Here is a 71075-nt window from a genome sequence, read left to right on the forward strand (position 1 = left end):
TCAATCAAAAACATGAAAAACTGATTTGATCAAAGGTTTGTTCATAAAGCAATCTCACAATACAAGAGGTGAGAATAATTAATTTATTCTACTATTCCTTTTAATATTAAATGTTAATAATAATACAAAGAATAATAATAATACATATAGCCTAATAATTATAATAATTAATGTTATTATAATTTTTTAATTTCTTTTTATTAGGGGTTTGACTATTCCTGTTATTATCAAACTTATTATTATTCTAATTGTTATTATTGATATAATGGTTGCTACAATATTTAAAGAGGACAGCGTTGGAAAGCTTCAGCATGTCTATAATGTTGTAGCCTAAATCTGACCGAAATAAAGAATTATTAGCCAACCGCTAAATAGATGGATCTATTCCTATTTATTCCGTTCCTAAACATTCCTAGGTGTTGACTGCTCATCCTCTCGTCTTAACAAAAATTACGCACTGAAATGGCCTGAAATCCTTGTTTTGTTTAATACTTTTATTGATTATAAAATATGATCGTATCGTTTTGTTTTTTTTTTACAAAATAAACAACACAACGCACACACACACACACACACACACACACACACACACACACACACACACACACACACACACACACACACACACACACACACACACACACACACACACACACACACACACACACATAGGCCTGCACACACCTCGTCCGATGTCGCTGCCAAATAAGTCACAGCCGAGACAACTTTAGGTCTAGGGCGAAAGAAACTTATTCTAATTGTGATGAAGAAATCAAATTTCATGATTTAACGTCCCAGTGCGTCTGTTGGACCAGATGTTGTCTCCGGTGAATATCGACTCTCCCGTTCAAACCATAGAAACAATTCAATCATATTTCATATGAAGTCAATGCGGAACACGGGCCATGCGAGATACATTCCCACCGAGCCAGGGGGCTTCAGCAGGCCTTGGTTTATATTTTATTTTTCAGGCCAATTGTGGAGCAACTCATTATTTAGAGTATGTTTCTCTGAATAAAAGAAGCAAGGAAAGTCTTCAGCTCGGTCCTGAGAGAGTAATCCTGTCCGCCCGCTCTCAGCGGGGAGGGTTTGACTGGAAGTGATCCTCTTCGTGGTCTTCAATGTCCAGCTCCAGATCGGTCTCGTGGGAAATGTCTGAGTCCGAGTCTCGGTGTGACAGCGGCGAGGCGGCCGAGCGGGGCCCGCGGCCCTGGGGGCTCCCCGGGACCGCCCCGCAAACACTCGAGGCAACGGTTGCATCAGGGCCTTTAGGTCTCCCGGGACCCTCGTCTTCCGCGTCCCTCTTAGCCGCCAGCGGGTTCTCCTGTTGGACCAAAGTAGATAGAATTACTGAGTGTAATGGCCATGTAGTGATGGTACTTTTTTGGTATTCTCTGGGGTATATTTTTCTTACACATATTTATTTTTGTTTTATCTTAGGTACAAACAATTCCATTCGGGATTAGCGGGCCGATCATAAATGCCGTTGATGTGTGATACTTGATGATAAATACACAGGCCTAGCATGTGAATGAACCGTGTTTAAATGACCTGTTTTTCGTTTACCTGCTTGAGTCTCCGCCACTTCGCTCTTCGGTTTTGGAACCACGTTTTAACCTGATACACATACCACATATTAGAAATAATTAAATAATTAAATAACAATGGATGATATTATTACTTCTGGTGAGCACAGTTCAACATACATTGTGTAACAAATGTCCTCTCTGAATTATTAAAGACACCACTAATGTGTGGTTACCTGTCTCTCGCTGAGCTGCAGCATCTTGGCCAGCCGCTTCCTCTCCGGGGGTGACAGGTACTTCTGGGTCTCGAACTTCTTCTCCAGCTCGATGGTCTGGTCGTTGGAGAAGCGGACCTGGCCGCCTTTCCTCTTGTGCAGGGGCCGCTGGATGAACGGGGGCCAGAGCAGTGGCTTCCCTGTGGAGGGACCACACATACGATTTAAACTATAAAACTATACCATACGATAATTAAATAATAAAATAAATTATAAAAATGAATAAACATGACTCAATGCTAGAGGCCGAGGTTGCATGCGCGCTTTTAGGGAAGAAGGTCGTGACAGAGAAACTATGGCCAAATATCCGCTCATGTGCTTCCTGCTGTGCGGTGAGATTACACCGCTGGCCTTGGTCTAAACACACAGAGCAGTAGGCCTAGCCTATAGGAACACTGTGATCAGGACATGCGTTATTATTAATAAGGTTCGTTTGTCCCATTACATCAGCTGCACAACTGTCACATCAGTCTCCATACGACTTTAAACACTAAGATAAGACTTTAAACACTGAGCCTATTCATGGAGATTCATGAAGAGCAAAACCACGAGATGCATGATCCACCAAACAAGGCGCCTGCCTTTAAAGCCCAATAACTCTGGAATTAAATATCTCTCCCATATTAATTACTAATAAACCATCATCAACCATGTCAACACGAACCCCCCGGAATGCTGAGCTCTGCTTTATTCCAACGGTCCTCTTCGGGGGGGGGGGGGGGGGGGGGGGGGGGGGGGGGGGGGGGGGGGGGGGGGGCGGGCGGGGGTAGAGGAAGTGCAGCAGTATGTGTGTGAGCGGAGCGGCTATCAGAGGCCGAGTGTTTCCTGAATAAGGCAGTATTGAGGATGTCGATAAAACAATCAGCGGCGTGCAGCGGCCTCCACCAGGAAACGTCTGGCCCGGGGGGAGAGGGGGAGGCCGGGGGAGACAGGAACCCACTCAACAGCTCCTGGAAGCAGATTTACCCTGCTATCGAGCCCCTCACTGCTTCCGGTATGAACGGAACGGACTTGGCTTGTGCAGAGAGAGAGAGAGAGAGAGAGAGAGAGAGAGAGAGAGAGAGAGAGAGAGAGAGAGAGAGAGAGAGAGAGAGAGAGAGAGAGAGAGAGAGAGAGAGAGAGAGAGAGAGAGAGAGAGAGAGAGAGAGAGAGAGAGAGAGAGAGAGAGAGAGAGAGAGAGAGAGAGAGAGAGAGAGAGAGAGAGAGAGAGAGAGAGAGAGAGAGAGAGAGAGAGAGAGAGAGAGAGAGAGAGAGAGAGAGAGAGAGAGAGAGAGAGAGAGAGAGAGGTGGGGGAGGGAGAGAAAGAGGGATAGAGAGAGAGGGAGAGAGAGAGAGAGAGAGAGAGAGAGAGAGAGAGAGAGAGAGAGAGAGAGAGAGAGAGAGAGCGAGAGAGAGAGAGAGAGAGAGAGAAAGAGAGAGAGAGAGAGAGAGAGAGAGAGAGAGAGAGAGAGAGAGAGAGAGAGAGAGAGAGAGAGAGAGAGAGACGGTTCGGTAGGCACACGTGCACACCAACTGCCGCGCGTCCCCTGACGGGCCCTACTGAGGAACCCTGATAGAGACAATACAGCGGTGGAATAACAAGTGATTGAGTGTGTTTTAGTTTCTACTCTGCGAGAGGACTTGCTCCTCAGATGTTTCTGAACAATGGACAGGAAAGAGTCGGGCAGCTGGATGGAGGCTGCGTTATCCTGTCCAGTATAGCATTCAAACTTTGTAGAGCAGCCTTGTTTTTGGTTTACTTACTCACTCAATAAACCACCCTACGCGCAAACACACACACACACACACACACACACACACACACACACACACACACACACACACACACACACACACACACACACACACACACACACACACACACACACACACACACACACACACACACACACGTACACAAACAAGTTAGATGCTGTAGGTTGTAATTTAGATCACATTCTAATGTTCTGCTGGTCTAAGTTCAGGTCTTCACCGAACCAAAAAAAATAACGTTTATCAGTGAACAGGAGAAGTCAAGGGTTGGTTTGACCTCAGACCACAGCTCCACAGGTCACACAATACTACCAGTGAACACACTATGTTGGTTTACTTGGCTGTCAAAGCCCAGAAGTTCCCAAAGTGTGCTCCGGTGCTAATGATGTCTAGAGTGTTGGTTCATATAGAAAATACAAGAAGATGTGAACGCATAATAAAACATAAACACTGTCAAAGGACCCCTCGCTGTTCCCGGCTCCCCTGAACGCTTCCCCTCCACTCACCCATGGGGTCGTGCCGGAACAGCGCGTGGGCATAGTCCCCCATGGAGCGGCTGTGCGGGTGCGCGTGGAACGGGTAGATGGAGGCGTAAGACGCGTTGAGCGCCGCCGCAGTGTGGTGCTGGAAGGCATGGTGGTGGAGAGGGGTCGGCTCGTAGATCGGCGTGCGGTAGGCCGTGATCAAACTGGTGAAGGACGAGTTGGGGGACGGGAGGGTCGGCGTGGGCACGAGGAGCGGGGCCGTGGAGGAAGAGCCCGGCGCCGACGCGGAATGAGAGGCGGCGGGCGGCGCGCCGCTCCGGCCAAGGATGTCCTCGATGTAGAAAGGCGTCGGCGGCGTCAGGTGGACAGGTGTCGGCGCGTAAAGAGGCGCGCTCATGGTGGTGGACGTTGAATGATGGAACTGCATGAGGAGAGCCGTCAACCTCCGCTGTCATGAACCGCGAATCCTCCGCCGCCCGACAGCGCTCCAGCAAGTACCGAGGAGCGCCTGGACTAAAACTCTGGTGGTCCTACTGCGTCCCACAACGGGCTAGTGGCCTGCACTCGGACATCTGGGACCTTCTCCTCCTTCGAGTTCCCAATGCGCGTGGATTCCCCTCAGGTGTCCCGGTCGGTCTGTCCCCAGTTTGGTCGGTCGGTTCCCTGTGTTGTCGGTCTGTCCCCAGTGTGGTCGATCTGTCCCCGGAGCTGTCGGTCTGTTCCCGGTGCCTCCAGGTCGCGCTAGTTTCCAGACTTTGAAGTTATGTGTCAGAAGCCAACTGTTGCGCTTGCTGCTTCTCCTCCTTTCTTTACGCGCAGGGACTGCAGCTTCCTGCAGGGGGCCAGTGGCCGCCTGTGATTGGCTCGTCGCAGTTCGACAGGGGGACAGATTGTCGCGAGGGAAGAACCTAAACATATTCATTTGATAGTGTTAACTGAAACCACCGACGCTCGTTCGTCGCGTTATTAAAACTAATAATGACGACGCGGTGGAGGGAGGGGGGCGGAGGGATGACGTCACCGATGAGATCCACCTCACGGGGATTGATTTGTCCATAGGGGGTCGAGGAGGGTGATTATCAATTTAACCAAACATAACTTAAATCACGGTTCTTAAATAGCCATTGCCTTTTGTCTCGTATTCATTCGATGTATAACCTCGCACTTTCATCTCATCTCGGGGTGATCAGGAGATAGTCTTTTATTAAGAAAGCATTAAATAATCTGACATGACTTTCTCTATCGAATCCACACCAGAAAAACAAATGGATCATAATAAACAATACTACTAATTTCCTGTTTTTAGGCAAAAAGCAAACATGTTTATTAACCATGTGTGGATCAAAAGCCTTAATGTTATATCCAGATATCAGCTTTAGTATAGGCCTAAGTCATTATCTGGGCTCATACGGTAGCCGGCCGGGGTGATTAACTCATCATTTGAATGTTTGATGTTTGCTGGGGGGTGGATACCCTCGCTATCTGCCCGGTTATCAGACAGCCGATGAACGTGAGTCACTTTAATAGCTCACCTAATAGATCTGTATTCCCTGCGGAGCGTTTCCCCAAACCGGTTAAACAGTAACTCAACTTCTCTCTCTCTAAAGTCGTCCAGCGTGGGTCACTGCCCGCTCCTATTTCATCAGACCCTGATAGGCCCATGGCAGACCCTTGATAGGGGACCCATACATCCATCCCATTCAATGCCACATTTCGATCTGCAGCGCGTCTTGGAGAACTTTCTAACGGCTATAGTTCAGATAAATGGAGCGCAGAGTCAACAGGGCAGGAGCCGCCTGGCGACACATCCCCACACATGAAAGAGAAGCTTCACAGCTAATATTTAGACTGGGGCAATCATTGCAGGCCATTGATCGGCCAGCAGCAACCCCGTCCAGAGCTGGTGATAACTGGGCAGAGGACCGCTTATCAACTCTCTTTGTTCAGACATCTTCCTCCTTTACCTGGCGCCGACAATATCTCACATGTCCTCATCAATTCACAACAATGTAAAATCAGGTAGAGTGGCAATATTTGTCCAAATATATTGATGCCATTTATTTTCATATGTATATATATATATATATATATATATATATATATAGGTGCTATTTGCTTTCATATATATATTTGTATAAATTCAAAAGCAATAGGTTGGTAAGCCCAGTCCTAGTTCTAATAACTTTAGCCATCATATCACAGCCCATGGTAATGCTCCTATAGGCCTAGTTGTAGGTTTCAAACAAAGGTTTCAAACATAATAACATGTAATAATGCAATAAGAACATACACGCAATAATAATATAATTACAAATCTTCTGATTGCTTTGAAACAAAAGCAAAGCAAAGGTGGATATGAGTGAAAAACACAGCACACCTTACACCATTTTCTAGAAAGTCGTTGCTATATGGCTGTAGCAATAGAACATTTTTGAAGAACAGATTATCTTTAAGATGCTAATTTGCCACTAATTAAATTGAGTGTAAATGCAACAATAAGCGGCTGATTAGCGCCCCCTATTGGATCGATTGCAGGGCAGTATCTTAATTATGATCTGGACCCCTGGTGCTTCATCCTCATGGAGAGACAATACTGCCGCCACATAATATCTGCTCACCGTTTGACAGTTGGCAAAGCACCAACTTTTTGATATTCATCCATATGTCCCAAATTAATGAAATATATTTTACATTTGTATGCATAATTATAAATAATCGTTGTCTTTGTGAATAAAACGTCTATATCTGAATTAGAACAGTCTATAGGCGACACACTTTTTTCTTGCATGTAGGCCTATTTTAAAAGTACAATATGTAACCAAAGTATTGTACTATTTGTGAAGATTGGTATTCAGAATAGGGAAACATGCTAAATACTTTAATCTCCGACAACATGACACAGCCAGTATGGTCACTATAATCATCTGCTCCGACCTGTGTGTTCTGATTCACTTACCCCGGGTGGCCAGATATTAAACATATTGGCACACATACAGACTACAGCAAGCTAAATGGATAAACTGAGATTAAGCCGGATTCAACCTGCCCTAAATAGCCTTATCATATTTCTAAGAAGCTCCATGAGCAGAGCCGGCCTAAACAGTACTGGTACATCGTGGAGCTGCATTAGAAAGATAGAGACAGCTTTGAGCCAGGTAGGATTTCAAGACAGATGCAACTTGAGCTGGTTTATAATTTGTAGACAATAAATACATATAAAACCTATACATTGGCTTATCGTAAGTGTATTGCTCGTCGTCCCTTTTCATTGTCAAAATAGAAAAATTGCACTTGTTTCAAAACATGATGTTGAGCTAGGCTCGTCTTGCGCTCGTTTTCGTCAAGGGCCCTCAACCTGGCAACCCACATGAGCTCAGACCCCAGTAACCATTTTAAAACGCTTGTCCTCATGTTATACTGCTCCTTTAATTACTCTTTTTCTTTCACTCATGTTGTCTCTATGCATGCATATATATAGAATTTCCTCAAAAGCCTATTTTTCTAAGAGACTTATGGACCACCTTTCTAATTCAATGGCCCTGAAACCAGTCCTATTAGTCAAGATAAACCAGTAGACATGTGGTCAGAGACCGGCCAAAGGGGGCGCTACAGTCGCTGATTGAACACCACCACGGTAATATGAATATATGAACCACAGTTTGACTTATTGTCATGACGTTGGTGTCAGATGACGCAGCTTTTTGTGGCATATCTACAAATATGCAGTAAGACACAAGTGCTTTCATCAATCACACCTTTTCAACTTTTTCCTAAAGCGAGTCTTCAAATTCCATCAAACTTGCTCTTAAGACTCTTTGGACTGCTATTAGTCTCAATAAATTTCAAATAAAGAATTCCAAATGCCACAGCTTGAAACACATTGGCCACGCCCACTGCATGCAAACAAGCAGGCCAATGTACATGTCACCTACATTTTTGGAATCAGCATGAAATATTATGTTATAAACTTCTTTGGTCAGAAGAAGGATACATCTTATGACTACCAAAGGCCAATGAGTGCACCACAGGACAGGCAAAAGACAGGACATTGGAAGGATCAACATGTCATTAATTGGGAAAAGAGGGAGGGGCAGAGAAACGTTGGACCGCCCCATGGTATCAATTATCCACCATTCGCATCCCATTTCTCTGGTGACACAAAAAGCACCAACACAACACTTTCAAGCGTTCACTGCTATAATGACAATTTTATAATGTCTAAATGTATTCAGTCCCGTTGCTTGGAGAGAATTCTTCCTTCTTGTATCTCAGCTGCATCTCTCCGTTTGTATATTGATGGTTCTCTTAAGCCAGTTACTCTGATGGGCAGTTGGGCTCTGCTGGGTGATTCCCTGTGGACCCCAGCCGGCACAGGTTGGGCTTCCTCTGCTAACACTTCTTGGGATTCAGGGCCTTGGGCCTCTAATAATAGTCAGATCTCCTAACCATTATGCCTGCTTTACTTAACCTTTGGTGAAAACGTCACCGCGTCAAGGAGAGATGAAAACGTGCTTCCTTTGAATAGGAAAAGACAGCACTGTTTTCTTTTGTTGTAGTCCCATGTACCCCGGAAGTAGGCTTGCCGCCTACTTCCGGGGCATGGAGCCTCGCATGGTTCCAAAACATCCATTTACGGCAGGGGTTCTCAAAGTTTTGACAGCTGAGGGCCAATTTAGGAACCCAAAATTTGACTGAGCGGCTGCCAAAGGAAAAAAAAATTGGCGGGAAACGCCGTCAGCATCCCAGTGGTGAAAAAGAACATTGCACCGTGGACCTCTGGGAGTGGGGTTAAGTGAGGTCTAAATCACAAAACCGAGGTTCATCCTTTCAAAGTAATGTACAGTTGGATTAAAAATAGCAAATGTAACAGGATTTAATTGAAAGCTAGAGAGAGTCGACTTTTCTCTTGATATTTATTTATTTTTGTTTAAATTAATATTGATATAATAATAATAATTCAAAAGAAATTACATCTGTATGTCATTGCGGGCCCCCAGGAATGTTTCTGCGGGCCGCACTTTGAGAACCAATGATTTACTGCGTAGGAGATCATTCATTTCCATTGCTGGCCGTTGAGTAATTTCTGACGTAAGTGCATTAAATAGCTACCTCTTTTGAATTGTCAACTGTCTATATTTTATCAGAGGCCCTTTATGATGCATATACTGATATTTATTTGTAAATGCACAGCGTAATTATGTATATTTTTTTCTTTGTAGAAGACAGATTGCCTGCTAGTTTGTTAGCTCGACTTCGCCATCTGTGAAGGTATCAATCAATTTACCGGGGGTAAATTGATTAAATTGCTACCTCTTTTGAATTGTCAACTCTCTATATTATATCAGAGGGCCTTTATGATGCATATACTGATCTTTATTTGAATGTGCACAGTGTAATTACATATATTTTTTATCTTGGTAGACGACCGATTTTCAGTCATTGCCTGCTCGATTTCACCAGCTGTGAAGGTATCACTGCACCAGAAGTTAAGTAGTGAATCTCTGACAACTTTTATTTAGTTAGTAATTGATGTAGGATTACTAGGATCAATAAGGTTGATTAACGACGGGTTTAATCTGCTGAACCTGACGGTGTGAGCTACGGTGTTAGAGTAGCCTACTAGGCGGCTAGGCCTATATCATTTGTAGGGGGGTTTACAGCATCGAGGGTGTCGACAGTGCCATCTGTTGGTGTCTACTGGGGAACTGGCATCACAGGCGGTGGTGAATGGATTATAAAAACATGGAAATCCTTTTTTGTCTCGCAATATTTGAACAGCATTTGTTCAGATTGAACCCTCCCTCCAGGTGGACAATAACCTTTCACACACGTATTGTTCTCGGTGGGTGCTATGCAGATCGACCGGTTCAACCACCAGAGCCTATAAATGAAGCGCTGCGCCCTCTGAGGTAGGAGAAGAGATCCATCGGCCGTCATGTCCGTCAGTAACATTTCTATTCATTTCGCAATCGGGCTCATACTACCATCTATCCCTGAACCACATCATCTATTCCTCTGTTATGTGTTTAATGGGTTGCGTTTGCAGGAGGAAGAGTTCCAGAGAGCCGTGGAGGAGTCGAAGGTCCTGAAGGTGAGGCCGAGCACCGAGGACCTGGGGGTCCTGTACGGGCTCTACAAGCAGACCACCGAGGGGGATGTAATCACAGGTGAGAGACCCCCCATATACTGATTATCTGGTGTTTAAAGTTAGGCCTTGAGATCGTTTCCTTGCCTCCAATATCACATGAGAAAGACAATTGTGATCATAATTTCTGGGCACTTTGGGTAAAGCGAGATCGGTTTATACCCAGTTGTGTCCGTTTCTTTAAATGAATAAAAGTGAATGAAACCCTAAGCATACATCATGTTATAACTCTGTTCTGTACTGAATGTGTGCGTGGGTTCTTCTTTTGATGTAAAGTCGAACAAAGGTTTCATCCAATAACCAGTTAGGGAGGTTGATGACGTGTGTTTGTGGGCGTGGCTTGAACACGTTGGTTAACATGTACCCCAGTACTTACATATATAGTTTTATATATCGTTTTATATTTATAGTTTTATAGATATATAATTGTATATCTATTTCTATCTATCTATCTATCTATCTATCTATCTATCTATCTATCTATCTATCTATCTATCTATCTATCTATCTGTCTGTCTGTCTGTCTGTCTGTCTGTCTGTCTGTCTGTCTGTCTGTCTGTCTGTCTGTCTGTCTGTCTGTCTGTCTGTCTGTCTGTCTGTCTGTCTGTCTGTCTGTCTGTCTGTCTGTCTGTCTGTCTGTCTGTCTGTCTGTCTGTCTGTCTGTCTGTCTGTCTGTCTGTCTGTCTGACCGACCGACCGACCGTGGCACTGGATTTCCAGTGCCACGGTCGGTCGGTCGGTCGGTCGGTCGGTCGGTCGGTTTTTTTGTTGTTTGACTTGGACTATTCTTAACGAATCCGAATAGAACTGGTCGATTGCATTAGGCACGATCGATGATGAATATTTAAAATAGCTGATGAATATTTATAATTTATACAAACTGTTTAATATTACAAACTGTACATTTTGTGACATCTGGGGTTGCTTGCAGAGCGACCTGGGATGCTAGACTTTGTTGGGAAGAAGAAATGGGACGCGTGGAAATCCAGAAAAGGTCATTACTTTAACAAATACAACTTTCCAACTCCAGAGTGTATTCGCATATATTTTTCCCTCATGGTATTCTTATTTTATCCCAAATCCTGTGCTTGTGAGAGTAGAATAGATTAACGCTCTATTTAAATAAATTTGGTTCGACTTTTGAATATTAAAGGCACAAAATTGAAAGCTTAATTAATGGGAATTTTCTCTCCCAACTGACTGAATTCACTGTGTCTAACCAACAGGTCTTTCCAAAGAAGAAGCAATGAAAGGCTATATTAAGGCTGTTGAAGATTTTAAAGTCAAGTACGGCATCTAGGTGCTGTTCCTTACTAATCTTTACACTACATGTAATGTGATGTCTTAACCCATCCATATGTAATTTATTTTAATTATTTTGTTGGTTGTAAAAAAAAAATACACTTCAAGCATTTGTACTACCTCTGCAGATGGGTTTCTAAAAAGCACAAGGTTTTCATATAAAAAACATGTATTTTAGGCTACATCTTTCTGATTTGGAGAGTAGACCTTTTTGGCACAATAACAAACAGTTAGCTCTATTTCATCTGCACCAATTTAAATGCTTTCCATCACACCAGCATGTATTGAGATATCAGATGAAGAAGGACAGATGATTGTAGTAGAGCATTATCAGTGGACCCACTGGAGCTAGTTAACAGACTTTATACTGGAATAGATCGATACATAGAGATAAATGCTTTTGGGAAGACTTCAGCTGAAAGATGTGGTTAAGGGTGGTTGAGTATAGGCCTTCTCACTGAATTATAAGGTAAGGTTTTATTGTATCAAGGTACTGAACAAGGGAAAGCAATGCATCATTGGTTAAACTCCCAGAAATAGTCATGATCCAGTTCCTTAAATTGGCACTATGTGACTTGTAATGTAACTGTTGCAGCTATTTACTCCATTAAATCATATCGGAACTGTAAAGTTTCTCAATAATAAATCGTGCCCATCTACAAGTCAGATTTCTTTTCTACAAATCTTTTTATTCTGGACTTCTTTGAATTTCCCCCCCTTCCCTCCCATTGGCATAGGGCAGGAAGGTCTAAATAGGTCAATTGTAGTGTTTCATGGAAAAAATCAGATTATAATCAAACTGATCTGTATAAACAACCCAGTCGCCAAGAAAAAACGTTGACGGTGTACGTTTCCATGAACACTGGATACGTAGCATTTCAACGTAAAATAGCGTGTTATACCTACAGTATCCACGCGTGCCGCTTTGGAGGCGGGTTTCGGGGTTTGGGTTTCACGGGTTTCACGGCAAATTGTGAACACGATTGTTGAGGGGGGGGGGAGGTAGACTGTTGTTGACCGGGGAGGGGGGGGGGGGTCTCGTTTTGGGTACCGCAACGGAGGAGTCCCGAGAATGGGGCCGGAACGGGTACGGCAAATTCCGGGTCACGCCCACTTTTGGCGGTGGAAACGCGACCCGACCCGCACCTTTGCGATCCGATCCGTTCCACACCCTGCAGTGGAAACGCGCCATTATACGATAGACGGAGCATCGAATGCTACCGCCTACTGGCGCTGACGAGACGCGGGCCGCCATCTTGGAGTGGTCATCCGCTCCACTCAGTGTAATCCGTTTGGCTGGAGCAATGAACTGTCATCGCATTTAATTAATCATACCTCACTGAATACCACAGATTTTCATGCGGTTTTTTGTCATACGTGTAGCTCTGATAAAGGCCACATGGTTTGGCATGTTTTATTATTCAATACCAATTATACCAATAGTACGGTAATGTTAAATCTTACTTGTGAAAAGTAATCCCCCGATTCCTATTGTGGATGGTCCGCCGATTTGAGCAGGAATACGCTGAACAACAGCCCGGCATCCTGTTTCTGCTGCTGTTGCTGCTCCCGGTTGACCACTCCAAGATGGCGGCCTTATTTCTCGCGTCCCAGCAGCCAATGCTCCGTCTATGCTATAAGATGTCTATGGTTGAAACATGCGAGCGAGTCGATAAAATCTTCCTAATAACTATAAAACTAAAGATCAGACACAATCACTGTCTGAAGATTATGCAAGTAAAAAGTATACTTCTCGCTAGAAATGTTATTAGAAACACGTTTAAGGGTGAATCAGTCCTAAAATATTGCATTTCCCCTTCAGATAATAAAGATTAATAAAGATCATACACATTCACTGGCTGAAGATTATGTAAGGAAAATTTACATTTCTCGCTAGAAATGTCATTAGAAACGCGATTAATGGTAGCCTGGTTCTACCAGACTCTCGTACTTCACTTCATTTCATTTCATTTGTACAGAGAGTCTGGACCTAATCAATTGACAAACGTTAACTCACTTGAAGGCGGGTGTCTGTTGAAGTTTAAAATGATTGGATCTGCCCAGTGCCACTCTGGATCTGCCATAACCAATCGCTAACGTTTGGTTGTGACGTATGTCATGCGCCGGGAATCACGCGCAGGTTGTACACAAACCAAACACCTTGCGCGTCTGCACGAAAATGTCCGTCAACGACAGCTGCAGGTTTTGTTCGTTGAATTTAATTTATCAGGGAAAAATTGCACATTGTAAATCAACTACCGACCTACAACAACAACTTAAACTGGCGTACGACTTTATCGTCATTGTTCTCAGACACGCCCTCTGTTCGCTGATTGGGGGCCGCTGTGGCGGTGTCATGCCAAATTTGTACCGGCTGCCAAATTTGTACCGGGCGCGTCATCCATACGTAATCCACTCCAAATCTGCCTGGCAACAGATGATCGCTCGCGTCGAATGACGTGAACATTCGCGAACCTTCTATCTAGCGATCCGTTATCTGTATTGTGCTATTTCGTCCTTGACCTGCTTTAAACACTCAGTTTACTTGCTAAATTTGATTAAACAATTAAATACAATACAAATATAAAGTAAAAACAAGTGTTATCTGTTATGATATCAACATCAGTTATTAGACCGTCACACGGAGCATGCGCAGTTGGATTGGCGCGCTGCATGTTGATGTCTGTTCCAAGATACATCGTGTGTTTATTAAGGAACCCAACAAAACATTACATTATCTAGCGATCCGTTAACTGTATTATGTTATTTAGTCTTTGGCAACATGAGCGCGAATGTTTTTTGAAACCTGCCCGGCAACGGACGACGCGATCATCTGCTGCCATGCAGGTTTGGAATGGATTACGTATGGATGACGCGCCCGGTACAAATTTGGCAGCCGGTACAAATTTGGCATGACAGCTGTCATGAAAACCAGAAAACCAAATTACATACAGCAGGTCCAGACCTAGTACTGAAGGGAAATTCAAATTGAGGGGAAGTACTTAGGCGGGCGGAGCCAGGCTAGTTTAATGGTGTATCTGTCCTAAAATATTGCATTTCCCATTCAGATAATAAAGATTAATATAGGCTACGTAACAATTTCAGCAAATGCTAGGAGAACGTATGGCCCCCTGTTGGTGCTATTCCCCCATTCATTTCGAATGGAGAAGAAAACATTTTCGGGGTCAGGCTTTGCTCCAAGGCAGAGGGGAATGTAAAATGAAAAAATATATATATTGTGGCGACCACGGCTGTGGACGCCGTGTTCCGGAGCCGCGGGGGATTCTGGGAATTGGGGTTGTCAGTTGACAAAAGGGGCTTTTGTTAACTTGTTTTGTTGTTAGGATTAAGTGGGTTTAATGGGTTCGGGATGTTATGTGGTTGTGTGTTGTGTTACGTATTTTAAGAATCTAAGCTTCCCTCACTTGTCCACTAGGAAGTAGGACCAAACATATAAGCTGTGTTACCCTCACATAGCCACAAGGGGAGCATGACGTTATTGAAGGCTGCTCCCTCTTCACCTTTAATTAAGTGAAGAAGCCGAAGCCATAACGTCACCCCGGCCACGCCCACTAGGCCACGCCCACTGCATAGGCCACACCCACTTGACGTCCTGTACGGAGGACATCGAGTGAACGCCCGAGAGATTTTCAGCGACGTCCCGTAGTAGCCAGAGTTATTATCTCTCACTCGTTTTAGATACAATTCCCTCCGTATAGCTTCAGTTACCATACCGAAACATGCCGACGACTTTATAATAAATGAAGTGAGTTAAAGCAACCCGGGATTGGACAACTTTCTTCGAGAATATGCAATAGATGGTGACCACCGACGTTTGGAAGAAAGTCCCTAGATTCCCGGCGGGCGCGACGCTAAAACAACTTCAACAGGCCACACACGTCTGAGGTAAGTATAAATCATTGTTTTAAAGATTAAATCTGAAATAGGATTGGTTATAAGCAGGGTGCGATTTGTGAAAAAAACAGAGGGGGGGATAATTTTGAGAGACATTTTATTCAGGAAAAATAACCACACAACTGTGTGAAAACTTATGAAAACAGTTGATCTTGTGACCTTGTGTATCTAAACCTTACACTTAGGCTCCATAACGTAGGCGGTAGGCCTATTTTGAACGTGAACTTAACCACTGCATTTGCAGAAATATTTTCTCATAGCTAATATTGTTTTTAAATGTGCCAAATATATATATTTTTTTTTTTCCGATATCAGTTCAACAGAAAATATGAAATACCACAATGTGCTATCAAGACGTTTTTTTTTATTTTTATGGGTTAATCGGGTAGACTATAGGTCAGACTACGAAAACAGTCCGCTCTGATGACGCACTTCAGCCTCTTTTTTTTGCTTTCCTGTTGGCGGATCGATAGCAGCGTGGTGACCCTGCTTCAACCACATCTCTGCAAATCTGCGGGCCGGGAAGGAGGCAACATCTGGTGCATTTACAGAGATGAAAAGCAGATTGTGCAGTGTGGACACATTCATTCTGTTTCTGCCATCTGTAAGAATGCGGTTCATGGCGCTGAAAACTCTTTCACACTCGGCTGTGGACACTAGGAGCATGGAGACAGCGGTGAGAACTTTGCGCATGCTCTCTCCTGTGACACCGTGACATTTAAACTCATGGAACTCCTTCAGGAGTATGGGACTGGTTGCGGCCTCTACAGCAAGAGTTTTGTGTATGGCGAGAAGTTTTTCATCGCCGTAGAGGATGCGCTCGTCTTCATCAGATGGCCAGTTTGATGGATTTAGAGCGGCGGCGGCAGAGATTATCCCGTTGTCATCCAGCCTGCGCTCACGCGCGACGCCTCTGACTCGCTCCCGGTAGATCAAAATCACAGCACAATCAAAATGAAGACGGACCCTGTGTATTTTGGTTGTTAATTATTACGATGTAATGGTGAAAATACTTTGGGTGGGGGGGATAATTTTTATCCCCACCGAGGATAAAAATAATTCAGCAGAGGGTAGGACGTGTAAACCAGAGGGGGGGGATAATCCCCACCATCCCCACCGGCAAATCGCACCCTGGTTATAAGAACACTTAGGTGTAAGTTTGTTTTAGCCACCAAAGATGCTGCTTGCTGCTGCAGAGGCCTAGCATAACAACACGTGTAGATCAACGGTTGCAAGGAACTCTGAAAACCCAACCTCCCCCCTTCATAACACTTGAATTGTTTTGAGTACTCGTCGTTAACGATCATTCTTGGTAGGCTACTGGTTGAGAGGTGAAGCCCTCCACTATCGGTCTCTGTATAGACCGGGCCAAAATAGTATATTAACAAGAGTTATCTTTAACTTCTCCGCTGAGGCCGGCACGGTCTGCGTCCACCATAGCGGACGTTCGGAGTGTATACTATCTTATCTGCCGATCCGCTAAATGCCACCCAAGACTGCATGCTTCATTTTACATTCAAGTCTATTGGTATTTTGTTATTAACGATGAATTATTAAGGTAAAAGACCTCCTGACCCCCTAGACACGTGAAGTCCCAACACCCCCCCCCCCCACCCTCTCTCTCTCTCTCCCTCTTCTACCCCCCCCTCTCCCCATCCCTTTGTTTACCTGGGCACTCCTGGCTGTTTGATAAGGCAATGGTAGCCTGCACAAAGGGACCCCCGGTGTGTTACGTCTGTCTGTCTCTGTCTGTCTCTGTGTCTGTCTGTACCTCAGGTAATACGTGGGAGAAGTATTACCTGTGTTTTTTGTGTTATATGATGAATGTCTCGAAGTTAGGCCGAGACCATCATAAGGTAAATAGTGAAAGCGCCGAAGTTAAGGCGGGCCACTATAAGGTTTATTTATTACCGGCCACAAACTTCCAAACTCTTTACGGTGGGGGGAGGAAAGGTCAGGTATTTAACGTTAATCTAGCATATTCATGTTTGATGTGGTATGCAGAAAGTGGCGCAATAGGATATTGTGCAGAGAATAAGGCGTATTCACGTTTGATGTGGTATGCGATGTACATAGGAGTGAATCAAAGTGTGGACAACATCAAATGCGAGCAATAGGTAGAATAAATGAAGATTAGGTCATCCAATATACATAGTTAGTGTAGGACAATCAGGTAGTATTATGAAGGTAACTGTTATTATGAGATACGGTTAACACAGAAGTGATATTGAACATGCAAATTTTAACATTGTTATTTCCCTTTTACATCTTTTTGGTTATAGCAACTTGGTTGCACTACGGTGTGGTTAGCTTTGGTTGTCATTCAATGCGCATGGCTGAAGCAATGCGCAAGGAGGGATGTAGTGTGAAATTAAATCAAAGTAGATACTGTAAAACAATTAAAATTAGAATTAATGGAAATATGTTTTTGAACAACTAACTGCTGTACATGAGTTTGTACTTCTGCAATAGAAACAAAAGTTCCAGAACCAGATGCAGACACACCCGGAGCCTACAAACTACCACCGCCGAGCAAGGACTAACAGTCACATAGATCACACAGATCAAATAACAGCAGGATTTGAATCGGTTCTGTTTTGGTTGTCCACCATTAGAAACAAATTTTAAAGCAACCATATCAGACTATGTTTGTTCTGAATCGCTGCATACAGTTGATCTTTGAGACGGTTGTTTTACAGGCCACCTGTTACTGACATGACGACGACGGAGAACCTGTTTGGAGGCTCCCATGATGTAGGAGTAACCTCTCTGAGTTGAGCCCTTGACAAGGAGGGACGAGTCTTGGGTTCATGAATTACAGGCCCGACGGCGACAGAAGAAACAATGGCTACGATAATAACAACGCCCAAAACCACCCACATGCAACAGCGAACCAATGCACGAAGATCACCTGAACCACCCGAATCCATGCTAGGCTATCAATAATCTTGAATTTTTTAAAATTGTATTATGACTACCAATTTTTACTTTACTTTTGCACATGATGAAAATTGTATGACCTTGTAGCACATGACCAAAACTATTAGCTCAGGATTTCTATTGATAGTTTTGTTTGTGTGCTGTTTGGCCATGTGATTGTATGATAACAAGATTCATGTTCATTGTTGTATTGTTAAATAATGACCTGTATTTCTAATGAGACCCACAATGTGAATACCGTTTCAGTGTTATGGGGACGCGTAGTGGTTTTTCTCTCTTCAAGAGTTGTTTCCACTCCGGTTGATGGTGTTGATGATTGATCCTAATTTGACTATGTTTTCGGTGTGGTAAATGGTGTTTATGGTTTAAAATATTATTGTATGGTCATCTAAGATGACCAAGGAGGGATTATTACGTATTTTAAGAATCTAAGCTTCCCTCACTTGTCCACTAGGAAGTAGGACCAAACATATAAGCTGCGTTACCCTCACATAGCCACAAGGGGAGCATGACGTTATTGAAGGCTGCTCCCCCTTCACCTTTAATTAAGTGAAGAAGCCGAAGCCATAACGTCACCCCGGCCACGCCCACTAGGCCACGCCCACTGCATAGGCCACACCCACTTGACGTCCTGTACGGAGGACGTCGAGTGAACGCCCGAGAGATTTTCAGCGACACCCGCGAGGGGACATGGGCCTTTGCCCATGTCCCGTAGTAGCCAGAGTTATTATCTCTCACTCGTGTTAGATACAATTCCCTCCGTATAGCTTCAGTTACCATACCGAAACATGCCGACAACTTTATAATAAATGAAGTGAGTTAAAGCAACCCGGGATTGGACAACTTTCTTCGAGAATATGCAATAGTTGTTCTATTAACATGTTCATTGTTCGTGTGTTCATTGTTGTCGACACCGTCACCGAGATTGACGTGACAATCGTTTCGTGCAGGTGTTCCGTGTTGAAGTATCGTTCAATAAAAACCAACTCTCGTTGTCGAGCGTGTCCCCCCCTCAACAAACGTGCCCCCCCCCCCCCTCGACAAACGTGTCCCCCCCCCCCTGCAAATGTGTGTGTCCCCCCCCCCCCTCAACTAACGTGTCCCCGTCCCCCCGTCCCGTCCCCCCTCAACAAACTTTGTTCTTGTTTTACAAGTTAGATATACACACACACACACACACACCTGTTTACACATTTGTTGTTCTTGTTCCACACATTACTAACATTGTTTATCAAATTGCCTAGTAACGGGGACGCTGGCGAGTCTAACGCCGCTCTGTATGGCTTGTTTTTATTCAGTATTTCCAATATTTCTCACGATTGCATTGAACATTTTGTCGTTTTTTTTTGGTCTTTAGTAGTTTAGCTAAGTTTACTAGTTATATATAGTCACTTTTCGCTATTGTTAGTGCGCCAGTTTTCTTTATTTTTACGTGTTTTATACGTGAGGTCGTAAAGTTGGTGGGCGCTGTTGCCTTTTGAACGCTGTTGCTGCTGCTGCTCACCGGAACGTCATTCTGAACATTATTTTTTCGCGATTTTCTTTTTCTTTCTAGTCTTTTAACTTTTTATCAGTTTTCTTTTGCTTACTTTCAACACCTTCTGTCTGAAACCCTTCTGGACCTCGGGTCGGACTACAAAGTTAAGTTAAGTAACTGCGTCAGTTTTCTTGATTTATTCATTTATTTCTGAACGTTAAACGTCTGCGTGTTTTGTTTTGTGTTTTGTGCGTGGAGTCGTGCAGCTATTGGTGGATGACACCTGCTGGCCGGCTAGACTGCTGTTAACCCCCGGCGCCGTCCAACTGGCTTCCCCGTCTCCAGCGTAGCTATAACCGGCTTGCTCCACTCCTCTGCCTCCGCTGTGCTGGCTCTGTGGCTTCACCATAATCGCCTGGATCTACCGCTGGCTTCTTCCGACTTCACAACCTGTGGATTTTAACCTGTTCCTCTGGATTGCGCTATGTTTGACTCTCACGTAACGAGTGCATCTCTGCCGCTCCGTTACTCGGTAACGGAGATGTTACGTCTACGGATCTTCTCAAGGACCCAACCACCTCAGCTTGCATCCCACCAGGACATTCTCAAACGACCAAAATACATCCACCGAGGCTCTGGACGGAATTTTCAGTACACTCACACCAGCAACAAAAACATCCGCTCCTTCTGGTCCACTGGGCCCCGCCCCCCTCCTCGCACAGCCCGTACGGTCAGTCCCGTCAATCACAGTGTACTGTCCCCTCTGCTCAAAGCAACCTGCTACACTCCACTCACCTGTCTGAAACTCTGTCTGCTGAACACCAGATCCCTCAGTAATAAGGCCCTTTTGATAAATGACTTTATTGTTGACCAGAGCCTAGATATTCTCTGCCTCACTGAGACCTGGCAACAACCAAATGACTTCTCCCATCTAAATGAAGCTGTCCCACCAGGTTTTTCGTTTATTAGTAAACCCCGGGTTAATGGGAGGGGGGGTGGCCTTGCTCTCCTCCATCGTGATAACATCAAAGTCACCACTGTCACAGTCCCCCTTCATTCCTCCTTTGAATGTCTAGCTGTAAAACTCTCAGGCCCCAAACCCACTATCATTGTCACCATTTACAGACCACCAAAACCCTCCGCCGTTTTCCTCAATGAATTCTCATCACTACTTACATCTGTATGTGCAATGTCCCCCACTGTTATCCTCCTTGGTGATTTCAACATCCACATTGACAACCCATCCTGTACTTTTGCTAATGACTTCACATCACTTCTGGACTGTCTTGGCATCACACAACATGTCAACCTCCCAACCCATAACAAAGGTCACATTCTGGATTTAATCTGCTGCACTGACATCACTCCCACTAACCTTGATGTCATTGATTTCCCCATCTCCGACCACAAAGCTGTACTTTTTGACATTCATACCCAACTACACAAAACCAAGGAACAACGGACCATCTCCTTCAGAAACATCAAACTTATCAACACCACAGACCTCTCCACCCTGATCAGCTCCTACCCCAACCCTCCCCCAGCTTCCTCCCTGACTGACCTGGTGACTCACTACAATAACTGCCTCTCCTCCTCCCTCACCACCCTGGCCCCCCTGAAAACCCGCTCAGTCTCATTCACCCACACTGCTCCCTGGTTCACTCCTCATCTGCGCCAGCTCAAAGCCACTGGTCGTCGACTGGAGCGACTCTACAGTAAGACTCAACTCACTGTACACCGCCAAATGTATTCGGACCACCTCCATGACTACAAGAATGCCCTCACCACTGCCAAAACCTCATACTACTCCAACCTCATCAACACTGGTACAGGCAACAGCAGAGTCCTCTTCTCAACAGTCAGCCACTTACTTCAGCCTCCTAAATCTCTCCCTCCAGACATTTCCACCACCCAATGCACTGCGTTCCTTGACTTCTTCAGCTCTAAAATCAACACCATTCACCAACAACTGGCCTCATCTCGCACCCCCTCTGATGACCCACCCTGGATGATCACCTCTGGCCAACCTCTCATCAGCTCCCTCTCTGACTTCACCCTAGTAACAGAACAGACCGTTTCAGAACTCATCCGCAAAGCCAAAACCACCACCTGTCAGCTCGATCCTCTTCCCACTTCCCTTGTCAAAGCATGTCTTCCGTCCATCTCCCCCATGATCACCAACATAATTAACTCCTCCCTCACTACTGGTACTGTACCCCCCACTCTCAAGCTGGCTGCCATCACTCCCATCCTAAAAAAACCTGGTGCTGACCCAACTGACCTTAACCATTACCGGCCCATCTCCAATCTCCCTTTCATCTCCAAAACACTTGAAAGGGTGGTTGCCGCACAACTACAGTCCCACCTCGACACTAACAATCTCCACGAACCGTTCCAATCTGGCTTCCGTCCAAAACACAGCACTGAAACAGCCCTAGTCAAAATCACCAACGACCTCCTCCTTGCAGCCGACTCTGGATTACTCACCATTCTCATCCTCCTCGATCTCAGCGCAGCATTCGACACCATCTCCCACCCTCTGCTCCTGGACCGCCTAGCTGGTATTGGGATCACTGGTGCTGCACTCTCCTGGTTTACATCCTACCTCACCGGCCGTCAACAATTTGTTCAACTAAGCAACCACAAGTCTGGGTGTTCAGGTGTCTCACTGGGCGTCCCCCAGGGGTCAGTCTTGGGTCCACTCCTCTTCACCACTTACCTCCTCCCGCTGGGCACACTCCTCCGTCACCATGGGGTCCATTTTCATTGCTATGCTGACGACACACAGGTCTACATCTCCACCAAACCCACCGCTGCCATCCCCCCCACCTCCCTCATCACGTGCCTGGAAGAGATCCGGAGCTGGTTGAGCAGGAACTTCCTGAAACTCAATGGAAACAAGACCGAGGCCCTGCTCATCGGATCCAAATCCACCCTCACTAAATCACAACACACCCCAGCTCCACTCATAATTATCGATGGATTCCCAGTACCCTTCTCCTCCAAAGTCAAGAGCCTCGGCGTCATCCTGGACAACACCCTCTCATTCGCACCCCATATTCACAACATCACCCGGACTGCATTCTTCCACCTCCGCAACATCGCCAGACTCCGCCCATCACTGACCCAATCCAGCGCTGAAATCCTAGTTCACTCATTTGTCACATCACGCATAGACTACTGCAACGCCCTCCTCACCGGACTCCCCACCAAACTTATCAACAGACTGCAGATCATTCAGAACTCAGCCGCCCGGATCATCACCCGCACCAAATCATCTGACCACATTACCCCTGTCCTCATTCAACTTCACTGGCTCCCAGTACACTACCGCATCCAATACAAAACCCTACTCCTCACCTACAAAGCTCTCCACAACCTAGCCCCCAGTTATCTCTGCGACCTCCTCCAAGAATACACTCCCTCCCGCTCCCTCCGCTCAACCTCTGCTGGACTACTATGTATCCCCACATCACGACTCACTTCAATGGGTGCCCGGTCATTCAGCTGTTCAGCACCCAGGCTCTGGAACTCCCTCCCCCCACACATAAAACAGTCAGACACCATTTCAACCTTCAAGTCACAACTCAAAACTCACTTGTTCAAACTCGCACACAACGTCTAACTGATCACTGTTTTGATTGTTTTTTTTTTTTATTTATTTCTTATTGCTTATGTTTATTTATTTATTTATTTATTTATTTTTTCCACAATGTCTTGCTTTTTAAAAAATGTATGATGACTATATGCTCTGTAAGGTGACCTTGGGTGTCTTGAAAGGCGCCTCTAAATTAAATGTATTATTATTATTATTATTATTGATACCTCCCGGCTCTACTTTGCTGTTCTTGGTCAGTCTTACTGTATGTTTGCTTCGGTGTTCTTAGTCCTTGTTCCCAGTTGTTTTTAGTTCCACAAACCTCAGCCGGATATATGTGGAGAGGATTTTTTTCTAAACAATCAGCATCTCAAACACTCGGTCCAGCTTTACATGGTGCATCCTCCTTTGCAGCGAACAGATGTTAGGCAGAGGGTTTTATTACCAGTGGTCCATTTTACTTTTGTTGCTTTTTTAATTTTCTCCTTTCCTCACCGTATTCCTCTCTTGTTAACACACTTATATATACAATAATCATCCCTGTTCCTTCACTTTATTCTTGTTTTTCAAGTTGGATACACACACACACACACACACACACACACACACACACACACACACACACACACACACACACACACACACACACACACACACACACACACACACACACACTATTGTTGTCTAACCCATTGTTTAATAAAAAAAATACTATACATCCAACATTGAGTTGTTATACTTTATTATACCACGGTCTGCGGGAATACTCGATTCTGATTGGATGCAGGGTGTGCAATAACTCCTGATATACGGACACCTGGACAAATAGTTCTGTCAAATTGTCTGTTTACCGTTCTCAATTAATGCGCTAGCTGGCGTATCGTCTCTAAAATAGTAGCAACCATAGCAACGGGAAACAAAACAAAGCTCAGCGGACTATAATACCTCCCGCTACCTCCCATTCTAAAGTCGTAGCTATGGTCCGTCCTAATTACTGGAGGAGTGAACAACGTTTCCGTTGCATGAGAACCCAACGGGCGTGTAATTGTGGTTCCGGGTATTAGTCGGACCCTCAGGCGTAACCAGGGAAACAAATGTATGTTTTGTGGAAAACTTTATATTCAGATTGTAAAACGCATGACAATATAAATGAATGGTCTTAATTTGGTCACCAATGGTAAGTGACCGTGGTATAAGCGGGATAATGCCCTTCGAGGTGTCCATTATCAGGAATTAATGGACCCTGATAATGGACACCTCTTCGGGCATTATCCCTTACATATATGTGATACTTTTAATGTCTTAGTCTAAAAAGTATCATTGTTGTGTGGTCAGCTCCTGCCTCATCAGAAGAAGTTGCCTGGAAACTAAATTCTAAATGGACTGTTCTCTGCTTTCTCAATCGCTCTCTGACCACGGGTAAGTGAATCGGAATTACAAGCAAAATCAAGAAATTCCAATACTCCAGTTGCGCAAAAATTAACATCTTGAATCTTCTTTGATCTCAGAACAGATGTAGTAAGGTTAAGCCACTAAAGTCAGTAGCCTAGTGCTACACATGCTTACAGGAACGTGAAGCTTTCCCTCAAACTTAAAAACGTATCCAAGTAGCTTGCAGCTGTCGCCCTACCACTCCAAATGTAAAACTGACATTTACAAATATGCAACAATAGTCAGAAAAGTATTTTTTTTTTATTTATATTTACCATTCAACATTGCAATCGCTGCTGTCTGTCCCATTGAAGAACACGGCAGCGCGGCGTGTTTTGGAACTATACCGGCTTACCTGAACCACGTGACCACCCTGCCGGTTGGTCTACTTTTGGAGGACGTTACTTCAGGCGTTGACGCCAGATTGGGCGTTTTTTCCCGCTCTATTGGGCCTCTTTTAAACACCAGCTCGCTCTTCTCTTAAAGACACACACACGCACGCAAGCACACACACACGCACACGCACGCACGCACACACGCACACACACACACACACACACATACACACACACACACACACACACACACACACACACACACACACACACACACACACACACACACACACACACACACACACACACACACACACACACTCACACTCACACGTACCAGCGGTGCAGGGCAATTCATTTGATCTTTCTGATTCTTCAGTTCAATTAATTTTACATTTCTGCATTTTTAGCAAAGTTTATGCGCTTTTCATTCAGCTGTCACTTTATTTATTTCCAATCATTTAAATTTTCTTAAATGGTGTGCATGTTTACATTGTTTACTCCATTTAGACTTTTGAACTTTTGTTCAAATCCCTTCACTTGATATAAGAGGTTGAAATATTTTCAACCTCACTTTGTACATTTTCTCCAGGAAATGCATTTTCTAGTTTATTATTATTGCATATTTCTGTGATATTATTTTTATTTCAACCAACGCCCTATTATCGATGATGTGGTAAATGGGAATCTTTCAAATACATAGTAATGTAATTTAACCAAAAACGAGTACGACGGATAAATAAACACATCTATAGTTGGAGGAACATTATTATACATATTAATGTCTTGCGTGACTTTTATTATTGCTTTGTAGACCAATTTATTTATTGATATGCAGACATATTCTTTATTGATATATAGACCTGTTCATCGATTTATATGAAGACCTATTTATTGATTGATATGTAGACCTATTTATTTATTGCTATTTAGACCTGTTTATTTATTGTTATTTAAACCTGTATATTTATTGATATTGGAACCTATTTATTTACTAACATGAATACCTATTTATTTCTAAGTAGACCTATTTATTAACTTTTACGTGTATCTATTTATTTATTGATATGTCTATTTATCCGCCCTAAACGGATGCCTCGTGAGCATTTAACACGTGACGTAGCACCAAACCTGTGCTGCTTTTAATTAACTCCGGCCGTATTGTTCCGTTGATATGTTTCCGCCCCTCAAAGACAGAGTGTGGTTGGTTTACTAAGGTTCCGCCCTCATCTCGTACCGGACGCAGCTCGCCATGTACCGCTCTCTGCGAAGCGTTCAGCGGTTCAGCTGCAGCACCGTGTCCCTGCATAGACCCCTCACCAGGATAAGGACCAGGTCTGTCGTTGGAGCGGCCGTCACCCCCTGCAGAATGGTAGGTTTTAATACTTTATATATTCAGTTAGCCCCAATGACCTTAATAGCAATAGCTTAGCCGTATGGAACGAGTTACTGGTCACACTATAACTATATAACCCGCTGTGTGCGTGTGTGTGTGTGTGTGGTCAGACGCGTTTCTGAGTGACTCCTATTCCCCTAGTGGTTTCGTCGCCATATGTACCCAAATGAGCTATTGTAGTCGGATGATATCACTGCTGGGGTCTGTCATCAGTTAGCATCTCCCTGCCTAGACCAGAGGTCAAAGTCAGGTTTATGAAAACCTCTGCTTCAGCTGAGCTACACCGAGCTTACTGTTAGTTCCGTTCTGGTTCGGTCCATCCGTGGTTCGGATTGTTTGATACATGCCGTCAAGAACCTGGAGACACACCACTTTATCAATATGCATGGTTGGCGGCCAGGCAGGGCAAGGGTGGGTTTGGGAAGTGTCAACGCCCTTTAGACCTCAAGCCCCCTTTAGACCTCAAAAACACTTTAGACCTCAAGCCCCCTTTAGACCTCAAGCCCCCCTTTAGACCTCAAGCCCCCCTTTAGACCTCTAGCTCCCCTTTAGACCTCTAGCTCCCCTTTAGACCTCAAGCCCCGACCTCAAGCCCCCCTTTAGACCTCAAGCCCCCTTTAGACCTCAAGCCCCCTTTAGACCTCAAGCCCCCTTTAGACCTCAAACACACTTTAGACCTCAAGCTCCCTTTAGACCTCAAACACACTTAAGACCTCAAGCCCCCTTTAGACCTCAAGCCCCCTTTAGACCTCAAACACACTTTAGACCTCAAGCCCCCTTTAGACCTCAAACACACTTTAGACCTCAAACACACTTTAGACCTCAAGCCCCCTTTAGACCTCAAACACACTTTAGACCTCAAACACACTTTAGACCTCAATCATACTTTAGACCTCAAACACACTTTAGACCTCAAGCGCCCTTTAGACCTCAAACACACTTTAGACCTCAAACACACTTTTGACCTCAAATAACTATATAATGTTGCGCATGTGATGCATGCACATTGTACAGCTCATGACCAATGCACTTTTTGCTGTCTACTTCTTCCCGCCCTTTATGTGTTGGTACGTACAGGCCAGTTCAGAGTATAGGATTGAGGCGGACACCTTTGGGGAGCTGAAAGTCCCGGTGGATAAGTACTATGGCGCCCAGACGGTCCGATCCACCATGAACTTCAAGATAGGGGGTCCATCTGAGAGGATGCCCGTAAGTTTGGAGACTAATGATAGTTACTCTACACTGTTTTGATAATATATCCACAATATCTGTATGTTTCAACCCTGATCGTTTCAATAATTAAGATACAGACCAAATGTTGTGTAGACAAACATGAACCCACTGCCTACACAAATATAAGTGGAAATATTTTATTTCCTTACGTGTCTTCTTTCTTTATTGTTTTATTTACTTTTCCAAAGACAATGTCCACAGGAAAAACGACTTGTTGGGGGAAGGGACAGCTTTAATATTGGGGCTTCAAAATATGTTTTTCCCCCATGATTTATTGTTTGTGCACTACCTGCTGTACCTCTCAGATCCAGGTCATCCAGGCCTTTGGGGTCCTGAAGAGAGCCGCAGCAGAGGTGAACAAGGACTACGGCCTGGACCCCAAGATTGCTGATGCCATCATCCTGGCTGCAGATGAGGTAGAGCAGCTTCATAGACCAATCACAGACATAAATAAATAAGGAAGTCAAACCGCCATGGGCACGAACGTGCACAACCTGGTATATTTATCTGGAGGAATATAGTGAGCACCCCCCCCTGAGCTCTGTCTGCGGTCCCCAGGTAGCATCAGGTAAACTGGACGAGCATTTCCCCCTGGTGGTGTGGCAGACGGGCTCGGGCACTCAGAGCAACATGAACGTCAACGAGGTGATCAGCAACAGAGCCATTGAGATCCTCGGAGGGAAGCTGGGAAGCAAAGACCCCGTCCACCCCAATGACCACGTGAACAAGAGCCAGGTAACACTCTTCAAACACACACTGAGCTCTCACCCCCTGCAGCGACAGTTGACTGTATGAATCACGAGGCCCTCGTGTATCATTCCTATTTGTTGTACTGCATGAGATCAGCTAGTTGTAGTTCCACTGTTGTTGTCTCTGGACCTTTTGTATTTGTGAACTGTACTTCTTAGTGTTTAACTTGGAGGTCCTCCTGGCCATAGATGTAGGAGACCAATATGGGATCTTTGCACATATGAACGCCCCTAAGCTTCTACGTAATAGATATCCTAATAAAGATCAAGATGTCAATGTAGCTATGATTATAGATTATAAAAATGTTGTAACTATTGCTTTGTCTTCTTGTTCTTTGCTACAACTTGGATCATAGTTTCATGACGATGCCTGCCTGGTCATATGTTATACTTTGTAGCAGTTAATTTTACGTGAAGAAGAAGAGCGCCTCATGTTTTCTTGACTATTTCCCCGGTTCCTACACACGGTAAACCCATCGGTTGTGTGCCTGTTCCAGAGCTCCAACGACACCTTCCCGACGGCCATGCACATCGCTGCGGCCACCGAGGTCCACACGGTGCTGCTGCCGGGCCTGCAGGCGCTCCACGACGCACTGGCCGCCAAGGCCGACGAGTTCAAAGACATCATCAAGATCGGACGCACGCACACGCAGGACGCCGTGCCCCTCTCCCTCGGACAGGTAGCGGCCCCCCGGGAGCCCAGCGGCCCCCCGAGAGCCCAGCGGCCCCTTTGGCTTCTCCAGGATACTGTTGTGGTTTGAGCAGGCAGCCCAGCATCTCCATGACAAGCGGGCTTCCCGCTTGAAGGGGGTCTTTAGCTGCTGGCGCGCTTGTCTTGACACGACCACACACACACACACACACACACCTTTCACTCATGAACCCCCGAGGATCTCTGGAGATAAGTAGATATCAGAGACGTGTTCACACATCCTGGAGCTGCTCCGTCTACTTCAGGCGAGGGGCGGGGCCTGGGTGGAGAGTTTAACTGTTTGGCAAGCAAATATAGTTTCAACTAAAATCATGGTGAAAGTCTTCTATCTCAACCTTTTTAGTAGCCTTTTGTAGGAGCGAATGAAAAAATGACCAGGAACTTGAGAGACAACGTGTGTGTGTGTGTGTGTGTGTGTGTGTGTGTGTGTGTGTGTGTGTGTGTGTGTGTGTGTGTGTGTGTGTGTGTGTGTGTGTGTGTGTGTGTGTGTGTGTGTGTGTGTGTGTGTGTGTGTGTGCAGGAGTTCAGCGGCTACGTGCAGCAGGTGAAGTACAGCATGGCCCGGATCAGGGCGGCCATGCCCCGGGTGTACGAGCTGGCGGCGGGCGGCACAGCAGTCGGCACGGGGCTCAACACACGCATCGGCTTCGCCGAGAAGGTGGCCGACACTGTGGCCTCCCTCACAGGCAAGCCACGCCCCCAGGGGGCAGGACCCTCTGGTCTAGTGTCTGTAGAAATGTTCCCCGTCCAGACCCTTCCTATGTCCTGGTAATGAGAGGGTAGCGGTACTAGTCTGACCCTAGTCCCCCCTGGGTGACAGAGTGAGTCCCCCCAGGGTGACAGCAGGTGTGTGACAGAGTGAGTCCCTCCTGGGTGACAGCAGGTGTGTGACAGAGTGAGTCCCCCCTGGGTGACAGCCGGTGTGTGACAGAGTGAGTCCCCCCTGGGTGACAGCAGGTGTGTGTCCCGCCTCCGCAGGCTTGCCCTTCATTACGGCCCCCAACAAGTTTGAGGCGCTGGCGGCCCATGACGCGCTGGTGGAGCTGAGCGGGGCGCTGAACACGGTGGCCGTCAGCATGATGAAGATCGCCAACGACGTGCGCTTCCTGGGCTCTGGCCCGCGCTCCGGCCTGGGGGAGCTCATCCTGCCGGAGAACGAGCCGGGCAGCAGCATCATGCCAGGTCTGTTCCCTCTACTGCCCTACTGACACTGTAGGGAGCCTGAAGGCAGCAGAATCATGCCAGGTCTGTCCCTCTCCCTACTGCCCTACTGACACTGTAGGGAGCCTGAAGGGCATGGCTGTCCCTCAGCTGTTAGAGTGGATCCGTTTCGTGCGTCAGCCTCTGTTGGAAACTATTTAGATTTACTCCGGACAAATTTCTGACCAATCGGGGCATCTCTTCCCTGATGAAATATATCCACACACACAGACACGGACAGACACATACAGACAGCGACAGACGCATACACACACATTGGCACAGACACTCACTCACACAGTGGCTGTGTCGCTCTGCCTGTCCAGCTGTCGACATTTGGAGCAGTTTCAGATTACAAGTTGAGTTTTATTTTAGGGATGGCCTTTCCCTAACCCCTTGGGCCTGGTCTCTCCGTCACACACTGTGAGCAGGCAAGGTGAACCCCACCCAGTGCGAGGCCATGACCATGGTGGCAGCCCAGGTGATGGGGAACCACGTGGCCGTCACCATCGGAGGCAGCAACGGACACTTTGAGCTGAACGTCTTCAAACCCATGATGGTACAACACCTGAGTAGACCGGATCGGTGTCATGGACGCTCCACTTTCATTATACTTGGGTAACATTATTTTCTTTCTCTCGCTCGCCCTCTCTCGCTCACTCACACTCTCAGATCAAGAACGTGCTGAACTCGGCCCAGCTGCTGGGCCACGCCTCTGTCTCCTTCACCACCAATTGTGTGGTGGGCATCCAGGCCAACACGGCGCGCATCAACCAGCTGATGAACGACTCCCTCATGCTGGTGACCGCCCTTAACCCTCACATTGGTGAGTCCTCAGACCTCACAACACACACATTCTACAAGTTTATTACACGGGTCTTCTCAATGCCGCGGAACGCTCCGTTCACTTGCATGGGCCCTTCGCAACTTCCGGCGGTGAATTATATTTGATAATTCACCAACTATAATTGACCGCTGTCAAGGAAAAGAAAGGATTTTTTGCACCTAATGACGTCTTTGGTATAACTCCGCAAGTAGTCCAGTAACTTGTCAACCCCAGCGTCTTCGGTTGCTAAGCGACGTCAATGTCTTTGGCAGACTATTTCTCTGCTGATCAACACAACGAATGCTGGTAACAAGTAAATTGTAAAAAGACACACCATGTGAAGTTATTTTTTTTATTTTGGCAAGTAGCCGTGTAATAAGCGGGATAATGTATAGAACGTCGCCAGTCATTATCGTAGGGGCTTATTCCTTCAGGGCGAAGCAAGACACCTCCGCTGATCGGTGTCCTGTCCTGCATCAGTGTCCTGTTCGCCCTGTGGTTTGTTTACCATTAAAAGTGAAAGAAAATGTCGGTCGTGTGGGAGTATTCCACGGTCTCGGAGAAAGATCAGCGAAATGCAGTTTGTAAGACATGTTCCAGTGGCATTTCAAGAGGAGGAAGCATTAAACATGGAAACATCGGCCGCTGCCGTCTGTGTATGTCATCTTATTTTCCGATAGGCCGATGACAGTCAACAACGCGAACATCGGCCGTTACCGATGTTTGTCCGATACATCGGTGTATCCCTAATTATTATCAGATACATGTGGTACATTTCCCCCCTCTATAAACCATCTTAAAACCCTACTCACAAAACTCAGAACAGAGTTTTGTGAGCTTCCTGTCTTCCTGGAAGACGGGAAGCTCAGCTGCCCTGACTGCCGTGGTTCATGTATTACTGTATTCGCTCCCTCCAGGTTATGACAAAGCGGCCCAGATAGCGAAGACGGCCCACAAGAAGGGCACCACGCTGAAGGCCATGGCCGTGGAGCTGGGCTACGTCACCGAGGACCAGTTCGACCAGTGGGTGAGGCCCAGCGACATGCTCGGCCCCAAATAAACACCAGCACCGCCACCAGCACCGGCTCCCTGGAGAAACAAGAGCATCTGTAGGGGAATAGAAGTATCCAGTGGCCCTGGGAATGGGAGGTGGAGGTGGAGGGCAGAGCCAGGGAAGGAGGACACGGCCGGGGGGTTAATGTGCTTCAAGGACCTTTTGCCAATTCAACTCATCCCAACCTTTACAAAGCTCCCTTGTGATTCATGATGCTGACATTATGCTATAGCCCAAGAATAGGGCGACTTGTTCCAATATTACAGGAGGGATACCTGACGGTGTGTAAAGGGGAGATCCACACTACAGTTCAGGTCTGTCTGAGGGGTTCAGGACAGCTGGTGTCGGTTTCATTGCGCATTTTTGTGTAAAATAAACAATTGAAACAGATGTACAGTGGTTTATGTCAGAGATGCACACCCAATATCCAACATTGTGGGTCTGAAAGAAACCTCGGGGACACATTGATAGGGTTAGCCCTGGATCACTTCTGTTGTCCAGTCTTATAATCCTTCCTCATGTCTGTCGGTTTATAGGGACTTTATTTACCATTACAATAATATTCATTATTGAGTTGCCAATAAACTGTGATGGATGTAAGTAAAGTGATGTTTAAATTAGCTTGCTGTAGTAAGTGAGTAATGGGCGTTACAGACTAACAAACGTATTTTTTGATTGACCTGAGAAGGACACACACGCGTTATAATAAATGACACCCATGTCACCTCCGGCTGGCTCAGGCTCTGTATTTACGCTATTGGGTTGGTTATTTTTTAATTCCGTTATTATTCTTGATTAGATTTGTTGCTTATGAAGTACAATATACAACACTTGCACTCATCCATTGACACCTGTGCCCTGTTTCTGGTTGGATAGCCACCAGGGGGCAGCGTTTCAGCTCTTTACAATACAGCGTAACAGTGACCGCCCCCTTTTTGAACGGCTCAGGTTCCAGGAGTAAATTTGCCTTTCATTTACTCCATTGACTTTTCAGAAAATCGTTATACATAAGAATTTTAAGACTGGAACCAAGCCAATTATCCCTCAAGTTCGTCGTGACATAACACATTTGATTTGGGCCGAAATAAATAAACGGAATAAAAAAGGCAAAGGTACAAGACTGTACAATATATATTGTGAACGAGTGAAGGTACTACTTATCTCATAAATCATTTTATGGGATGAGTATTTTTACACGTGTAGAGCTCATTTCCACTACAGCTCTAACAACTCTCTAAATTTCCATTAATCTAAGGAAATCATGGTTCTTCTGTAGTAAGCGATCGAGTTCAGTGGCAGGCTGCAGCACTGACTTTCGCGGGTGCAGGTAAACGTTTCCATCGTAACAGCGAGTTCCACCAATCAGACGTGTAAAGGTGCGGCCACACCAGACGCGTATCTCGCGTACTTCGCGTATGAAATCGCCATTTTCTCCATAGGGAACCATTGGTTTAGGCGCGTATTACGCGTATTACGCGTATTTCGCGTATTAAGCAACATTTTACGCGCGTATAGCGCGTATATTTACGCGCAATACGCGCTATACGCGCTATACGCGCGTATATCGCGTATATCGCGTACATTTCAAAATAGTTCAAAAAATTGAACTTTTTACGCGAAGTACGCGAGATACGCGTCTGACGAGACACGCATTGCCCAATCAGCGTTGAGCTTGACCCGACGTCACTGGCAGAGAGTAGTGAGCTTGGACAGAAGCATACGGCCGACATCTTCCTTTTTTCTGTGTGGAAATAGTAACATAGTTACGCCATTAAATGCTTTTATGGAAACATTTCTAGCGAGAAATGTGCATTTTACTTTCATAATGTTCACTCGGTGAATGTGAAGGATGTTTGGTTTGATAGTTATGACGAAGAGGGAACGCTCCGTTCACTTGCATGGACAGAGTCTCTGGTTACTAAGCAACCTCAACGTCTTGGCGGACTATTTCTCTGCTGGGAAACACACCAGACACACCATGTGAAGTTATTTAACCCGATTATTGTTATTTATATCCGAGATTATTTAATCTAACCCGATCTAAACTCTATCACCCAAACACGGCGGCGTTGGGGTTTCCTACCTCGGACTCCAGCGCAGCCACGGCCGACAACTTTCTTTATTCTGGTGGGTGGAAATAGTAACATAGTTACGCCATTAAATGCGTTTATGGAAACATTTTTAGCGAGAAATGTGCATTTTACTTTCGTAATGTTCGCTCGGTGAATGTGAAGGATGTTTGGTTTGATAGTTATGAGGAAGAGGGAACGCTCCGTTCACTTGCATGGACATGGACTCATCTAGGCGAGTGACGTAGGCGCGTATAGCGCGTATTGCGCGTATTGCGCGTATGCGACCATTTTTGACACAAAATGGTCAAGCAACATTTTACGCGCGTATCTCGCGTAAAAAGTACGCGAGATACGCGTCTGGTGTGGCCGCACCATTACACTTAAGCATGGAGTTACAATTATTTTATAGTTTCTTATGTTATTGGCTTCAGTCAACACTGGGGATCACTTATTATTAGTTACTGTGATGTGTGGGCTGTATTGTGGATCAATCCATGCAGGTGGGGCTCGCTGTATTGGGGATCAGGGAAAAGTGGTATTTGTTGGGCTGAGTAGCCGTGCTCAAACTGAGGCGATGGAAGCCCAGTGTAGCACTGACTTTGTTGCAAACCTGCCATTTGGTCTGTGTAAACAATCCAATTGTAGAAAAGCCTAACCCGGAGTTACATGTAGTACATCAGTGTCCACATATCTGCATAAATGAAGATATCAACACAAAAACATCAGTCCATCTCCTCTCTTCATAAAGACCCCGTCACCCTCAGCCAGAGGAAATGCAATAAACCGGAAGCAATGCACCCCGCAACCACTTCCATCTATTCACAGCAGCCAAACAACTCAACAATCCTCATCCAATCAACCAGCAGCCCTGCGGAACAGTTGCCATAGTTACGACTTCAACAATTGCAGGTAGGGCGACACACACACACACACACACACACATGTCTCTCTATACAATATATCAACCCGGTCTCACGAAAATACGTGACGCTGTCACGTTATTTAATCTATTGAAACGTGATCAGGGACACGTATTTTCAAAATTTTCGTGTCAAAAAGCACAAATTTCAAACCCATGTATTTCAATTGGAAGTATTTGTCGTGTCACCAAGCACGATTTCCAAACTAAGGTTCTGTCCGGGAGCGTTCTCCCTAATGTCCCTTAAGGAGCTCCGTACAGAACATTTATTGTTAAAAATTGTCTATGATAACTAACAATATGACAGCTTTTGGCCACCTGTTTCTACTTAAACTTGTCTGTGAGCAATATGACAGCTTTAGGCCACCCGTTACTACTTTCACCTTTGATTCTGAGAAATTGTGGCGATTCACGGATACATTAAATGCAGGTGCGCTGCTCTTTAGGCAAACCGCGAAGGAAAAAAGGGTAGCTGCTTCATCTGTTCTTTTTAGAATTGGATGTCTTGATGTTTTGATCTAGCCATAGATCTATTGTCTTGTTTTTGGCTATGTGAATGGAAGTCCGCGTCGATGCCTCGCAAGTCCAGTGTCGCGAGCGGACGTGACATCTAGAAATCATAATGGGTTATCATTAATATTGATGTGTAGGGGTTGATTATAACTCGTGAATAATATTGTTTATAACACAGTGGGGGAATACTCGTATTCTGATTGGCTGCAGGGTGTGTATTATCTCCTGATATAGGCCTACAGACACCTGCTAAGTAGTTCCAGTCAGTGTTTAGATTCTCTGCCCGAGCCCGAGCCCGACCCGACCCGACCCGCGGGCCGGGTCGGGCCGATATTTCCCACCACTATCCTCGGGCCGGGCCTTTGATCGAGCGTTTTTATTTTTATTTTATCATTGGTTTATTGGCCTAATCTGAGGAGAAATCTATTCCATAAACAGAAATATTATAGGTCTTTATTACACGGGTCTTCTCAATGCCGTGGAACGCTCCGTTCACTTGCATGGGTCCGGTGACTTGTCAACCGCTCTGCTGATCAACACTACGAATGCTGGTAACGAATAAATTGTAAAAAAGACACAGCATGTGAAGTTATTTTTTCGTTTTGGCAGTAGCCGTGTAATACGTCTGATCTTTAGTTTAATAGTTATTAGTAGAGATGCACCGATCAACCGGCCGCCGATTAAAAAAGCCGGTTTTGTATCCAATCGGCCACAATCGGTGACCTGCCGGTCACTGTCGTAATTTCCGGTTTTCGGCCGATCAAACTCACCCGCATGCGCGGTGCGTAGCAGCTCAAGGCGCCCAGAGCGCGGGAAGAAAAACATGTCGCTGATTTGGACTTATTTCACTGTGTGCCAGGACGACCCAAAACACGCTGTTTGTAATGCTTGCAAGTCAAAAATAAGCCGTGGGGGATCATGTTGCTAGGTACGCGTCCTGCGTCCCTGACGCATTCAAATCTGAAAGGACGCACTAAACTCACTATCCATGCGTCCCGGGGACGCATCTAATTTTCCCCATGAAAAACGATACATTGTGAACATTAAACAACTCGTGTTTAATCACAGTAACTGGCCAAAGAAACCTTCTTGTGAGCAGACCAGACAAGCACTGTTTCAACCCTCTGCGCATCTACTCGGCGCAGACGTGATCCCCTGTTCAAAGTATCGCGACATGCTAATTTAGCCGCTACCAAAACAACTAGCTCGTCACCGCTGATTTCATTTCAACAATTAAAAATACAAACTTCATAGTAAATAAACCCACGTTTCCACTGCTCGATGCTGTGCTCATTCGTGTCGATTATGTTGTAACGTTTAGGGGACGTGCTGTAATGAAATAAATGAAACATAATCCGGTGGTGGTGATGAAAACTACATTGAACGGCAGCCTACATATTGTTATGCCCAAACGGCGCCTGCGCATACATCGCGCTTCCAACGAGATCCCGTTTTTCTCGAGAAACAGGCAGAGAAGAGAGAACGCAAAAATACCACCAAAGAAAAAGATGAAACCTATTGCAGGTCAGCAAACTATTGCAGCTGCATTTTCTGTCCCCACTACCTCTGCACTCCTCCCTGACTCTGATCAGCCTAGAGAGAGTACCTCAACATTGCCTGTACCTACTTCTGCCTCCCCCTCTACTGAGCCTGATGAGCCCACTGCAGAAGAATTGCCTCAACCTTCTACATGTTCCTCCCAAAAAAAGCGAACTTTTCTGAAGCAGTGGCTCACCACATACAAATGGCTGCGCTTTTCAGATGACAATTTCATGTATTGAGTTTAACACTATTAATTTCATTTAAGAAATAGAATAATAATAAAAAAGAAACACATTTTTTAAACTGGGGAGTCGGGACCCATTGAATTTCTCAGGGACCCACCCAACTCGCCACCTGTGGGTCCCGGGGACTCACTACATTGAAAACCTATCAACATATTATATGATTATAATTATTTCTTAGAAAATCGGTATCGGAAAAACCGGTTTTGGCAGGTCAGACCTCCTTAAAAACCGGAAATCGGTATCGGCCAAGAATTTTGCAATCGGTGCATCTCTAGTTATTAGGAAGATTTTATCGGCTCGCTCGCATGTTTCAACGACGTCAGGTTGCTAGGGACGCTGCTTTCGCTAAACTAGCAGCTCACGTGTTTCCTGCGTTTATGTTATTAAACCGTTACTTTATGTAGCCTAACTTTTAATGATATCATCTTGTTAGAAACACGTATATCTGAGAGCCAACCCAGTCGCAAAAGCATACGTTGACAGTGTACGTTTTCGTGAACACTGGATTACGTCGCATTTCAACATAAAATAGCGTGTTATACACACACACACACACACACACACACACACACACACACACACACACACACACACACACACAATGCAATTCGCTGCTAAAACAACAACAACAGATATTCCCTCAATTATTATTACTTTCAAAACGTTGGCCAAGGTGGAATATCTTTTTTATTTGGGCTGCTTCGAGGACATTTTGGGCGGATTTTGAACGGTATGTGGGCAGGAAGTTTTTTGCAGGACCTGGCAACCCTGCGCTGTTGCCCGAGGTGCTGAAATGCTCCAGAACAGATCTGGATCCACTATGGCCAAAAGACTTGTATGCCCCCCCCCCCCCCTTAAATAAATACTATGGCAGAATAAAGAATAAATTCATGCATTATCATTCAACTTGAACATGTGTTTTACAGTATAGCGTGGTGGAGAGGTGACGTATGTTGGCCAACACGGAAGTGAGCGTTGCCCTGGTTTCCCTTGACAAAAAGCACACAGGTTTTTCCATTGGATTTTGGATTATTGCAGAAAAATTTGCATCTTTGAAGCACCTCCTCAAAAACTGAAAATAAATAAATAAATAAAAATATCTGTGCTCCAAAGAACGAAAAACATTCTGAATGGGAGTGTTTCTCTGATTTTTCCATGCTACACAGAACGAAATGTAAACCCATGCAAATAAAGACTTCATGTTCATAATAATTTAAATATCATTAATCTCCTGAGTGTGTAGAGTTGTATTCTATTTTTTTTCACTTGACCGTCATGGTTGCTATGGTGGTTGCTATCGACCGCCCCCTCTAATCCTTACATGGTTCTAAAAACCACGCGGCAAAGGAGCTGCCGTCAATTGTGTTGTTTTTGTCGTAAACTAGGGTCCGATGGTTAAAAAATAGACAGATATTCCAAGGTATCCTTAAAAGGCAGCTTGGATGTTTTTAATTTCTGCAGTTTGGACTTCTTCTATAACCTATTTTTGAAAGCAAAACACCAAGCTCATTGATTTAACGAGGCAGGGTTATTTGAAACAATTTATTGAATAAATATTTATGAGAGGTCATTCCTTCTCCTGAGTTTGCTTCCTATTTATGTCTAGTGTACAACCCTACTTTCCACAAGCATCACCCCCCCCTCCCTATATGGATTTGGAGAATTGCTGCCACGTCCCAGTGGTGGAGGTATCATATGAAAGAGGGCATTCAATTATACGACAACATTTAAGTAAGCCTTGGGGTCTCTTATATATCAAAGGGGGTCTCAAAGGACGCATAAACGCTTCAACCTGTGGCTCCAGCCATAAGGAAATGACTCAGCAAGTGCTCCATCTCGTTGCACCTCACCCAGCGGCTCGCTTGCAAGATTTTGGCCTCAAGTTCTTCCCAGACCTACACCGTAGCCATCCAACCTGCATATCTGAGAATCAGGCCTCTCTTTAATAATGACAAAAAGTTATGAGAGAAATACACGTAAACTTTTGTTGTCTCATAAGCGGCGTGGTGCCGGCTCCTTTTGACCTTTTGACCCCAGACTTCTGAGGGAATAGCTGAATCAATTCATTAGTCAATCAGAAGTATGTAAATATCTTCCCGGTGGTGTAAGAAGGCGAACAAGGTGTCCTTCAACATCTACGCTTCCAGGCGATTGCAACGGTGCCACACATGAGCATATTCGAACATGTTTAATGGTAGTAATTAGCTGTCGAAATTGGAGGCCTTATTCAATAATGAGCAGCTATTGATTTGCTTCCCGATAGAAATTTGTGACAAATGACATGTTATTTAGCATCTACACGTTGAGCTGAGTCCAATGACACCAAGCATGACACTCTAGCAAATGGTAACATGTATTTTACATGGTACATATGGTCTAGGACATGATCTCGGTGTGGCAAGAGGGCGAGCTTGATCTCATTGGACTCAGCTCAACGTGTAGATGCTAAATAACATGTAATTTGTCAAAAATCGCCATCGGGAAGCAAATCTATAGCTGGTCATTATTGATAAAGGCCTCCAAAATCGACAGCTAATTACTACCCCGAAACATATTCAAATATGATCATGTGTGGCACTGTTGCAATCGCCTCGAAACGTAGATGTCAAAGGACACCTTGTTTGCCCCGTTACGCCACCGGGAAGATATTTTCCAGTGGCGATTTTGGTTTGGAAACTCTGGTGGGGCCCATGCAGGAAAATATTATAACGCAATCCAGAAATACCACATATTACTACCATCACAACAAAAACAGTAGCAAGTGACAGAGGGGACCAAAATTGCAGCTGAATAATGCCATCACTCAAACGCGAATCTGACGACATATATTAGGCTATTATAGCAATAGCACCACCAAATGGCAGCGTTCAAGATCTCACAATATCAAAACTCAAGAAAACAACAACGTGGCAACAATAAAAACACAACGGCGCACACCCTTTACACAGCAATCAATATACAAAGCCACCACTCACAATATACCAAAAAAAGAAGAAGTATGGTTTAAGTTGCATTAAGTTTGCAGGCCACCATACTGTACAATTAACAATGAATCTAGCCTGATATAGTGGTTGCCTATTCAGACCTGGATAATCCAGGGTGAAAATGTAAGTAAATTTGGGCTAAGATGGTAATTATCTGTGCTTTAAGGACAGTGCTGTCTGGTCTCCTTTGTGTGGCTGAGGTGAAACACAAGCATTTTTTTCCGCTTGAACCACTCCTGGTTGAACGATCTATTCTTGTCCTTTCCCTCTTGAATAATGATTAAATCCGTTGGGCGATGTGGTCCCAAACGTTTTATCTCCAACTTCTGTTCAAGTGCTAAATCTCACATGAGACAGATACTCAACACGATTCATCATTTAATGAATGAAACGTCCATTTGTTGTTATTTACTGTAACAGTAACTGTAACAGTAACTACGTTAGCTAGCTAGCAAGATCTGATCGGCTCCCGCCGTAAACCCCGCCCTTTCTACAAATCAGCCAATGAGAAGAGCTTTGGGGCACTAAACTTGTGGCCCCACCGCCGAAACAGAGCGGGCGCTGCGCACGCGCTTGCTCGCGCAACAGCACCAGTTTTCTACACTGCAGCAGACAGGGCCATCTCGGCTGTGCCCCACCGAGCGGAACAGACGAGACGGAGCAACGAACTATTTCACACACAACTACTACACTACAACAATTGTGTTCATCAAATTAAAACTGCGGACATGTAATTAATCATTAACAATTAATGTATTATTAACTTATGCTCAATGACATTTTTGAAAAAAAAAAGAAAAGTATAAGCGTTCTCTGGTGGGGCCGTGCCCCACTGGCCCCTAATGCAAAGACGCCACTGATATTTTCATACTTCTAATGGATTGATTCATATTTTAAGGTTCTCAGAGTGAGACTTTAAGCGGCTGCAGCAGAAGTGTTGAGACGAAATATGATATCAAGACATTTATAGAATATTCCGATTCACATTGTGATTCTTCGTCATAACTATCCGACCAAACATCCTTCACATTCACTGAGCGAAGATTATGAAAGTCCAGGCCCCCCCTTCCTGCACTCGGGGTCCGACTTGGCCAAGTTTCAGGCAGGAAGGGCCCTCGGGGTCTGACCGGGCCAAGTTTCGGTGCGGGGGTCCCAGTTAGGCCCTAGAATAAGCTATTCAAATTTCAGGGCAGTAGGACCTTCCTATCTCAAAAACTGTTTTTCCACCACATTCTGAACCATTAGGTCTTGCAGGCAACACTTCTGAGGGGCTTTGTCCAAATGACAGTCCATTTGGGAAAACCTTTTTTCTCTAAGGGCTAGAACTCCAAATCTCGGATAAGTCGTTCTCTGGGCCCCGGGAAATGTGTGTAAACATTTTAGTATCCCTAGCTATCTCGAAAAGGCCAACAGTACAGTAAATGTACAGAAGACAGAGGTTAGTTTCAAGTCCCCATTTTTTGTGGGATGGATGTGTGCATTTGTGGCTTAAGGTGTGTAGACACAGCTGGCCTGTGGCCACGTTTTTGAAGTCTGGGGTCAAAAGGAGCCGGCACCACGCCGCTTATGAGATAACAAAAAGTTAATGTGTATTTCTCTCATAACTTTTTGTCACTATTAAAGAGAGGCCTGATTCTAAGATATGCATGTTGGATGGCTAGGGTGTAAGTCTGGGAAGAACTTCAGGCCAAAATCATGCAAGCGAGCCGCTGGGTGCAGGTGCAACAAGATGGAGGGGGGCCTGGACTTTCATAATCTTCGCTCGGTGAATGTGAAGGATGTTTGGTCGGATAGTTATGACGAAGAATCATAAGGTGAATCTGAATTTTCTATAAATGTCTTGATATCATCTTTCGTCTCAACACTTCTGCTGCAGCCTCACTCCGAGAACCTTAAAATATGAATCAATCCATTAGAAGTATGAAAATATCTTCCCGGTGGTGTAACGGGGCAAACAAGGTGTCCTTTGTCATCTACGTTTCGAGGCGATTGCAACAGTGCCACACATGATCATATTTGAATATGTTTCGGGGTAGTAATTAGCTGTCGATTTTGGAGGCCTTTATCAATAATGACCAGCTATAGATTTGCTTCCCGATGGAGATTTCTGACAAATTACATGTTATTTAGCATCTACACGTTAAGCTGAGTCCAATGAGATCAAGCTCGCCCTCTTGCCACACTGAGATCATGCCCCAGACCATAGGTGTACCATGTCAAATACATGTTACCATTTGCTAGAGTGTGCATGCTTGGTGTTATTGGACTCAGCTCAACGTGTAGATGCTAAATAACATGTCATTTGTCACATATTTCTATCGGGAGGCAAATCAATAGCTGCTCATTATTGAATAAGGCCTCCAATTTCGACAGCTAATTACTACCATTAAACATGTTCGAATATGCTCATGTGTGGCACCGTTGCAATCGCCTGGAAGCGTAGATGCTGCCGGACACCTTGTTCGCCCTCTTACGCCACCGGGAAGATGGGTACTTGTGGACAGTAGGGGTGTACACTAGACATAATTAGGAAGCAAACTCAGGAGATGCAAATATTTATTTAATAAATTGTTTCAAATAACCCTGCCTCGTTAAATCAATGGGTTTGGTGTTTTGCTTTCAAAATAGGTTATAGAAGAAGTCAAGACTGCAGAAAATAAAAACATCCAAGGTGCCTTTTAAGGATACCTTGGAATATCTGTCAATTTTCCATCGGACCCTAGTTTACGACAAAAACAATACAATTGACGGCACCTCCTTTGCCGCGTGGTTTTTGGAGCCATAAGGATTAGAGGGGGCGGTCGATAGCAACCACCATAGCAACCATGACGGTCAAGTGACTGGATGCAGCCCAGTTGAAAGAAATAGAATACCACCCTACACACTCAGGAGATTAATGATTTTTAAATGATTATGACCATGAAGTCTTTATTTGTATGGATTTACATTTCGTGTAGCATGGAAAAAATTGGAGAAACACTCCCATTCAGAATGCATTGGTTTACATTTTGTTCTTTGGAGCACGGTTGTTTTTATTTATTTATTTATTTTCAGTTTTTGTGGAGGTGCTTCAAAGATGCTAATTTTTCTGCAATAATCCAAAATCCAATAGAAAAACCCGTTGGCTTTTTGTCAAGGGAAACCCAGGTCGACGCTCACTTCCGGGTTGGCCAACATACGTCATCCCTCCACCACTCTATACTGTAAAAACACATGTTCAAGTTGAATGATAATGCATGAATTTATTCTTTATTCTGCCATAGTATTTATTTAAGGAGGGGGGGGGGCATACAATTATTTTGGCCATGGTGGATCAAGATCTGTTCCGGAGCACTTCAGCACCTCGGGCAACAGCGCAGGGTTGCCAGGTCCTGCCTGCAAAAAACGTCCTGCCCACATCCCGTTCAAAATCCACCCAAAATGTCCTAGAAGCAGTTGTTGTTTTAGCAGTGAAATGCATTGTGTGTGTGTGTGTGTGTGTGTGTGTGTGTGTGTGTGTGTGTGTGTGTGTGTGTGTGTGTGTGTGTGTGTGTGTGTGTGTGTGTGTGTGTGTGTGTGCTTAACACGCTATTTTATGTTGAAATGCGACGTAATCCAGTGTTCACGAAAACGTACACTGTCAACGTATGCTTTTGGCGACTGGGTTGGCTCTCAGTGTTTCTAACAAGATGTAAAAGTTAGGCTACATAAAGTAACGGTTTAATAACACAAACGCAGGAAACACGTGAGCTGCTAGTTTAGCGAAAGCAGCTTCCCTAGCAATTGAAACATGCGAGCGAGCCGATAAAATCTTCCTTATAACTATAAAACTAAAGATCAGACGTATTACAAGGCTACTGCCAAAACGAAAAAATAACTTCACATGCTGTGTCTTTTTTACAATTTATTCGTTACCAGCATTCGTAGTGTTGATCAGCAGAGGGGTTGACAATTAACCGGATCCATGCAAGTGAACGGAGCGTTCCACGGCATTGAGAAGACCCGTGTAATAAAGACCAATGATAGTTTTGTTTATGGCATAGATTTCTCCTCAGATTAGGCCATTAAACCAATGATAAAATAAAAATAAAAACGCTCGATCAAAGGCCCGGCCCGAGGATAGTGGTGGGAAATATCGGCCCGACCCGGCCTGCGGGTCGGGTCGGGTCGGCTCGGGCTCGGGCTCAGGCAGAGAATCTAAACACTGACTGGAACTACTTAGCAGGTGTCTGTAGGCCTATATCAGGAGATAATACACACCCTGCAGCCAATCAGAATATGAGTATTCCCCCAGACTGTGGTATAAACAATATTATTCACAAGTTATAATCAACCCCTACACATCAATATTAATGATAACCCATTAAATACGGTATGATATCTAGATGTCACGTCCGCTCGCAACACTGGACTTGCGAGGCATCGACGCGGACTTCCATTCACATAGCCAAAAACAAGACAATAGATCTATGGCTAGATCAAACATCAAGACATCCAATTCTAAAAAGAACAGGTGAAGCAGCTACCCTTTTTCCTTCGCGGTTTGCCTACAGAGCAGCGCACCTGCATTTAATATATCCGTGAATTGTCACAATTTCTCAGAATCAAAGGTGAAAGTAGAAACGGGTGGCCTAAAGCTGTCATATTGCTCACAGACAAGTTTAAGTACAAACAGGTGGCCAAAAGCTGTCATATTGTTAGTTATCACAGACAATTTTTAACAATAAATGTTCTGTACGGAGCTCCTTAAGGGACATTAGGGAGAACGCTCCCGGACAGAACCTTAGTTTGGAAGTCGTGCTTAGTGACACGACAAATACTTCCAATTGAAATACATGGTTTTGAAATTTGTGCTTTTTGACACGAAAAGTTTGAAAACACGTGTCCCCAGGGGCGGCCTTCCCTACAGACGGGTTAGGCGGCCGCCTAGAGCGCCATCTAGAGGGGGAGCGCAAAATAATGCGCCCGAAAAAAAATAAAATAAAAAAAAATATTTTTATCGGCCACGTCTCTCTCCCCCGTCAACAATTGCTCAATCCCCCCCCCCCCCCCCCCCCCCCCCCGTCAACAATCTCGCCTAGATCGCCAAATGTGCGGGGGCCACTCCGGGGGGGGGGGGGGGGGGGGCGCCAGGAGTGAAGCTCGCCTAGAGCGCCAAATGTGCTGGGGCCGCCCCTGCGTGTCCCTGATCACGTTTCAATATATTAAATAACGTGACAGTGTCACGTATTTTCGTGAGACCGGGTTGAATATATTGTATATTTCTTATAGGGAGACCCTTTAATTCAGTCTACTCTCTCTCTACAAGTTATATGTTGTTGGTGATAATAGTCTCTCTCTCTAGAGGTTATGTGTTGTTGGTGATAACAGTCTCTCTCTCTCTCTCTGCAGGTTCTATTTCATCCTTACTGACCGGTGCATTAAGCACTGGATTTATCCGTCTAGCGCATGCGCAGTTCGAGTACCTATACCAACAAGGTCACATGTGACCCTCGTGACACCGGATGGGCTATATAGACCGGTGTCGACAGAGGATCTGTTTCCTTTAATCTTCTCGCAAAGGACGCACGTAGTAGTACCACTTGCGGATAGCGTATTCGCTTTTTGGAAAGGATCGCGCTCCAGACTGTGTGCAGCCTCGCGGCCAAGGGTCGGAGCACGGGTGAACTCGTCCTCCAGGGGCTGTTTGTCTGTACAGCGCGGAAAGGCTTCCTTGATTAGAAGCATCCAAGTTTTGTTTAATAACACTTTTGTTAAAAAAAAAAGAATATATATATTTTGTTCAGTCACTTACCGGTGAAGGCAGCGCTCTCGCGTCCTCTCCCAGCAAACACTGCCGTGATTATTTTCACTACTCGCTACACTGTACAGTGCTAACCTACCTTGTGGGTGAGCCAGCGTGTCCGCTCCCTTCCAGCGCTTGTAGCTGCTACTTGATAGCTTCTAGTGGTGGGGGAAAAAATCGATTTGCTTCAGTATCGCGATATTTTGCGTTCGCAATTTTATCGATACAGTAGCGCAAAGTATTTCGATATTTAATTATATAATTATGTGTTTTACTTTCGGGTTTTCTCTGACTTTACTCTGATAATATTACATTTCCATATTACAACCACAAGGTGGCGCTTGTTGCGGTGCTTTGATGACGTGCATTAAACAACAAATTAGGTGGTGCTTTGTTACCTTGCATTCAACAAATTTAAATGAAAATGGCTTCACCATCTCAACCGATTGTACACAAAGCTCCGTCTTCTGTAATGTAAAAAATGTAATACTAGTAATACTAGCAAAGACCTTGACATGCAGTTTGCCATCTGCAAAGAGTGCCGGATAAAAATTAAGTATTGTGGGAATACGACGAATTTGAGAGTGCATCTCACAAGGTACCATTTAGAGTTAGCGATAGCGACCCCTGAGGAACGACCCAAAGTTGTCCTACCCGCAAATCAACGCACCTTGGACCAAACTAAAGTGATAAAGTAACCTCAAAACTCCGAAAGGGCAAAGAAAATCACTGAGGCAATAGCCTACTTCATCCCCAAAGACTTACAGCCTTACAGTGTGGTGGAGAATGAAGGTTTCCAGAATCTGCTAGGCATACTGGAGCCCAGGTATGTGATCCCCTCACGTAAATATTTTACCGACACTGCCATCCCCAAACTCTACAGCGAAGTCAAAGAGGAGGTAAATGGAACTTTAAGTTTAGCCGAAGGAGTTGCTATAACTTGTGACGGCTGGTCATCAAGAGCTACTGAATCCTACATGACCATAACGGTGCATCACATCACGGATGAATGGCAGCTTTTAGCTCATGTTCTTCAAACAAGGGCGATGCATGAGAGTCATACCGGGGCTAATGTGGCTGAGGTGCTGAAAACGGTAACCGAAGAGTGGGGCATCTCTAACAAGCCGATTGTTTTGGTAACGGACAATGCGTCCAACATGGTAGTGGCTGCGCAGGTCGGGGGCTACCTTCACGTGAAATGTTTTGCCCCTACCCTCAACCTCGCCTCACAGCGCGCACTTAAGCTGCCTGCTGTCACTAGGTTACTGGGAAGGGTCCGGAGAATAACCACTTTTTTCCACCGCAGTACAATCGCCAACTCCATGTTGGAACAAAAACAAAAGCTCCTGGCCTTTGCCCTCATGTCCAGGGAATTGGGGCGTGTTATGTCCACCCTGGTCCAGACTCGCCGCCAGTTTTGGTTGGCTCAGTCTCCCCTGACGGAGGCATGCAGGAAGGCCCTCAGAGCCGTGCCAGTGGTACCGGGGGAGCTGTTTGGGTCAGCTGCCCTGGAGACGCTGGAGCGAGCTGCCCAAGCTAGGCAAACCAACCTGCTGTTGGGTCTTCACAGGAGTGTGTCCGCTCCCGGCTGGCCTAGAGCCCCCCCGGCTGCCCCCCGGGGCCGCTCCCAGCCACGCTCTTACCCAGCGAGAGATGAGGGCCTACGTAGATCTCGGCGGCCCGCCCAGCAGCCCGCTGATAACTTTCGCGCCCCCGCCCGCCCATCGCCCGGGCAGCCTCGGGCCCCGGAGCCTCACCGGTACCCCTCCAGAGCCGACAGTGGCCGGGGGGCCAGGCGCTAGGACCACGGGGCCGGTCGTCTGCCGTTTTTCCCAGCAGCAGATCAGTTACTGGGCAGCCTGTACTATAGACCCCTGGGTGGTTTCCACCTTAACCCGGGGGTACGTATTACAGTTCCGACTGTCAAGATGACAGTCGTCTGCGACCCAACGAAGGCCGCAGCTCTGGCCCAGGAGCTATCCGCCCTCCTGGCCAAGGGTGCGATCGAGCCAGTGGACCCTCAGTTACAACCCGGGGGGTTCTACTCGGCGTACTTTCTGGTACCCAAGAAAGACGGCGGATTCCGGCCCATTCTAGACCTAAGGGGCCTGAACACGTTTTTAAAAGTTTTACCATTTCACATGCTCACCTCGGCGGACACCCTGAGGGTAGTTGCCAGGGGGGAGTGGTTCACGACCATGGGCTTGACGGGGCTTGACGGTGAACAGATTGACAAGTTGCCTGGACCCTTCCCAACGGGTTACCTATCTGGGGTTGGTCCTGGACTCGGTCGCCATGAAGGCCTACCTTTCACCTCGACTCGTGAACGACATCCTCCGCCTCCTTCCCCTCTTCAGAGCCGGCAGGAGGCTGCTTTTTATTCAGTTTCTTCAGCTTTTGGGCAAGCTGGCAGCTGCTTCAGCTGTGGTGCCTCTGGGCTTACTGTCCCTGCGCCCACTCCAAATGTGGCTGAACAGCCTGCACCTAGATGCCAAGTGGCAGAGGCAGAGGAGGGTCAAGGTGACCCTGCAGTGTTTCGTCTCTCTGGCTCCATGCAGAGAGAGGGCGTATCTGGAGGCAGGCGTGGCCATGGGCGCAATTCCGGCACGCCGGGAGTTGGTGACAACCGACGCCTGCTTCTCGGGATGGAGCGCAGTGTGGCAGGGCAGGACTGCGCAGCGACGGTGGTCTGGCCGGGACGTTGCAAAACACATCAATGTGCTGGAACTCCGGGCTGTGCAGCTGGCACTGGCCAGCTTTCTGCCCCATTTGACAGGCCGGCATGTCCTGGTCCGGTCGGACAACATGGCCACGGTTTCCCAGGTGAACCACCAGGGGGGCACCAGGTCGGCACGGCTTCTCCGGGTATCCCAGAGCCTATTGACTTGGGCTTCTCCCCGTCTGGCCAGCCTACGGGCAGTCTATTTGCCGGGGGCCCAGAATCGGGCGGCAGACTTCCTCTCCCGACGGAGGCCTTCGGCAGGGCAGAGGTGGACCTCTTTGCCTCGGAGGAGTCGGCGCATTGCCCCCTCTGGTTCTCCTGGGCAGAAGCGTCCAGCCCTTTAGGGCAGGACGCGCTGGCGCACGATTGGCCGGACAGGCCTCTCTATGCGTACCCACCATTGCCTCTGGTCCTACCGACACTCCAGAGGGTCCTTTTGCAGGGCCACCGGCTCCTTCTAGTGGCCCCCTTTTGGCCGGGGAGGCTCTGGTATCCACTGCTGCTCAGGCTCTGCTGCAGCTCGCCATGGCGCCTCCCCGACAGGAGGGATCTCCTGTCCCAGCTGGGGGGTCAGATCTGGCATCCCGACCCCTCTCGCCTACAGGGAGTGCACTGCGGCTGTCAGGGGTACTGTAATGAGTGCCAGGGCACCGTCGACCAGGTTACAGTACAGTAACAAATGGAAGCTGTTCTCCAACTGGTGTGCGGCTAGGGCCGTGGACCCAGTGCACTGCGCTGTGTCCACCGTGCTGGAATTCCTGCAGTTCCTCCTGGATAGTGGCCGGTCGCACTCTACCTTGAGGGTCTATGTCGCTGCTATCTCCTCCCTACATGATAGGGTTGACAGCGCCACGGTAGGATGCCACAGGTTAGTGTCCCTCTTTCTTAGAGGGGCTTTGAGGCTGCGTCCCCCTACAGCCTTGAGGTCTCCAGCATGGGACCTGCCGCTGGTGCTGGAAGCCTTGTCATCCCCTCCCTTCGAGCATTTGGGTCAAGGGGGGTTGAAGTGGCTGCCCATGAGGGATGCCTTTTTACTCGCCATAACCTCTGCCAAGCGGGTCGGGGAGTTGCATGCCCTATCAGTGAGTGATACATGCCTGAGGTGGAACTCTAATGGCTCGGGTGTCACTCTATGACCGAATGTTGCGTTCCTGCCAAAGGTGCTTCCACGCAATCACCTTAACCAGCCCATCCAGTTGACACGCTTTGACCCCCCATCTGGGGAGGGTGGGTCTGAGCTGCTGTGCCCGGTGCGGGCCCTTAGGGCTTATATTTCTGCTACCGCCGGTATTCGCCAGTCGGAGCAGCTTTTTGTTTGCCATGGTGGCCCTAACAGGGGTTGTGCTTTAACTAAGCAGAGGCTGTCCCACTGGATTGTGGAGACCATAATGCACGCCTACGGGGCCAGTGGCCGCCCCCCGCCATCCAGGGTGAGGTGTCACTCAACCAGGAGCGTCTCAACATCATGGGCTGCCCTGAGAGGGGTGCCCCTGGGGACCATCTGTACCGCGGCGTCATGGGCGTCGCCTAGCACATTCTCCAGGTTCTACCGGGTCAACGTTGCCACTCCCCATCCAATGGGCGTGGTCCTGAGGCCAAACTCTGCTGTCTCTGGTCAGTAGGGTGAGCGCTTTGATTCTTCGTGACGTTGTTGGTATTGGCCATCCAGTGCTTAATGCACCGCCTCTGGCGGTCAGTAAGGATGAAATAGAACGCAGAGTTACGTATGTAACTCCGGTTCTATGAATCCTGGATGACCGCCAGAGTTACAGGTCACTCAGAAGTCTCGTGGTTCGCGAGAAGATTCTGGGAACAGATCCTCTGTCGACACCGGGCTATATAGCCCATCCGGTGTCACGAGGGTCACATGTGACCTTGTTCGTATAGGTACTCGAACTGCGCATGCGCGAGACGGATAAATCCAGTGCTTAATGCACCGTCATCCAGGATACATAGAACCGGAGTTACATACGTATCTCTGCGTTATCTGTAATGGGTGATAATGGTCTCTCTCTAAACGTTGTGTTGTTGGTGATAATATTCTCTCTCTCTACATATTGTCTGTTGTTGGTGATAAGTCTCTCTCTCTCTCTCTGCAGGTTATGCGTTGTTGGTGATGATAGTTTCTCACTCTCTCTCTCTCTACAGGTTATGTGTTATTGGGGACAAACGTTTCTCTTCAGGTTATGTGTTGTTGGTGATAATAGTCTCTCTCTCTCTACAGGTTATGCGTTGTTGATGATAATAGTCTCTCTCTGCAGGTTACGTGTTGTTGGTGATAATAGTCTCTCTCGCTCTACATATTGTCTGTTGTTGGCGATAATAGTCTCTCTCTCTACAGGTTACTTGTTATTGGTGATAATAGTCTCTCTCTCTCTCCCTCCCTCTCTACAGGTTATATTTTCTTAGTGATAATAGTGATAGCCCTTGCTGTGCTTTGCTGGATCCTCATTTCTCTCAGAAGAAAATCCAGGGTGAGTCAGCTTAACTAAAGCCAACATAAAAAATATATTGAAAAAACTCTTCAAGATTGGAGAAAGACTAATGAAAATTGTTTGTGTGTGTGTGTGTGTGTGTGTGTGTGTGTGTGTGTGTGTGTGTGTGTGTGTGTGTGTGTGTGTGTGTGTGTGTGTGTGTGTGTGTGTGTGTGTGTGTGTGTGTGTGTCAGTGGTATTCCTTTGACTTCAAGTACCCTGCACTCCTGACGGACCCTCCTGAGACCTTTGAGACCGTCAACATGGACGGACTGAGTGAGAGTGTGTTCCTGTAGTCACAGATTCTGTGTACGCCAAGGTGTGTGTATGTTAATGTGTGTGTTTGTGTGTGTGTGTGCGTGTCTCTATCTCCTGCAGATACTGTTGACCTTTCACCTTTGCCAGCATCCAATGGGGAGCGTCTCCTGGACCAGGAGGTGCTCCTGCCCTCTAGCGGCTTCCTCCCATTGGACACTGAGCAGACTGACAGGAAGTGGGACCAATCAGACAGAGTGTCACTTCATATAACAGAGGAAGAGCCGGAGAACAGCACTGCACTGTCCTGTGGTTCTACTGCAGCCTAGTACTGTGTATGTACCCTAGTATTATACTGTCTATGTACCCTGTATGAATACTGTGTATGCATCCTAATAATGCACTGTGTATCTACCCTGTATGCATGCTGTATATGTACCCTAGTACTGTACATTGTATGTACCCTATTACTGTGTATCCTAGTATTGAACTGTATACCCTGTATAAATACTGTGTATGTACCCTGTATGAAAACTGTGTATGTATCCTGTATGAAAACTGTATTTACCCTATTCTGTCTTTTTATTTGTAGCGTATTTTTTGGTTCTTATTAACATTATCTCTTCTCCTCCCCTCCTCCTCTCTCCTCTCCTCCTCCTCCTATACCCTGTCTCCTCCCCTCCTCCTCTCCTCCTCCTATACCCTGTCTCCTCCCCTCCTCTTCTCTTCCTCCTATACCCTGTCTCCTCCCCTCCTCCTCTCTCCTTTCCTCCTCCTCCTATACCCTGTCTCCTCCACTCCTCCTCCTCCTCCTCCTCATCCAGTACCCCGTCTCCTCCCCTCCTCTTCTCCAGGACTCCTTTCTCCTCCTTCTCTCCTCTCATCCTCCAGTAACCCGTCTCCTCTTCTCCAGGACTCCTTTCTCCTCCTTCTCTCCTCTCCTCCAGTACCCCGCCTCTTCTCCTCCTCCTTCTCAGGCTCAGACAGAAGATAGTGGTGGAGAAACGAGACTTAAACAAACTTAAACAAAAATACTTCAAACTGTCAAATATGAAATAAAGTGTGTCAACGATTATTTCCCTTTCTTTGTGTGGGTGTAGGAATTTATTTTGGTTTACTTTATTTTTGCATTATTTTTCCAGAAATGACACCATATATAATGTACCAGATCGTTAAACATACCTGAAGGCAAACATTACCCATTTGTGACAAGGGAACCAAACAAGTCGCTGATCTGAGGTGCTCCTACAACGTGACGGTTTGCCACGCCACCGTGACGATAAGCTACGCCTGCGCCATTGTAAAGGCTGTATTATACCTCACGCCTAATCCATGTACGCATGTGCATGATGGACGTCGTACCCTGCGTGCGTTCGGTGTGTCCTTTGTGCACGTCTCCCTGGCCTTTAGTGGATCATGTAGGCACGGTGCAATACCAAGCATGAATCATGTTCTGCGAGATGGAAACGGCGAAGTAGTGGTAGTAGTACAACGCCCTTTACAACGGTAAGCCAACGACCTTTCCTAAACCCTTGTCCTTGACCTCTGCGACAACCGTTGAGAGATCAAGTGAAGATGTAGAGAATTCACAAGGATTTTGGAAAAGACAACGTGGTGCTTTGAAGAACCCGATGGCCTACTAGGCTACATAACTACAATGTTCCGAAAATGGAGTCCAAAATCTGCAACAGAGAGTCCCTGTGTGAGGCTGTGTTGCTGTGGTAGTACTAGTGTGTGGCGGTAGGGGGCGCTGCTGTCATCAGAGAGAGTCCCTCTGTGAGGCTGTGTTGCTTTGGTAGTACTAGTGTGTGGCGGTAGGGGGTGCTGCTGTCATCAGAGAGAGTCCCTGTGTGAGGGTCCTTCTCCGGGGTAGTACTAGTGTGTGGTGGGGGGGTGTTCTTACCGTGTTGCTTCATGCAGGCTATATAAACGGGGACAACACGGTGAAAATATTACTATTATTAATATTATCCATTCATGTGGTCACATGACTGGATGCTCACCCCCCCCGTTTACTCATATGTATCAACATTCATCCAAACTGTTTTGCAGAGGTGGGAGGTTACTCTACCTACTGAGTTACACAGGGAATAGAACCCCTGACCCTGCAGCAGGATTAGTTAGGGAGAGGTTATCTCCTAACATCTGTGTGACTGTGCCTTTCATTCATGCTATAATTAACCTCACCTGGTAACTAAGAGGACCACAGTACTTTCCCAAGATAAATCACTAAAACACACTCAGTATCGGTTGCTTTATTTATATCATAAAGAAGAACCAGAACAGATTAGATTATTCATTCAGCGAGAGCAAGAAGATGACTTGTTAGAGCCATCAAATAGCAAGACGTACTATCCAGTATAACAACCAGGAAATATATCTTTAAAGAAAAGCCCATATAGGGTGTTGTTACACAGATTACTTTGGCACCAGAGTTAGCATGTTGAGGTTCAGGTAGCAGGAAAGACTTTGCTAGCACATAGTAGATTTTCAAAGTTCTCATCTGGGACTATTAGGTACTATCTTTATTCTGGGATCAAGTTATACGGATTGACTGATATTATAAGAAATATTGAAAAAACAAATGAAAAGTAAAGGCTTAATCATTAACATGGAGAGCGCAATTTCCATTGTAAGGTTGTGTTTAAGACTGACTAGCTCCACGGCAATTGTCATTTGGAAACGGCTCAACTCTATGAGCAGTATTCAGTTCTGCCAAGGTTTTGGTCTCCAGCCAAGGTGTATTTGCATTGTTGTCACCCCAGTGTGCATATGCTAACCATTTTCCACTAACTTTGTTATAGCAACAAAATGCTGTCCAGAGAATTGTTGGTATATTGACCTTGTTGTTGAGTGGTGGTGTGTTAGTACTGGGAATCGCTCCTGTCACAACAAATGCTTCACTTTGGTTGTTTTGGTTGTAGCATAATTCATCCATCCGATCTTTTACGTTTTCCTCCATTCTGCCCCAGCTCCCGACATTGAATGCTTTATCTTGTGGCACTGCATTGGTCATGGTGAACGTGGATTTCTGAACAACTTTGTCGCTTGCATGAGAACTTGGAAACAAATGCCCTTTATTATAAGTTTCACTCCTGTAGTCTATTAGGGAAGCCTGGTGTGTTGGTTTCTTCATTTTTCTCATGTTCACTTCTGTACTCGTTGCATTTTCAAGCTGCAAAGAAGAGAGAAATCAAGGTTAATTTAAGTTGCCCCCTCTAAATTTGTTATAGTTCAATACCCAACGTAACATCCCGTCATTAACAACAACAGCTACTATTTTAGTTCAATACTTTATTATCAGTTAACTAAGGTCATTATCTTAGTTACAAATTGCATATTAAATTACCTGTGGCTCCCCCTTCCATATGGCACTGGGTCTGTCCACTGTGTGTCCTGTGTATCTATATGCAGAAAACACTGGGATCTTCTTATCTGTGTCATAGAGCGTCATGAACCTCCTGGTATTATAGAATGTTTGGCAAATGGGCTTGTAACGATTCTGGTCCTGAATGGTTCCGTGCTGCAGGACTCCTGGTATTTCTGGTGGGGTTCCTTCCAGGAAGAATTTAGCACAGTCGCTGACTGATCTCACCACCTCAGTGGCTGTAGGATCCATGGACACGAGAAGCAGAATGACAAGAGCCAATGGACAGCCACCGTGTGGGTCATGTGATGACATCATCACAAGCGGCAGATCTGCAGAGCAGGAAAACAGTGAACCTGATGAGTGGATGTCCAACTAACATCAAGCAATTATTTGAATCAGAATAATATCTATTACAAATGTACAGATCAAGATTCAAACATGTTTTCTAGAAATTAACCAATCGTTTATTTACAAATATGATTATGACGCAGACACACAATTGACCATTTATGTATCAGATGTGAAGAAATCCAATTCTTACCATTCTGTATTTATTAATCACCTACTGGATACGTGTGAACGTTTAAATTAGCTGAATTGAAGAGTGAAGAGTGCATTAAAGACTTACGGGATTCCAGCGGATATTTGGTGTGGGTTCTCTGAATGATATTGTCCAAAAGTCGTCGGCGGTGTGAACCACAAGTGCGTTGGTCCACCCCAGAGCTATAGAGAGAGAGTTGCGACACGATATGATCTCGCCGACAGGGTGGTTACGTGGTTGTCACGTGGTTCATGTAAGCCTCAATTGTTCCAAACACGCCGCGCAGTCAATGTTATTCTATGGGACGACAGCAGAGATTTCAATATTGAATGGTAAATATGAATGAAAAAAACACATACAAGTATTTGTCTGACTGTTATGGCATTATTGCATATTTGTAAATGTCAGTTTTACATTCAGAGTGGTTGGGGGACAACTGAAAGCTATCTCTAAGTAGCCTATTACTTAGATACGTTTTTAAGTTTGAGGGAAAGCTTCACGTTCGTGTTAGCATACTGGCTTAACCTTAACTTTTACCCTACATCTGTATTGAAATCAAAGTAATCAAGATGTTTTCCATGATCATTTTAAGATATGCGCCACACAAAGTATCAAATATATTAAAGAATAACTCATTACGCTTGGATGAATGAAATAGTTAGTGAGTGTGATTGTGTGAACAGATTCAACAATGGACACAGCAGGGAACACTATATAATATACTTAGGGCAAACCATTAACATATAACGTTGCAAATATACTATACTTTATGCCATTACAATACTTATAATAGTCCTGAGCAAATTCAAAATTGGTTTAGATCAATGGTCATACCATGGTTGGCTGTGCAGCGTTTGGATGCTCCAATCGGTCCGAGAAGGGTTAGGCCTACCACATGTATGGCTTCCCTAAGGACCAAGAGCGCAGGAAGAAATGGATGGCAATGGTCAGCCGTCAAAACGTATAAGTGACAAGGGTCAGCAACCGTCAAAAACGATGTAATGTTCACATCACTTGATAGCATTTCAAAGGGCATAATAATTGTAAGTGTTGAGAATTATGACTCTTCAATGTTATTTGAAGTGCAATGGAAACGGATCTTACAAGCCTACCTATAAGGTACACTTTGAAGATGACCAATTCACAAAAAGAGAAGGGATGTTGAAGCTGAGGCCCGATGCAGTCCCAACAGCTTTCATTCATCGCCCTAAGCCGAAGAGGAGGAAACCCCCTTCTGTGAGGGTGCCTCCAGAACCAAGTGCAACGGACCACACATATTTCACCAAATTAAACTTCGGTATGATCCATGCAGCTAACAATATTCCCCATTTCATGTAATTCAAGGATAGACTACACCCCTAATGAGATTACATAATTCATATTTGTACATTCAGTTTAAAAAACAACCAGAGGTCATGGATTCTCTGAGGATTTGCACACAATGTATAATCGACAGATTTCTACCCAATTAACAATTGCCGGTAGATCCATTTATACATTTTATTGGTTTCTGATTGTGGCAGATGATTTAATTCACATTACCGAAATGATTCGCTTTAATGAATTTTCTTACATTGGCTTACATCGGAGATGACAGTAGTTGCAAATGCAAAAGGCAAAATACATATAACAGCAACATTACCTTGTAATTATTACAGAGATTGAGGGAGAAATTGAGGTGGATTTCAAGAGCGATGAAAAGGACATGACCGGAGACACAGAGAGCAATCAAGAGGCCACTTTGCCAGGGGCAGGTGATTCAGGGGCAGGTGACCCAGGGCCAGCTGCTCCAGGGACCAGACTGCCAGGGACTGATGGGGCGACTGTGGAGGACCTAATAAGGCAACTAGAAAAGGAAAAATTAATGAGAAGGAGAGCAGAGAGGGCTCTTGTAAAACAAAAAAGAATAAATTTGGCACCAAGAAAGAGAAATAATTCAGTCAACAAGAAGTTAAAACGAAAAAGCCATACAGGTTAATTCACCACCCATCATAATCAGCATTGTTGAAGCGGCGGCATCTGTAGGGCTTCATGTGCTGAACATCACCCTTTCCAGGATATAATTAAACAAACACACTGTTATTTCTACTAGCTATCGCATCATAAAACCCGTCCTTAAATCAACCTAAATGATCCTAGTAATCCAACATAAATAACTTACTAAATAAAAGTTTGATTCACTCCTGAACTTCGTAATTGTTGGTTTTCACATGGCGAAGTCGAGCTCACAAACCAGCAGGCAATCGGTCGTCTACCAAGATAAAAATATATATAATTACGCTGTGCATATACAAATAAATGTCAGTATATGCATCATAAAAGGACCTCTAATACAATAGACAGTTGACAATTCAATAGAGGTAGCTATTTAATCAATTTACCCCTGGAGATACCTTCACAGATGGTGAAGTCGAGCTAACAAACTAGCAGGCAATCGGTCGTCTACCAAGACAAATATATATATAATTACGCCGTGCATATTCAAATAAATATCAGTATATGCATCATAAAAGGACCTCTAATACAATAGACAGTTGACAATTCAAAAGAGGTAGCTATTTAAAGTAAGGTGACCAGACGTCCCCGATTTCCGGGGACAGTCCCCGTTTTCGGTGATCTGTCCCCGGTCAAAGCTGTCCCCGGAAATGTCCCCGATTTTGACAGTGAATGGGGGAAAAATGCGCGCAGACTCAAACACCAGTTATTACGGTAGTAATTTAACGCAGCACCAGAGAAGACGTCGTATGACGTACAGACGTTATCAGGACGTACGACCAGACGCAGCAGCGTCAACAACAACAATCTAGAGGCGGCAAAAAGGAAAAAGAGAAGATCAGCGGTCTCATAAATGGTATGTTGTGTATGAACTTATTTATTTTGTGTGAATTGGCAGTAGACTTGGCTGTGTGTGTGTGTGTGTGTGTGTGTGTGTGTGTGTGTGTGTGTGTGTGTGTGTGTGTGTGTGTGTGTGTGTGTGTGTGTGTGTGTGTGTGTGTGTGTGTGTGTGTGTGTGTGTGTGTGTGTGTGTGAAGTGGTAACGTTAAAATAAGTATGATTGTTTATCTGAACTGAAGACCTAACGTAACGTTATAAAAGTCAGTGAACGTTAAAATCATGACAATGTTTTCATATCGGTCATTAGTGAAGCTGTAATGTTAACGTTAGCATGAGATTACCAGGTTATGACATTGTATGTGGCTCTGTTTTGGAAGAGGGGGAGGTGGAAGACTGCTTTGGTAGCATATGATTTTCCTGTAGGCATAGGGACCTGAGACTGTTAAAATAATAATAATGATGACATTATTTATTAATAATAAATTAATTAATAATCAGTCAATGGTTGATAGTTGTGTGTGTTAGGCTGCTGTTTTTTTTGTCGGGCTGTGTGGGTAACCAATGACTGTAGTAGTTATAAATGCAGACCATTTGATTAGCTGATGCCCTGAGTCACTGTTTTATGTCAATGTTTTTAGTAAAGGTATAATAAATAAATAAGTAATCAACAGAGTGAAGGAGAGAAGATGAAAAGAGCAGGAGAATAGTATGGAAAGGCAGAAATATAGAAGTAAACAACAGAGGGAAGCTAAGGAGAGAAGAAAGAAGGGTGAAGAAAAGAAAAGCATTGAAGGAGAAGAGAACAGACGAGAGTATTACATCTTTTTATATGTTTTGACTTGGTAATTATTACTAATTACATCTTGATGATATTTACTAGCTACTGGTCTGGCAGCTGTCTTTGCACATGACACTTAACTTTGGAAGAGAGATTTTTTTCTCATGTATTATTCTATATTTGTGTTTTTGACACTGCTGTGCACTACTGATACATGATATTTGTGGGTGCTGATATTTTGATTTATTAACCTTTTGCAGGGGCGCCACCAGGGATGTTGGGCCCCATTAAAAGATATCACACTGGGTCCCACCATCACACACACACAGGCAACGCCAACCATGTGCAGTTTCTGTAACCACACCTCTACCTGTGAAGGCTTCAATTATCTTATTGTCCGATACTAACTTTACAATATGACATTGAGTTGTGATAATATAACACTGTGAAGACATGAAGGAAACATTCTGCATACTGATAGTGTTTGTTTAATTATAAATTTGATTTTCCATTAAAATCCATTAATGATGTTTTTTTATTAACATAACTAATGTTCTAATATTTTTTCAGGGCCCCTGTCAGTCACTGGCCCACAGAATTTTCCTAACTTTTCGCCCACTAAGCTGGTTAAAATAAATGAAAAAGTACTTGTCCCCATTTTTTATTTCATAATGATAATATGTAAGGATTTTTCACCGCCGCATTGAAAATGTCCCCGAATTTCAGTTCAGAAATCTGGTCACCTTAATTTAAAGGCCCACTATGCAACTTTTTTAGTCAAAATTACATTAATTTTGCTGGTTCAGAGTTATTCTGATGGTTCTGCAACCATTTCTGGGTCGTTTGGTGGGTGTGTCATTGCCCCATGTCACCTCTCCAAGGAAAAAGCGAATATGCAACTTGCTCTGTTCGGACCGACACAATCCGGATGTGAAGCAGCGGAAGTATCCAATCGCGCCTCGAAAATGTAGTCAGATTGTAGTTTTGAAAATGCTTTACGGCACAGACACACACCCAAACATGGCACCGGCTAGATATAAACAGCCAGTTGCGAGGCAATTGTTGCATTAATCATGGATCAATCGACTGATAAGGGACCCAAGAGGCGACTGTCGGTGGAACAAAAGAAGAATGGACCAGAAAAGAGATCAGACACGAGTGAAAGGGGAACTATGCAACTTTTTTGGCTTGATTTACCTTAATATAACAGGCTAAGAGTCATTGCGATGGTTCTATTATACATTTTTGTTCGATTGTTCGTTGTTTCGACTCCCCCTTGCGCATCTTGGCGGAGAAAAGGAATATGTTTCTGCCGGCGACCCGCCGCCCACTCTCGCGGGAGTCTCGGGTCTCGCGAAGTAACGAATTGCTTTACGGCACAAACCCGCAAACACGGAACCGGCTCGATATAAACACAAGTAACTAAGGGATTGTTACATTCCTCATAGATCAGCCAACTAAAAAGAGACAGAGAAACCCAATGTCGGAGGAACAGAAGAAGAGAAAAGGGAGACTGACCGACAGAGAGGCCAGACACGAGTAAACGTTGGGCAAGCTTTACAGGAATAGCGTGAACTGAAAGAAAAAGAGCTGCAGGTTTTGTTCGTCGAATTTAATTTATCAGGGAAAAATTGCACATTGTAAATCAATATTTTATAGTAAGGCCAGAGATGATGTATGCAGTCAACTTTCGAAGCTGGGTCTAATCGTTGACAACACGCCATCGTCATTGTTGTCAGACACGCCCTCTGTTCGCTGATTGGGCGCCGCTATGGCGGCCCCAGGTCCAGACCTAGTACTGAAGGGAAATTCAAATTGAGCGGAAGTACTTAGGCGGGCGGAGCCAGGCTAGGGCAGGAGACCATCGTTTCACAATATAAGGGCTCGTGGTAACTTTACTTTAAGTTTGGATGGTCGACATTATGGTTTTGATCAAAACCTATGGAGAATATATGAATGGGATTTTCACTTCCGTAGACACACTGTTCAGTGTTCACACAACACAAAAGTTGAGTCACGCCCACATGAGGTCCAACTGTTGCGGTGCGATGCAGATCGTGTTTTTTTTTTTTTATCAAGTGGTTATAACAAATCCAGGGGACTGTGAATGTTATCAGAGTTTTATGGTATCGAACACTGAATAGTTCACTCTCTTTTATTTTAGTGAAGGACTTGTCATAAAGTCACGAAGTGCAGATAAGCTACTATTACGATCTGATCCTCTTTAAATTGCATAAGATAAAAAAACTAACTAACCACTGTTTATATTTTCATACTGTTTAATAACATTATTGAAGGATGAGGTTTTTGAGTACAGAGTATACAAAATAAAATATTTTTCTTGTATAAAACTGAATGGCCACAACTTGAACCTCCCTTAGAAAATAACAATTCAGCCAAGCTCATGTTGGGTTGCCCTTTGTGGGACATTCAGTGATTTCCACATCACTATGCCCTTCAAAGATACTGACACTATAATGTTCCCAAACATAATGCACGAGTTTTGTGTGATTGAACCTTTATTCTTACTAGTATCTAATCAATGCGGCTCACACCACCAACAAACAATCGCTTTACGGCTCAGATTCAGGTGTTTTGATACCCATCTCTGATTAAATCATTGGACAGCTGATATTAGTCTTCATAGAAGGAATCGGGCATCTTGTCCTTCCAATCACCTTTGCCACTTTACCGGTCAGCCAATCAGAGCAGCTGTCTGCAGAGGGCTGACCCGACCAGGAAGCTGGCCCGCCCCCTCTGCGTCGGTGTCCAACCAGTGGGCTCCAGAATCCATAAAGGAACAGTTTTATCAAGGCACAGGTTTCTTGAAGCAATAGGTTTGCATATTGCCTCCGCAGAGGGACAGAAGGAGAGGCTCCTCTACTACTGCGTGGCGTTGGGAGGTCTGGTTGAATCTGCCTCCGCTCAACTCAACTGCATATCATGAGAATGTCCTCGGCCAACGGCCAGGCTAGTGGTTCAGTTGTTTCTACGTGGTCTGCATAATCTGCAGAACGGAGCACCGACCTGCAGCCTACGGTGTTTAGGTCTCTGCCTTACCTTTTAATAGGCCTTTGATAGTCCCACTTCTCCTGTTGTGCTACAAGGGCCAGGCATAACAAATAATCTTCATTCCCTAATCCATGCCCATGTTTGTTTTTTTTTACCAAAAAAAGGATTGATCAACATCATGAAGGTAATTAATAAATAACACCTCAGGAAACAGCCTCATAATTAAAATGAAGCACAAGAACACGGAGGCCACTCTGAGGCGACAGCAGCAATATGCTCCTCTCTGCCCGAGCGGGTCCGTGGATCACAGCTGGTCTCTGGATCCCAGCTGCTCTCTGGATCACAGCTTCTCCCGGTCCAGCAGCTCCTGCAGTTCGTGCTGGATGTGCTCAGGCAGCTCCAGGGGCGGCAGGTCGTCCAGACACAGGTCCTCCTGGGCGGGCATCTCCAGTGGGGGCAGCTGGGGGATGGCGATGTCCTTCCCTTTCCCCGAGCAGCTCTTGTCTGGCGGCAGCACCCACAGCTCGGAGCGCTCTACCAGGTCCGCCGAGTCAGCCACCTCCGAGCGCAGCCGCCCGTTCTCCGCCCGCAGCCGCGCGTTCTCCGAGGACAGCCGCTGATTCTCGTCCATCAGGGCGCCCAGCATGCGGCGCAGGTCCTCATTGGCCGTCTGCTGCTCCTCCAGGCGGGTCTTGTCGTCCTTTGCGGTCTTGGAGCCACCGGGGCCGCGCGGGGGGGTCGGGGCCGGGGGAGAGCCCGCGCTTCGCCGGCTCTGCAGCTGGTAGAGCAGGGTGTCGTACTCCCTCTCTGAGCCCGCCGTGCCCTGCCCCTCGGGCGCCTGGCCCTGATGGGTGGGGGCCGGCGGCCGGGACGGGGCGGTGGGGGCCGGGGCGGCGCTGGGCTGGGCCGGGACAGAGGCTTTGGCCCCACGGCGCGCCTCCCTCTTCCAGCGCTCCTGGATGAGCCGCTGCTGCTTGATGTGGCTGTCCTTCTGGAGCTCCATGGACAGGCGGGCCTGGACAACACACCGTATCACAACACACCGTGATCACACTGTATCACAACACACTGTATCACAACACACCTTGATCACACACTGTATCACAACAGACCGTATCACAACACACCGTGATCACGTACTGTATCACAACACACCGTGATCACGTACTGTATCACAACTGGGGCTGGCCCGAATACCATTTTTCAGGCTTCGAATACTCGTTGGTTTTTCCGAGCGAATATTCGAATACTCGTTCCAGAAAAAAACGCCATCAAAAACAACATTAATAATCCTTATATATTCCCTGCAACCGATTTTGACAGTATCTGCATATTTTGTTGAAGATTTAATAGCTTTTGAACGTTAATGAGTAGGCCTAAGTAGGTTGAAGTTCCTTCGTTTTTCCCCGCGAAAGCGAACAGCTGTTGCTCCGTTCCAAATCAGCCGTTCTCTGCCATCTCAGCCCTTACGGGAGCTTTTCAATTCATCCTGGAACGTGCATATTTTCAGGGAATTTGTACAATAAATCCATAACAAATACCAAATATTGATTGCCTTATGTGTCCATATTATATCCATTATATTGACCGGGTATTCCCAAGACGCTCACGCTCTGCAGCAAGCCAGTCACAGTTGATTGGCGTGGCGCTGTACAGCGAACGTAAACAAACAACTAAGCTATGGTTTTAAGTATTACTTTTCCTCCAGAGATCCCGCTAATGTTGTGTTATAAAGTAAAGGGAAACAAGATATCTATTCTTCCTCCACCACTCTCGCTTCTCTGCTTGGTGTCGCTGACGCTTATAGTTTGCCTCCCTCGCTCTGGTAACGTCACGTACGTAAAGAAAAGAGGTCAACGATTCGATTCTGAAGCGATTATCGATGCAGATTTCACTTGCTCTGCGTCTCTCAGACTGAGCACCGCGGCAATGCAGACCGGGTTTGTTATCGACAGCGTTGCCAGATTGGGCAGATTTCCCGCCCAATGATAATTTTTCCAGCCTAACATGGTTAAAAGTAGCCCAATTGGGTGGGCAATCGGACCAATCTGGCAACAGTGCTCAACATCCAGGGATCCTGCTTATTGGTTCATAGCGCAGACGGATAGATTTTTGCGCGAATCAGACCCCTTAAGGTCCCACCCACTCAGAGGAGGATTTTCCTCCTCTCTCCCATTGCAACCCATGTTATCCACCGGCCGCCAGTACTTTCGGGAAAATGAATGGGAGTGAACGGCGGCGGAGGGAGGACGTTCCTCCCTGAAGTAATTGTCAATAGGCGATAGGGGGTGCTAATGTCCCTTTACCCAGGGAAACGAACATTATATATTCAACGGCAATAAAGTAGACATATTTAAGGGCATTAATTCATTACAATAGTCGGGGCAATCTACATTTTTTATTCTCAACAATGTTAGGGAGGATTTTCCTCCTTCTCCTCAATGGAGAAGCCTCCACTGTACTGTATACGTCTGAGTTTGCTACTCAGAGTTTGCTAAACACTTCCTACTTTTGTGATGATCATTAAAGACATCAACAGATGAATTAACTTATCTAATATTTCATAAGAGAGAAAGCTTTTGTCACAAATATGGCTTTCTATGAACAATGCAATAATCAATGCAGCTTGCATTATAACACAATATGGGAGCATGCAAAAAATGGTTTCAGTTTTATTTTCTTTCTAATCTTTCTTTTCTATGTCATTAAAGGAAAAGCTGCTCTTGAATTAGAAGGAGTTCTTGTGTCTGGCTGTGAGTTTGCGCACATGCTATGCGTAGACTCAATCGCAATCGAGTCAAGACAAATCAGATTTGCCAATAAACACTGAAGATGAATTCAATAATTTAATAATAATATTATTATTTTTTCTAATATATATATACCGTAATTTTCGGACTATAAGCCGCGCCTTTTTTCCCATTTCGCGATTCTGCGGCTTATACAATGGTGCGGCTAATTTTTGAATTGTATAGCTAACGGCCACTAGGGGGCCTAAATCTATGGATTTTTAAGCGGCGGGCTCCAGTGCGGCTTATATATGTAAACATCATTCAATTTAGCTGCTGTGGCTTACACTCCGGTGCGCCTTATAGTGCGGAAAATACGGTATATATATTCCGATTATTAATAGATATGCATCGAGACAGAATCGTTCTAGCGAGAATCGCAATGCATCGAAGAATCGATATTTCCCACCCCTAGTGTAGATGTACAGCACTTTAATGCCGCGTTTTCACTGCAGGGTGCGGTACGGTTCGGTTCGCCTCAGTCCGGTAGGGAGGGGGCGGTATAGCCCAGCTCAGTTCCGAGGTCGCGTTTCCACCGCCGACAGTAAACTTTATGGTAGGCCGGATGTCGATCGCCGCGGCAGCTACGTAAACATCGTGCCATTCGACCAGAAACCAGCTGGAAGACCTTCTCATTCCTTCCACTGCTCCATCAAGCTCCCTCTGCACGTCTTCCACCCCAAGAATGCAGAGGAACGTCTCCACCTCCTTATTCGCCAAAGCAAGCGTTTTACGCGACATGTTCATTGTGAAAAATAATACCTCGAGGCTACTCCTTGTTTGTTTTTATCCCTACGTCGCCCGGAAGTGACGATTCTGTCGACCAATCAACGGAGGGGGTGTGTAGCTCGAATTTTCCGGCACCCTTTCAGGCGCCTCAGTACCCCAACGGAGGGGTACTGAAGAAAAGGGCAAAACGAGTACGGCTCAGTCCAGGTCACGCCCACTTTTGGCGGTGGAAACGCAATCCGTACCGCACCTTTGCGAACCGAACCGTACCGCACCCTGCAGTGGAAACGCGGCATTACACACGCATTTGAAAAGGCACCATCCAGGTGTTTCTTTCACCGTTCAACCCTATTTCAACAACCCCTGTCTGGGAATTCAGAAATGCAAATGCCATAACCAAGTTTATTGGTGTTTTCATTGTTGCTTATCTACGGGTTGAGAAACAAGCAGATTTTTTTAATTTTCCCCTTAAAAATTAACCATACCGTACTGTGACTTAAAAAACCGAGGTACGTACTGAACCATGACTTTTGTGTACCGTTACATCCCTAATCACAACACACCATGGTCACGCACTGTGTCACAACACACCATGTCAACCAGGACCATGCATCGCAATTCTGTGTAGAACAATTCCGTCTTGATTCAGATAAATTAATAATCTGAATAAAAAAAAAGAAAATAATTTTTAATTTATTTTTATTTATTTTATTAAATTTGTTCACCTCCTGCAACATTCTGTACGACAGAGAGGGATCATTTGAGTAGTTTTAAAATTATTTAATCTATTTCCATTGTGTATATAGGCCAATCTGATTTGTCTGGACACGATTGCGATTCGGCCTACGCAAACTCACAGCCAGACAGAAGAACCACAAACAATTTCTTATTCTTATAATTGACTAAGAGCAGCTTTTTCTTTAATGACATAGAAAGGAAAGATAAGAAAGTTAAAAAAACTAAATCTGTTTATTTTTTACCTTCTTCCATAGTGTGTTGTAATGCAAGCTGCATTGATTATTGCATTCATAGAAAGTCATATTTGTGACAAAAGCTTTTTCTCTAATCAAAAATTAGATAAGGTAATTAATCTGTTGATTTCTTTAATGATCATCACAAAAGTAGGCAGAGATTAGCAAACTCTTGAGTAGGAAATTCAGATGGATACATATTTTCAGGAAAATCCCGCATGGAAATGTACATAAAAAAAAAAATTGCTTCGAGATGCATCAATAATCGTTTTAGAATCTAATCATTGACCTCTGAAGCCGAATCGAATCGAATCTTGAGGTGTTAAGAGATTTCCACCCCTACACTCAACCGGCCCTGACATCCACTCGGTATGAGGGAGCTGCCAGGGACGAATTTGTTTCACGTTGGCTCACTGGTTTGGACATTAGCTCGTCTGCGTGATGTGGAGATAAGCAGAGGTTCTCACCTGTTCACACTCCGTTAACTTCATCGCATCCCTCAACAGATCTGAGGAAGCAATGAGGGATAAGACATAAGAGGAAAGGAAGACTGGAATTAGGATCAGTTTACACACAAGGTATGCATGTCCTTTAAATAGGATTAGCAATGTTGTCAAACAAAAGTTCAAATGTAATTAAGCTAATTGGGCTTTCAGCTTTCCCATATTAAGACATAAGAAAAACCTTAATGGAATGGAGCCAAAATGTACAGTTCAAAATATGTTCCAACATGACTTAATATATGCGTCAAGTAAGGTCTGTGTAGTGTATACTTTCCATGGTATCTAGGCCATTCTGTCATCGTTACTGAAATAATACTGTAGTTCAGAAAGTATATCCAATATTTTTAAGTCTCCGCCACCAGTTTGTGGTCCCGTTCTTTCTGTGGCCCCAGTGCTTCACAGAGGCAAACACAAAGTGATGCCAAATAATATCAATGTGCCCAGGAAACGGCCCCTTGCATATCAAGTACTCTGTGCTGACGCTACGCGATTCAACACCACCGAGACAGTTTACATTTCATGCATTTGTTTTTCCCCCTCAATAAAATAATAAAAAGGTCCTGTTCCTGAAATGGCCTTCACACATACGATGTGTTACCAACAGCCCTGCGGGTTGTTTAGGCTAGCAGGTAGAGCAGGTGCACTGTGGCACATTCACTTCCTCTACACATATCGGGCTGATTTATTTATCGTAATTTCTTCCTCATCTACCAATCGATTGATCGTAGGTGGACCGAGATTGTATGTGGTTGACTACAGCCCTGATATAAACGACACTATCTCCTCTTCCTTCAGGAGCTCTCACTCCCTCCGTGACAGGATCCATGTAACAGCATATATCCCCTTCTGGTATCGATGAATAGACGAAAGGATCCAGGGTCACCTAACCTTATTGTAACTTCATTGAAGTTCCTCCCCCTATATCTCCACCGCACACATGTTCATAGCTCCCCTGCGCTGGGTGAAAGATAACAATGTGGGTGGGGGCCTGACGACGGGGGAAACAAGAGGCCCTCGCCTCGAGAGGAGGGGCATCCAGAGGGTTCAATACCCAGGCCACGCTCAATTCCGCTCTCACATCGCTGTTCACTTTGCCTGTTTTGCTGATAAAAAAGTTTATATTGGCACTGGTTCATGTAGAACAGCGGACATGGAGGGGTTTCGGTTTGAACGTTTCATCTCTATTCGTATTGGTTTTCACTGTTGTTAGAGTTGAAAATAGTTTATTTTCATTTGGTTTAATTGACCAAAGACCAGAGTATTTTTCTTAAGGTGAGCTGATCCAGGTGACTTAAGGTTTTTAAGAAATCTGAAAAATATGATCAAATACGTACATAATCAGAATGTCTATCAGGATATGATTATTTGTCAGTATCACCCTCCCCTAGTTGATAGCTGTGTACGTCCAAGGGATGGTTCAATATTAAACGTGAACATTTGTTTAAAACATTCAAAATTGAACTACAATCATCGTCAGAATGTGAAGAAATAACCGTCCTTTCCAAGAAGTGTTCGAATTGTGTTAGAGATATGAAGCACCTTTAAGACTCTGGGACACACTCCACACTATGGGGTGCATCTAATATCAAACCGGCCATTACCATGGATATATACGAGGACTACGACTGGACCTATAATCAATAATCAATAATATTCATTATTTTCATCATTGTTACGGATGCAACTTCAAAGATAAATAACCTGTTGGTATACAGAACTTTGTTTACCTGCAAACCCAATGACAACCTGCATGTTCCAGTCTGTTCAGAAGATCTAAACCCACTCCTGGCCCACACTTTGAACAGGCTCAGTCGTTCAGCTCATCCCCCTTGAAGCTTTCAGGAGCAACCATGTTGCAGTCCGACCACAATAAGAGGACCCACCTGCAGCGCTGCTGTGGCAGGCAATGGCCTCTTCGAACTTCCCAGCTGCTAGCAGACGGTCGGCCTTCCTGGACTGCTGGTGGGCCTGGGGCCGTCGGCGACAGGTCAGCCATGAGGACGGGGTCAGAAGAACACAACAACACAACCGACGCATGAGGAGGAGAGGTGGATGTTTAAGTGACAGCAGTGTTAAGGCACAGGTGGGAGGAAAACAGAGGATCGAGTACGATAAGAGGGTGACAGAAAGAGAGAAGAACACATGAATGGGGATGAGGAATGAGACACACGTTCATAAGAACCAAGGACATTAGACAGGTTGTATAACAGAACTAAATAACAGGCATAACAGTTATATATTATACTATGGAACACCTTTCCTCTACGTCCCAGTTGAAAAAAAAATGCTATGTTGTTCATGATGATATAGGACAGATCATAAAGGATGTCTTTAGTTGTTTATGATGTAGGACCGATCATAAATTATGTTTTTAGTTGTTTATGATGTAGGACAGATTAATAATGATGTCTTTAGTTGAAGGACCTGACAGCAGGTCAGATCCCAGCTGATTCGTCCTGCTTTTTTCATGACAGAACAACAACAACATCCCTGGAAGAGACGAGCTATCAACAACTATGGAAGCTAACGCTGCTAACTTTAGCCTGACGCTAGCTGCTAGCTGCTAGCCACTGAAGCATTAGCTCGTTATTGCAACATCAGCAGATACTCACGAGGTTGAGGGGGCTGTCCTCCACCTCCATGAAGACGACTCTCGGAGAACCCACACCTCACGCACTGTACCCCCGGAGGACTGTCATTCACCACGGCGTGAGGCAGCTTTAACCCAACATCAGGGACCGGGGAGACGGGGAGACGGGTCGGCGGTCGGGTCCGGGCTGCGCAGCTGCGTCACGACGCGTAGCGTCGGCGCCACAGGGAGCATACGCCACGTCACTTCCTGGATATGCCCCTCCTAATGTCACGTGCTTTTTGTTTTCATTTTCATTACATGTTCCTCTGTACCCATCTCAAGGAAATTATAATCACAATTATTGTGTTTAAACGTGTACATTAACCATTATAAACAGAATCCCGAGAGCAGCAGCGGGAGGGCTGAAGACCCGGAGAAGGAAGACTTCCTGGTCTGGGACGACATGAGCTCACATCACGTATGCAACGTTGATTGTTGAGCGGTTTAGGGGTTTAACAAACATGAGCTTCGTGTGAATGACACATCGCCATCAAGTCAATTCTGTCACTCTGAGTGATGAAAAAGAGAAGTCACACCTGCCTCCTCGCGACCACCATGGCCTCCATCCTCCTGCTGATGATGGTGCTGTACGGCTCCATCAGCAGCCATCAGCACCAAGAGAGCACCCCTTTCAGACACGACTACCAGCTACTGGGGAGACCTCTGTTCAAACTGGACATATCGTGGCCCAAGTACCCAGAGCTTTTCAGAGGTGCTGTGTTTGCAGTGGCTGTGAACCACTACGGAGAGGTGGTCTATGTGGCACAGAGAGGTGAGCATTGGTCATTTTGACCTTGATAATGCTCTTAATCAGCGCAGCAAGTTGTGATCTCGACCTATTATTGCTCTGAATTGTATGGTCTCCTTTCCCCGTGTTGCTAGGTGATGCTGTACCCAAGGTATTGGTCTTCACGACCAGTGGAGACTTCCTGATGGCCTGGAACACCAGTACCTTGGAGATGCCTCACGGGATATTTCTAGCAGACCCGGAGTCATCTAACCCCACCATTTGGATCACAGACGTGGGGAATGGCCCATATGGCCACTGCGTCAAACAGTACTCCCCCTCCGGGA

General features: G+C 45.4%; 5 protein-coding genes and 2 long non-coding RNA genes across 7 annotated transcripts in view; 4 read left to right on the forward strand and 3 right to left on the reverse strand.

Moving 5' to 3' along the window:
* Positions 1–468: 468 nt before the first annotated feature.
* Positions 469–4939, reverse strand: hhex (hematopoietically expressed homeobox). The gene is made up of 4 exons (XM_030340648.1): positions 4060–4939; positions 1763–1941; positions 1567–1617; positions 469–1324 (listed from the first exon to the last, which is right to left on the reverse strand). The coding sequence occupies exons 1-4, from the start codon at positions 4463–4465 to the stop codon at positions 1076–1078; spliced, it is 885 nt and encodes a 294-aa protein (XP_030196508.1). The 5' UTR covers positions 4466–4939; the 3' UTR covers positions 469–1075.
* Positions 4940–9828: 4889 nt separating this feature from the next.
* On the forward strand, positions 9829–12153 carry LOC115531324 (acyl-CoA-binding protein). Its single transcript, XM_030340512.1, has 4 exons — positions 9829–9979; positions 10085–10205; positions 11115–11177; positions 11410–12153. Exons 1-4 carry the CDS (start codon positions 9974–9976, stop codon positions 11481–11483), a joined length of 264 nt encoding a protein of 87 aa, XP_030196372.1. The 5' UTR covers positions 9829–9973; the 3' UTR covers positions 11484–12153.
* A 14207-nt stretch (positions 12154–26360) lies between these two features.
* Positions 26361–32741, forward strand: fh (fumarate hydratase). Its single transcript, XM_030340513.1, has 10 exons — positions 26361–26553; positions 27655–27786; positions 28116–28226; positions 28369–28545; positions 29057–29239; positions 29792–29957; positions 30250–30453; positions 30903–31030; positions 31144–31297; positions 32215–32741. The coding sequence occupies exons 1-10, from the start codon at positions 26434–26436 to the stop codon at positions 32355–32357; spliced, it is 1518 nt and encodes a 505-aa protein (XP_030196373.1). The 5' UTR covers positions 26361–26433; the 3' UTR covers positions 32358–32741.
* Positions 32742–34947: 2206 nt separating this feature from the next.
* Positions 34948–52925, forward strand: LOC115530706 (uncharacterized). The gene is made up of 5 exons (XR_003973767.1): positions 34948–35332; positions 51507–51586; positions 51781–51862; positions 51965–52176; positions 52666–52925. It is a non-coding gene; the product is annotated as an uncharacterized LOC115530706 (long non-coding RNA).
* Positions 52926–54080: 1155 nt separating this feature from the next.
* On the reverse strand, positions 54081–56605 carry LOC115531470 (uncharacterized). The gene is made up of 4 exons (XR_003973891.1): positions 56587–56605; positions 55840–55934; positions 55191–55540; positions 54081–55016 (listed from the first exon to the last, which is right to left on the reverse strand). It is a non-coding gene; the product is annotated as an uncharacterized LOC115531470 (long non-coding RNA).
* Positions 56606–61626: 5021 nt separating this feature from the next.
* On the reverse strand, positions 61627–70216 carry nrbf2b (nuclear receptor binding factor 2b). Its single transcript, XM_030339860.1, has 4 exons — positions 69982–70216; positions 69253–69337; positions 67334–67374; positions 61627–63392 (listed from the first exon to the last, which is right to left on the reverse strand). The coding sequence occupies exons 1-4, from the start codon at positions 70009–70011 to the stop codon at positions 62718–62720; spliced, it is 831 nt and encodes a 276-aa protein (XP_030195720.1). The 5' UTR covers positions 70012–70216; the 3' UTR covers positions 61627–62717.
* A 14-nt stretch (positions 70217–70230) lies between these two features.
* LOC115530969 (NHL repeat-containing protein 3) overlaps positions 70231–71075 on the forward strand; it is a 3990-nt gene continuing 3145 nt past the window's right edge. Inside the window, exons 1-2 of the mRNA XM_030339859.1 lie at positions 70231–70773; positions 70884–71075. The exon at positions 70884–71075 is cut by the window's right edge and continues 11 nt beyond it. Of these exons, the coding sequence (XP_030195719.1) occupies positions 70518–70773; positions 70884–71075 (448 nt within the window). The 5' untranslated portion in view covers positions 70231–70517. The remainder of the gene's footprint in view (positions 70774–70883) is intronic.

The sequence above is a fragment of the Gadus morhua genome, chromosome 18 (assembly GCF_902167405.1).
Source record: "Gadus morhua chromosome 18, gadMor3.0, whole genome shotgun sequence".
Taxonomy (NCBI): domain Eukaryota; kingdom Metazoa; phylum Chordata; class Actinopteri; order Gadiformes; family Gadidae; genus Gadus; species Gadus morhua.

What these genes read in the sequence shown, in the direction of transcription:
- LOC115531324 (XM_030340512.1), top strand. An exon ending in CGAGGGGGATGTAATCACAG is followed by an intron (nt 10,206 to 11,114) that starts GTGAGAGACCCC and finishes GGTTGCTTGCAG; the next exon opens with AGCGACCTGGGATGCTAGAC. An exon ending in CGCGTGGAAATCCAGAAAAG is followed by an intron (nt 11,178 to 11,409) that starts GTCATTACTTTA and finishes TCTAACCAACAG; the next exon opens with GTCTTTCCAAAGAAGAAGCA.
- hhex (XM_030340648.1), bottom strand. Translation starts at nt 4,465, where the DNA reads ATGCAGTTCCATCATTCAACGTCCACCACCATGAGCGCGCCTCTTTAC. An exon ending in GTTCCGGCACGACCCCATGG is followed by an intron (nt 1,942 to 4,059) that starts GTGAGTGGAGGG and finishes GTCCCTCCACAG; the next exon opens with GGAAGCCACTGCTCTGGCCC. An exon ending in TGCAGCTCAGCGAGAGACAG is followed by an intron (nt 1,618 to 1,762) that starts GTAACCACACAT and finishes TATGTGTATCAG; the next exon opens with GTTAAAACGTGGTTCCAAAA.
- nrbf2b (XM_030339860.1), bottom strand. Translation starts at nt 70,011, where the DNA reads ATGGAGGTGGAGGACAGCCCCCTCAACCTC. An exon ending in AGGACAGCCCCCTCAACCTC is followed by an intron (nt 69,338 to 69,981) that starts GTGAGTATCTGC and finishes CGACGGCCCCAG; the next exon opens with GCCCACCAGCAGTCCAGGAA. An exon ending in CTGCCACAGCAGCGCTGCAG is followed by an intron (nt 67,375 to 69,252) that starts GTGGGTCCTCTT and finishes TTGCTTCCTCAG; the next exon opens with ATCTGTTGAGGGATGCGATG.
- fh (XM_030340513.1), top strand. Translation starts at nt 26,434, where the DNA reads ATGTACCGCTCTCTGCGAAGCGTTCAGCGGTTCAGCTGCAGCACCGTG. An exon ending in GTCCATCTGAGAGGATGCCC is followed by an intron (nt 27,787 to 28,115) that starts GTAAGTTTGGAG and finishes TGTACCTCTCAG; the next exon opens with ATCCAGGTCATCCAGGCCTT. An exon ending in ACGTCTTCAAACCCATGATG is followed by an intron (nt 31,031 to 31,143) that starts GTACAACACCTG and finishes TCACACTCTCAG; the next exon opens with ATCAAGAACGTGCTGAACTC.